This window comes from Myotis yumanensis, unplaced genomic scaffold (assembly GCF_028538775.1).
Source record: "Myotis yumanensis isolate MYYU_CA2020_CCGP unplaced genomic scaffold, mMyoYum1.0.hap1 SCAF_16, whole genome shotgun sequence".
In the NCBI taxonomy this organism is placed as follows: domain Eukaryota; kingdom Metazoa; phylum Chordata; class Mammalia; order Chiroptera; family Vespertilionidae; genus Myotis; species Myotis yumanensis.
The window spans coordinates 13,119,267-13,180,214 of NW_027223767.1; the positions used below are offsets into that span (position 1 = coordinate 13,119,267).

Sequence of the window (60,948 nt, forward strand, 5' to 3'; positions counted from 1 at the left end):
CCCTGGCCCCTTCTGCTCTCTCTGGGCCTCATCCTTCTCCTGATGATTGGTATCTGCGTGATTGGATCCAAAAGTGAGTGTCCCAGGATGGGCAGGGAAGGGGGCGATAGTGGGTACAGTAACCCAGGCACTGATGATGATCATGGTGGGTAAAGGCAGCTGCTGGCTCTGGTGCTTACTCATGGGTAATGTAGTCCAACTGCCCAACCTCTGGAAGCCTGAGTTTCCTCTCTGCAAGCTTGGATAACAACAGTGCCTGTCCCTTGAAGTGGGGTGGCTGTGAGGACCCAATGAGCCAATGTATGTCAAGTGCCCTGCTGGGTGTCAGCACAGAGAGGACTGAGCAATCTTAGCTGTCATTGTCCCACTTGCCTGGTCAGATGCCAAGATTCAGAGTGATGTGGAGACCCTGAGAGCAACTTTCAGCAACTTCACTTCCAACAGGATGGCTGAGGTCCAGGCACTGCACTCCCAGGGTGAGCCTGGCTGGAAGGGGCACTGGATGGGAGGGGTCGTGGTGGGGGAAGGGGGGGCTGAATCCTGAGCACTGAGTCCCCATGTCCTCCAGGTGGCAGTTTGCAAACAACAATAACATCTCTGAAAGCTGTGGTGGAAAAGCAGGAGCAGGAACTGCAAGCAGGTGAGAGGCCCTCCAGGAGTGAGTGTGCAAGGGTGGGGGCTGGGCTCTCAGGACAGAGGTGAGGTGGGCGCAGCCTGGGGTGCTGAGTGCCCTCCCCTCCAGCCCGTAGCCTGAATGACACGGTGTTTTCTCTGGAGAGCAAGCTGGAGAAAGAGCAGCAGGAATCCAAAGCAGGTCAGGCCCCTTCTCCCCTGCCCCTGGGCCTGGGGAGGGTATGGAGAGCCCTGAGCCGGCCCCCCTGCATTGTCCCCACTGCCCTTCTGTGTGTCCCAGATTATTCTGAAATGCTCCTGCAAGTCCAGCAACTCGTCAAAGGCCTGAACTCCCTGCATTGTCAGATGGCTGCGCTCAAGAGCAATGGTGAGTGGTGTGTAGGGCAGCGCCTAGCCCAGGGGTGGGCAATCTTTTTGACTCGAGGGCCACAATGGGTTCTTAAACTGGACCGGAGGGCCGGAAAAAAAGCATGCATGGAGTGTTTGTGTGGATTAATATAAATTCAAAGTAAACATCATTACATAAAAGGGTACGGTCTTTTTTTTTTTTTTTTTAGTTTTATTCATTTCAAACAGGCCGGATCCGGCCCGCGGGCCGTAGTTTGCCCACGGCTGGCCTAGCCCCATATCCTGCCCATGTCCCACTGGGCAGCATCTCAGAACCTCCCCACTCCCACCTCAGACTCTCAAAATACCTGCTGCCCCATTGGCTGGCTGGAGTATGACGGCAGCTGCTACTGGTTTTCTCGCTCTCCATCGACCTGGCCTGAGGCTGAGAAGTCCTGCCACCTGAAGAACGCCCACCTGGTGGTTGTGGGCTCCTGGAACGAGCAGGTGAGGACTGGGAGAGCTTGTTTGGGAGGTTGGTTGGTCTACTTGAAGTCACTGCCCTCATCATCTCCCCCCAGAAGTTTCTTGAGCAACACATGTACCATATGGACACCTGGATTGGCCTTACTGAACAACATGATCCCTGGACATGGGTGAATGGGATATTCTATAATACCAGCTTCCAGTGAGTGTGTGTGCTCTGTACTCGGTTCCTTTGGCCTGGGTCCTGCTATTTCTGCTGGGTGTTTTTGAGGGCAAGAGGGACTCCTCAGCTTGGCTGAGGGTCCGGCTTCCAGGGTCCACATCTCTATCTGCTCTCATTAGGAACTGGAGTCCAACGCAGCCAGACAATTGGTACTACCATGGGCAAGAGTACTGTGCCCACTTCGGGATCGATGACCAATGGAAGAATTACCTTTGCATGATGTCCTTCCACTGGATCTGCGAGACAGAGCTGAACAGATCCAGCTCCTAGCCTCCTCTCCCCTAATCTATTTCAGGAATGCTTTCACCTGCTTAGGGAACCTGGATGGGGATTCTTTTTTCTGGGGGGCCTCCTGCATCACCCCAGGGGTTTTCATCTAGGATTTGAAGGGAAGGGGAGAGGACGATGTGTGAGGAATGCAGAATGATGTTCGATGGAGTGGGTAGATGAAAAACTACTCCACTCTCTGCAATTTGCAGGTTATTATTGTCAACTTCTTTTCGAATAAAAAGAAGAGAAAGATACTAAACACTTTGTGTTGTCTGGTGATTGGGGGTTAGGAATGTGCTGCGGCTTGTTGGCACTAAGAAGCCTTGCGCAGGCAGCAGGGCATTGGGAAAACTGTATGAGTTTTGGGTCAGGTGGTGGGATTGGTTACTTACAGGGCAAGTAGCTCTGCTCCCTGAGTCTCAGCTGTAAAACAGTATTGTTGCTGGGACCATCCTCTTTCCAGAGCCTCTCAGAACAGAGCCACCCCTGTGTGCCGGAAGCCAATTCCAGCGTGTCAGCAGGGCTGAATCAGCTGGGAATGGCTGAGGGCATTTCCCCAAACCTGAAAAGGACGCATAAATGATTGTTTGCTGCCAGACAGCTGAGGGCATTGCAATCTACATGTTATTGCCTCCTGCTGGCCAAACACCTGAACAGCCTTAGGCAGTTCCCCCAGTCTGATAATGGACTCTGTATACCAAACCTTGACTGGGAATTTAACGGTGACCTCCTGGTTCATAGGTCAACACTCACCATGGAGTCACAACAGCCGGGCTTGCTTTGATTCAGGTCTTAAAGTTAGCTAAGGATCTTGAAAATTATGTTTCAGCTGACACACCATAGAATTAAATTGTTATCAACAGAATATTTCAAAGATTATAATTCAATTTAGCTTAATACTTTTTTCAAATATTAAATGCTTATATTATACTCCACACTGATCAAATTAGGAAAAAGACATATAGCTGTTTATAAGCCAAAAAATTTATTAAACCAATTTGATCTTGTGGACTTAGATTTTTATGGAGAAATGCTTTTAAGCAAATGATTTCTGTGAGAGTGATGTTTCTACAAGTTTGAACATTCAGCATACTGAAAGTTGTTTCTATTAGAAGATTTCTGTTAGGTTAGGTGGCTCAGGAGGCGGCGAAGTAAATAAAGAGAGTTGATCAGAAAAGGAAGGAAGGAAGGAAAGTTTATTCTGCATCCCCGGGAGACCCACGTACCCCCAAGCACAGGGCAGGTGGATTCACGCCAACAGGGAGGGGAGCATTGTTTTTATACTGCGGTTGGGTGAGGGGCGGTGACATGAGCTGAGGTATTCAGCTGAGGAAGTTTCAGCTGCAGGGGGTCAGCAAGGTATCCAGGAAGGAGTCAGTATCTGTGTGGGGGTCATGGAGAAGCCAGTATCTCTGTCTGGCATGCTGATCTGTTAGAAATGCCAGGGGGAGTCCATTATCTCATCACACGTCTGCATGTATCCGATCCTGGGCTCTCTCCGACCTAACAATTTCTAGGACAATTAGATTTATGCAAGTGTGTTAGTAATCCAGAACATCTTTTATTCTCACACAATGAGAAATAATGACTTCTCTTAATTTCAGTCGCACAAAGACTCTGTAGCTGCCTGGCCAGCAGAGCTCAGTGGTTGAGTGTATGACCTATGAACCGTGAGGTCACGGCCCCATTCCCAGCCAGGTCACATGACCAGGTTGCAGGCTCAATCTCCAAACTGGGGGGTGCAGGAGGCAGCCTATCAATGGTTCTCTCTCATCATTGATGTTTCTGTTATGCCCAGATTTCAGGATCCCCAAAAGACCACCAGGGAGCCAGCCGAGTCCAATGCAAAAGCAGAGAGTCTTTTATTCAAACCCGGATTTGGCTCCCCTACCCTCCTTACTGATGCAGAGCAGGTGGCAGAGAGTGCCAGCCCTGTGGAGAGAGGGGGTTTATAGTAAGGGGAGGAGAGAGGACCGTGGGCCCTGCCGATTGGCCAGGCACAAGTCGGTGTCTCGTTAGCACATGGCTGCTGCCCAAAAATGGAGGATTTGGGCAAGATGGAGGGCGTAGCCCTCGCCCTTTCAGTTTCTATCTCCCTCTTCCTCTCCCTTCCTCTCTGAAATCAATAAAAAAAATATTTTTAAAACAAGTCTGCAGCTTCCATTCTACAACTTCAGCCTTGGGTCCAAAGTAAACACAGAAATACAAGGACTCATTAATCGAAGAAAGTGAGGCAGGAACTGGGAAGAAAGTGAAGCAAGGACTGGGAGGAAAGTGAGGCAGGAACTGGGAGGAGGGCACAATGGCAGTTCAAGGTGGCACAGTAATACATAAACCAGGGTCCTGCATCTCTTGTGACTTTAAGGCTCACTATCTCGCAAGAGTACTGTTAGGTCGGAGAGAGGCCAGGATCGGATACATGCAGACATGTGATGAGACAATGGACTCCCCCTGGAATTTCTCACAGATCAACGTGCCAGACACAGATACCTGGCTTCTTCTCCCTGAATCCACATACCCCCACACAGATGCTGACTCATTCCTGAATACCTTGCTGACCCCCCTGCAGCTGAAGCTTCCTCAACTGAATACCTCAGCTCATGTCCCAGCCCCTCACCCAACCGCAGTATAAAAAAAGCGCCCCCCTCCATGTTGGTGTGAATCCACGTGCCCTGTCTTTGGGGGTACGTGAGTCTCCCGGGGACGCAGAATAAACTTTCCTTTCCTTTCTTTTCTGATTCACTGGACTCTATTTCTTGCGCCACCTCCTGAGCCACCTACCCTAACAAGTACTTCATTAACAAGTCTGTTGCTTAATTTTTGGAAACCTCCCTAACTGGCCCTCAAATTATGCAAATGAACCCTCTATAATGGCAAAGGTCCTCTTCTGAAAAAAGGATTTTGGGCCCAAGAAGATAAGACAGCTCTGTGAGTGAGCATGTTAAAGTGTGTCTAAGTTGTCTTTGGGGAAAATGAATCTTAGCTAAGGACGAAATGAGACTGTGGAAGGAATGGTGTGGTATTTAATCTGTTTTTGTTTGAGTCTTTTACTGGTAGGGCTCATCAGCTATAAAGTACAGACAAAACTGGAGCAAGGTTATGAATAAAAGAGCATTTGTTATAAGAATACAGAGGTGTCTCACAGAACCCAAGAGCAGGGTCGCATCTGAGGCCCTGAACAGAGTAGAAATAGGAGCTGGAACCCTTTTCTGGCTTTTTTTTTTTTTTTTTACATTATTTACTTGATTTTAATTGCTTCAAATTCATTAATGCAAAAATAGTTATAACATACTATGGGGTTCATACAGTATTTAGAACTATAATTAGTCCTTAATTGACAACAATAACAAATTATGGGAGAGCAGAAAAGAATCCTTTTTTAAAAATAATTCAATGCTTTTAAATTTTTATTTATTTATTTAACTGTATCTTTATTGTTGAAAGTATTGCAGATGTCCTCTTTCCCCCCCAGTGGACGCCCTCCCTCTGCTCCACCTCCTCTTCCCCCCTCGCCCCCTCCCAGGCCTTCGTGCACTATTGTCTGTGTGCATGGGCCCTGCACACATGCACATATGTTCTTTGGTTAGTCTCTTGTGGGACCACTTCCTCCTGAGACTTTCTTGCAGCTGGTCACCACTCTGCTTCATTCTTTGCTTCACTGCGGCCATCTTTGTTTCTGTGTCAATTTTTTTAGTCATTTAAAAATTTTCTACGTTTTTATGATGCTTTGACATCTGGCAGACAACCCCAATCTATATGAATTCTTTTCTTTAAAAAAAAATATTTTTTAATTGATTTCAGAGAGGAAGGGAGAGGGAGTGAGAGATAGAAATATCAATGATGAGTGAGAAATATTGATCAAATGCCTCCTGCACACAGCTTCCTGGGGATCGAGCCCGAAACCCTGGCATGTGTCCTTGACCAGAATCGAACCTGAGACCCTTCAGTCTGCAGACTGACGCTCTATCTGCTGAGCCAAACTGCCTAAGGCTGAGTGCTCTTCTTGAGTGCCCCTTCACCTGGCTGGTGAAAAACCACCATGGGACCAATGCAAAAACAGAGGTAAAAATTATCTTTGAAAGAAATTTTACTTTAGAAAAATTTATTTGTATAGTCTGTCCTCAAGAAAAATGAAATAGGAGTTGGAAGACACAAAAGAAAATAGCAAAGAGTAAAACATACCACAGTCAAAAGAAGAAATAAATAAGGAAGAAACCACAGAGAAAACTGAAGCTATAAAAATAACTTAAAATCACAGAAACCCACATCTGAAGTTTGGAGTAGGGACTTGAGAAAATATACATAATGCAGAGAGAAAAGGGGGGTGGGGGAGGGATAATAAACTTAAATAACAGGAAGGTGGAGACTCTGTATGACAGAGAGTTGGAAATACAGAATTTGGGTAATAGTCTCTAACTAGAAGAAAATAACAAATGTAGTAGAAAACCCCCCATTCAATCATATGACATAAGCCTATTAAAATGGAAATGGGAATATATGTTAGTCACAATATTTAGAAAACCTGAAATATAGGCATTAGACATATTTGAAGAAAACCATAACCCTAGTGAAGGACATAAAGAAAGATCTAAACACATAGATAATCATATTCTACTATTGGGTAGGAAGATTTAATTTAATAAAACTTTTAATTCTCCCAATATGTAAGTATAATGCCATCCCAACTAGAACACAAACTGGGTTTGAAAGGGCGAGGGCTACACCCTCCATCCTGCCCCGAATCCTCTATTTTTGGGCAGCAGCCATAGCCATGTGCTCAGCAAGGAGCTTCTTCCCGGAAGCCCAAGCCTGTGCTAGCCACACCTAGGATTTCTTTAAACTAACCAATGATAATCAAGGGAAGTGTGCGCCATAGATACGACCACATCCTGTGTAACAAGACACCGACTTGCGCCTGGCCAATCGGCAGGGCCCACAGTCCTCTCTCCTCCGCTTACTATAAAACCCCTTTCCCCACAGAGCTGTCTCTCTCTCTGCTTCCTGTCGCTGCGTTGGCGAGGTGGGGGGCCAAGCTAGCTCGAATAAAGACTCTTATGCTTTTGCATCGGACACTGCTGGCTCCCTGGTGTGGTGTTTTGGGGATCCTGAAATCTGGGCATAACATTTGGGGGCTCGTCCGGAATCCCCAAGACCCTTGAGGGACCCCTGATCCGGAGAGTCTGACTGACCGCGGTAGGTGTCTGTGTGTTGTGTATTCTGTTCTCTGTGTTATATGTTCTGTCCTGTGTGAGCTCACTTCTGAAATTCTGTAGTGCCCGAAGCGGTCTAGGTGGATGCACTGCTGAAGGACCATGGGCCAGGGGAGTCGGAAGACGTTCCCCTCCCCCTCTGGAGGGATGTGGAATCCCCTCACTTCAGGAGGGACGTGTATTCCCCTCGCGAGGGACGTGTATTCCCCTCGAGGATCAAAGACGAGGCGGGTCGCTCCCGCCGGTTGGCGTACGGCCATCGTCTAGCTTTCGGTTTTGCTTCCATGGAGTTGGAAGGCTGTTTTGGTTTTCGCTTCCATGGAGTTGGAAGACTGCACTTTGGGGCCCTTTTGGTTGTCTGTTTTTGTGTTTTTCTGTTTTATTCTGTGGACTTACTGGACGGACATTATGGGACAGACTCAAACTACTCCTTTCAGTATTATGATTGATCATTTCAAAGAGATTAGGAGAGGCTATAGAGCTCCCTCAGGAATTGGGAAATTGTTAGGAATTGGATGGATTGTTTAAACTCTGAATGAATGTCTGGTGAAGGTGTGTGAGTGTGGAGGAAGGGGGCCTGCCCTCTCCTCTTTTTTGTGTGGCTCCACGACTTCGGTCAGGCAGGCATCTGAGTGAGGATCTGTGAAAACAGGTCACCCCCTCCCTTGTCGGTCTCTCGTCACCCCCTCCCTTAGGGTTGGGACAAAGTTTGTTTGTATAAAAACTTATGTCTAGGTATTTTGAAGTGAAATAATGCTGAAATATTGCTAGAGGACAGAATTGAATCTGTGGTTGATTATGTCTTGCATTTTTGAAGTTTATTCTTAAAAATGTTACTGATTGAGAAATGCTGAATATTTGACTTGCCAGCTAAAAGTTTAAGGTTCGGATTGAATTGGGAAAAATTGTGTAATTGTGGTAACTAAATGCCTTTGCTTATTGGTCTGATTGAGAAGGGAGGATTGATTTTGTGAACTCAACTGAAGATTTTTGATGCAAGGACCAGTTTAAATTTGATTGATATTCTTTAAGATAATTATAAAAGGTATGAACAGCTAATGAGATTTCAGTTTGTCTGCAATATGTTGGCCATCTATCTTTTAAGGATCTTGGTTTGCAAAAAACAGTGTAGACAGCCACCATTTTGGGCTGCATAACTTGGCAGCCGCCATGTCAGCCACATGGCTTGCCGCTCCCCTGGGGGCCGCCATCTTGAAACAGCAAAGGCCCCTCCCTCTGATTTAATCAATCACAGAAGGAGTGTCTGCTCACTGAGGCAGGCTGGGATTTCAGGGGTGGAGCTTTAAGGCGGAGCTTTACTACAGAAATGTGGATGGGGCAGGAAGTGTGCTTGCCTTGTGGATTTATTTAATACTATTTTTAAGCTAATCTCTTAAATCTAGAAAACCCTGCTTTCCTTAAACTAAGGACAATTAAAGGTTATATGTTCCCTCCCTAAACAAAAGTTATATCAAAGTCTTTAAAAGGGACTGAAAGCAGTAATCCAATTTCTAAAGTGAAATATGGTGACAACTGTGGTTTAGATAACATGCCTAAGTTTAACCTAGGTTACCCAAGGACTCTAGATAATGTGTTTACCCAAAACTGTAATTTAGATTGCATGCTGTCTCTGCTTCTGTAAATTGCTTTTTTTTTGAAAACTAGGTTCCTCATTCCAAACCTCGAAATGTAGTCAATACCTTTGCGATTTTTTGACTGCCTCTGTCCAGGGACTTGTTGTGATTCAAAGTTTTTAATGGGAAATGTTATCTGTCTTTATTGCTTAAATATGTGTCTTTGTTGTTTAAAATTGTTTAGCTAGTGAAATTTCTGTTTGTGTCTCTTAAAAATATGAATGTATTGCTACTGATTGGGACATTCTTGGGTGGTCTCACAGCTCCACAGGGTGGAGAGATTTACTGGCCCCGACCCTGCCTGTGACTGTGTTTTGTTTGACTTGCTGTTCTGAAAGCATCTGTAACTGATTTCAGGTGACCTCCAGGCTTTCTGTCCGCAAGCCCATTGTTTAAAGGGAGACAAGCAACCGGCCTGGGCTGAGACAAGGGGGGCGGGGGTGTTAGCAGTTCTGAAGTCACAACACCGCCTAGCTCCTGAACCACCTGCTTGAATCCATGCCACTGCGAGAGGGCAGCGGCTTCTGGGATTTGCTGGGGGACGCTCTGGCCGGGCCCCTGGGAGACCCTAGGCGAAGCAGCTGGCTCACAGGAAGGGGAGCCTGGCTCAGAGACTGGCTGAGGCCTCATTGGGTTGGGAGAACCAGAGGGTGCCTATTGAACTTGTAGACTGCAGTTTGCTGGGCACAGATCTAAGCCCAGTTGTATAGGGGTCGAGCTACCTGTGTGCAGCAAAACAACTTCCCAGAAGGAGGGAAGAGGGTGAAGGACAGTAGGATCCCTGTCCAGATTGGGACAGGAGGATCTGGGGACATGAACAAACTTTGAGCAACACATTAACCATTCAGTTCCCGCAGAACCATGGGAGGGGGAATTGCAAGATAGCAGTGGAGTAGGTGGATCTTTCTCCCACCTCCTTCCAGAATTTAACTAGAACTGAACTATACTGGGGAATAGTCACCCTAAAATACCAGCTGAAGACTGGCTGAAGAGGAGACTTTTAAACTAGGAAGTGTAGAGACCTCCTCAAAACTGGTAGGAAAGGCAAGGAGCCAATGGGCGCTGTCCCAGCACCAGGAGCTGCGGGCCAAGGGAGCAGAGGGTTCCCCCAGAGAGGAGAGAGGCCTGGACACCAGGCAGGACACACCAACCTGGACAGCCAGAACTGGCAATAGCCACCACACACCAACCAGCATCCGTGCCTCTAGTAGCTAGAGACCTGAACAGCCCAGGGCCAAAGCCCCTTTTTTAAAGGGCTGGTACACAGGACTTTCCCTCCCAGACACTCACTCAGGGGTTGGAGGGGAGGGTTTCTCAGCCCAGCCTGCACCCTCTCACAATCTGGGACCCCTCAGGTAAGGTCCAGTCCCATTACAGCATGACTCCGGTTCCACAGATCCTGAGGGCAGGGGGAGGGACCCAGAGGCCAGTCAGATGGCAGCATGGCTCTATTCCCACAGCTCCCTCCCACTGCAGTGCCATGAGCATCTGGGGCCCACAGTTCCCTCCCACCATCACACCGTGGGCGGCCCGGGACCCAACCCATGCACAAATTCGTCTACTGGGCCTCTAGTTTTAAATAATACCCTTGCTGGTTAAAGTAGTCTTGGTTGTAAGTCTTTGTTTCTCATAACTTTGACTATTTCATGTAAATCCCTTCTGGCTGGAAATGTTTCTGATGAGGAATTAGCTGACAGTCTTATGGGAGCTCCTTTTAGGTAATTAACTGTCTTTCTATTGCTGCTTTTTTTCTTTGTCTGTAACCTTTGGCATTTTGATTATGATGTGTCTTGGTGTGAACATCTTTGGATTCATCTCATTTGGGACTCTCTTTGCATCCTGGACTTGTGTGTCTTTTTCCTTCACCAGGTTGCCATCTTGGTTGGCAGTTAATTTGCATATCTCGCTGATTAGCCAATGGGAAGGGTAGCGGAGGTACGGTTAATTACCATGTTTCTCTATTATTATATAGGACTAGAGGCCCAGTGGGTGAATTTGTGCATGGGCTGGGTCCCAGCTGCCCGTGGTGCAATGGCGGGTGGGAACTGTGGGCCCTGGCCACCTGCAGTGCTGCGGTGGGAGGGAGCTGTGGGAATAGAGCTATGCTGCCATTGGACTGGCCTCTGGGTCCCTCCCCCCTCCGCAGGATCTGTGGAACCGGAGCCATGCTGTGATGGGACTGGACCCTACCTGAGGGGTCCCAGATTGTGAGAGGGTGCAGGCTGGGCTGAGAGATACCCCCCACCCCCACCCCCCAAGTGCATGAATTTTCGTGCACCGGGCCTCTAATATTATATATTTCTTACTCATTTATTGTATCTGTCACCCACCAGAATAGAAGTTCTATGAGGGCAGGACCACTTTTATCTGTTCACAGTTCACACTGTTCTCCCTTTGCCTAAAACTAAGGTGAGTGTCTGGGAGGGAAAATCCTGTGTACCAGCCCTTTAAAAAAGTGGCTTTCTCCCTGGGCTGTTCAGGTCTTTGGCTACTAGAGGCACGGATGCTGGTTGGTGTGTGGTGGCTATTGCCAGTTCTGGCTGTCCAGGTTGGTGTGCCCTGCCTGGTGTCCAGGCCTCTCTCCTCTCTGGGGGAACCCTCTGCTCCCTTGGCCCGCAGCTCCTGGGTGCTGGGCTGCCGGAAGCCGTTCCATCCTTGCTGCTTGACACAGTTGCTGCAGGAAAGAAACATCTGCACAGCATATGTTTTAAGGGACCTGGCATATATAGCATATTGTTCTTAATATGTTTGCTCTCCTTAGTGCCATGTGTTTTAACCAAGGTCACCTCTCCGAGAAAGGTTGTTTCCCCAGGTGGGGATTTTTCCCTGAGGTTAGGGAGGGGATACAACCCCTTAATTAAGTGCCAGGCGGGTAGTTAAGCTACATAATCTTTATTCCCTGGAATGGAGATAAGAAACGCCCTAACCTTTGTAATAGAAATTGACAGGATTAAAATCGGCTGGTATAAATACGGATGTAACAAGACAATAATCATCAGATCCTAACCAGAACCTAGCCAGAGAACATGGCAAAAGATCCTGGACAGAACCTGGCTACAGAACTTCACTGGAGAACCTAGACAGAACATGGCAAAAGAACCTGGATAGAACCTGGCTAAAGAACCTGGTGACTGAACCTGGCTGGAGAACCTGGAGAACCTGGCTGGAGAACCTAGGGAGAGAACATGGCACCAGAACTTGGTTGGAGATCCTGACCAGAACTTGGTTGGAGTTCCTAATCAGAACTTCGCTGGAGATACTGGAGGGAGAACCTCGCTATGCTGATGAACTGAAACCAGTTTCCATGTCATTCATTCTTCACCGACTCCGTCCACACCTTTGGGGATCCCTGGACCCGTTGGGGTTGGACCCCAACACTGGGCCAGTGCCCATTGGCTCCTTGTCTTTCCTACCAGTTTTGAGGAGGTCTCTACACTTCCTAGTTTAAAAGTCTCCTCTTCAGCCAGTCTTCAGCTGGTATTTTAGGGTGACTATTCCCCAGTATAGTTCAGTTCTAGTTAAATTCTGGAAGGAGGTGGGAGAAAGATCCACCTACTCCACTGCTATCTTGGAATTCCCCCTCCCATGGTTCTGCGGGAACTGAATGGTTAATGTGTTGCTCAAAGTTTGTTCATGTTCCCAGATCCTCTTGTTCCAATCTGGACAGGTATCCTACTTTCCTTCACCCACTTCCCTCTTTCTGGGAAGAGTGAGCAGAGCTAAGCCAGAGCTGGGGGAGCTTGGTGGCTCAGGCCCCAGAGGAAGCTCAGATTCTAGACCATGGGTGGGCAACCCCTGGCACGCGTGCCAAATATGGCACGCCAGTAACTTTTGCTGGCACGCGAAAACCTCTCTTATAATCTTCCATTTACAATTTTTGTGAACATTTGAATGACTTAAATGTTAAATTATAAGGAACTGGCAAGACACTTGAAGTTATGTTTGGTTACATAAAGGCTTTTGAAAAGAAACTGGAAGTCTTTAAGAGGGATGTGGATGGTGAGAGATTTAGATATTTCCCAAACCTCAAGAGGCACATCAAAGACCTCCCAAAAGATGACAGAAAAGACTTTCAAAGCCTTCAAAAGCTGTTTTTAAATACCATCGAGTCAACTATTGAGCAGTTCTTCTCAAGATTTGTGAAATTCAGAGAACTGGAAGAGACAACAAAATTCATGAGGTTTCCAGACAGCATGAAACTGGAGGAACTACACTTACAAATGTTTTCATGGATAGACATGGCTGACTTTGAAATGCAGTTGATTGACTTTCAGAGTAGCTAAATTTGGAAGCAGAAATTTATTGACCTTAGAGTTGACTTGGAAAACATTGAAAAAAAAGCGATTAGAGACAGGAGTACCAGAGAGAAGTGTCGAAAACGAACTATTGAGGACTTGGAATGCCATTCCAGAAAATTTTTTCTGTTTAAAAAACTTTGCAACAGCGTTACTCTCCATGTTTTCATCCACATACGCTTGTGAATCTTTGTTCTCAGTGATGAATTTTGTTAAGTCTCCTAATAGGAGTAGCCTGACGGATGAAAGTAGTTGCTCGTGCATATCTCTGAAGGTCACGAAATATAAACCCAGTCATCAGTGATGCAGCAGCAAAAGTCCCACTGATAATATCAAACGGAGTCATAAAGTTTTCTGTCGGATTATCAGTGTACATGTATACATTAAAAAATAAATGTATTTTTCATCATCATATACTGTGTTTTTGTCACTCGAATGAATTTTATAATTTCTTCAAGGTTCTTCACATACGTACACCTTAAGAGATATCAACTAGGCATAACATGTTCTCAAAAAATTAGGGCTGGCACGCAGAAGAATTTTGAGTCAGAGATTTGCTGGTTTTGGCACGCACTCACAAAAAAGTTGCCCATTCCTGTTCTAGACACTTGGGTTACGATTGAGGAAGAACTGAGAAAAGGCTCCTCTGGATCTGGGTGTGCAATGGTGGAGACGGCATCATCTCTGGGAAATGGTGATGGAGGAAGTAAAATGGGATGTGGGGCAAAGAAGAAGCAAGAGACTGTACCTATGGACTCCTCTGGGAAGGGTTCCTCTCCACAATGGCAACAATGAGGAAGTCAAGGGAGCTCAACAGATGCTGAAAAGGACACACCCGGGACGCAGATGGAGTTGGGGGGGCCGGGCGCGGTGTGTGAAGGGGGAGCAAAGCTGGCCCTATATATAGCTTCTTCACTTGCACAATCTCTGCCTGGGTTCCAATTATCATTTACTGCCAAAGCTGAGGAAAAGGGAGATCCCAGGTTATAGACTCCTGGGCTTTTAGACACAGAGACCAGCAGGACTCCAGCCACTGACCTAACTCCTACCTCGCTCACCTCTACCCCACTCTCCAGGATTTCATTTTATCCAACTCTGCTCATTGCTGCAAGGCAAACCCAAGAATCACAGCCTCCAGACTTTGCACAGGTAACTGGGCTGGGGATGCAGGTGAGACCAAGGGGACAGGGTGGGAGTTAGAGAAAGCAGGGAGAGGGGGCTGTGGTCTCAACTGGGACTGAATAGGAAGAGATATAAAAGGGCAGCGTGGAGATTCAGTGACCTGGTGGAGATTTCAGACTCTATTCATGTAACTGGGTTTGGGTTGCCCCATCTTCAGCCTCCAGGCTAAATGCAGCCGTAACCCCATTACGAACACCAGCACCAACCCAACTCTCTTCAATTTCCAACATCAACACCAAACTGAGACCCACTCCATTCATGGCATCAACACCAGTATTGACCCCAGTCCTAGGAGGAGACACAACCTTACTTCATCCCCAATGTAAGACCCAGTCCTAGTAATACCTTTAGCTCCAACTCTACCTTTACCTTCAATCTCACATTCAACCCAACCCCAGCCCAAAAACCAATCCTGACCTCACTTCCAACCTCTGCTGCAAACCCAGGCCCATTCCCATTCATATCCCTAACCCTGGTTCGTCCTCAACCTGAAATTCTTCTCTTACCTCAACTCCAGCCCTGACTTCAGCTCTAACCTAGTCCCAGCCTTCCCTGTCTCCTATCTCCAGCCCCAGCCTGGTCACTGGCCCTGCCTCCATTTCAGCTCTGACAGCCTCAGAGTTGGTCCAAGGATGTCAATGAAGTATGAAGACCTCCAATCTTTGGAGAGCGAGAAGAAAAGCCATGGTTCTAGAAAGGGTAAGAGGAAAGGAGAAATGGTGTCTCCTAAAATACTCTCTTAATATGTTTAGAAGGATTTCTGCTGTCAGTGTATCTGCACCTCTACCATGTGCACTGCTGGGGTCCCCCACACTGCGGGTGTTAGGCTCTAGCTCCTGGTGGTTGCAATATGAAGAGGATTCGAGAAGGACAGGATCAGGGTGGACCAAAGCAGTCCTGGATGCCTATACTCTGGGGAAGGGTCTGAGCATTTGCACTGGGGGAATGAATAGTCATACTTGGAAAGGAAACATTTGTTGACTGGACAATACAGATAAGCACGAGCCTGCTGAGGGCCGGGCTGCCCCGGCTCACTTTGTGTCCTCCAGCCGCTCCCCTCCCCTTCCCAGCCCTTACATATTGCCATCGTGTTGACATAGGGATGAGGGGCCCAGGTGACTGAGAACTTGTGCTGGTCCATGAGGGGTCAGATGCCTGGGCATCTCCTGCACCACAACCTCTCCCCAGCATCACTCTTCATCCCTGACAGGTCTCTGTGGCCCTCTGTCCTCCCCTGTGTCTCTTCTGTCCTCAACCTCCATGTCCTGATGTCCTCTCCTCTTGCAGGGCTGCCTCCTCCCCCAGCCTTCCTGCAGCATCTCTGCTCTGGCCCCTGGCCCCTTCTGCTCTCACTGGGCCTCATCCTTCTGATGATTGGTATCTGCGTGATTGGATCCAAAAGTGAGTGTCCCAGGATGGGCAGGAAGGGGGCGATAGTGGGTACAGTAACCCAGGCACTGAGGATGATCATGGTGGGTAAAGGCAGCTGCTGGCTCTGGTGCTTACTCATGGGTAATGTAGTCCAACTGCCCAACCTCTGGAAGCCTGAGTTTCCTCTCTGCAAGCTTGGATAACAACAGTGCCTGTCCCTTGAAGTGGGGTGGCTGTGAGGACCCAATGAGCCAATGTATGTCAAGTGCCCTGCTGAGTGTCAGCACAGAGAGGACTGAGCAATCTTAGCTCTCATTGTCCCTCCTGCCTGATCAGATGCCAACATGAGGAGGGACCTGGAGACCCTGAGAGCAACTTTCAGCAACTTCACCTCCAACACGATGACTGAGGTCCAGGCACTGCACTCCCAGGGTGAGCCTGGCTGGAAGGGGCTCTGGATGAGAGGGGTTGTGGTGGGGGAGGGGGGCTTAATCCTGAGCACTGAGTCCCCATGTCCTCCAGGTGGCAGTTTGCAAACAACAATAACATCTCTGAAAGCTGAGGTGGAAAAGCAGGAGCAGGAACTGCAAGCAGGTGAGAGGCCCTCCAGGAGTGAGTGTGCAAGGGTGGGGGCCGGGCTCTAAGGGCAGAGGTGGGGTGGTCACAGCCTGGGGTGCTGAGTGCCCTCCCCTCCAGCCCGTAGCCTGAATGACACGGTGTTTTCTCTGGAGGGCAAGCTGGAGAAAGAGCAGCAGAAACTCAAAGCAGGTCAGGCCCCTTGTCCCCTCCCCTGGGCCTGGGGAGGGGATGAAGAGCCCTCAGATGGGCCCCCTGCATTGTCCCCACTGCCCTTCTGTGTGTCCCAGATTATTCTGAAATGCTCCTGGGAGTCCAGCAACTGGTCAAAGACCTGAACACCCTGCATTGTCAGATGGCTGCGCTCAAGAGCAATGGTGAGTGGTGTGTAAGGCAGCGCCTAGCCCCATATTCTGCCCATGTCCCACTGGGCAGCATCTCAGAACCTCCCCACTCCCACCTCAGGCTCTCAAAATACCTGCTGCCCCATTGGCTGGCTGGAGTATGAAGGCAGCTGCTACTGGTTTTCTCGCTCTCGATTGACCTGGCCCCAGGCTGAGAAGTACTGCCAGCTGGAGAACGCCCACCTGGTCGTCATCAACTCCAGAGAGGAGCAGGTGAGGCAGCACCTCCCCAGCAGGAGGCGCCTCTGGAATTCGAACCCTGGGCGGCTGGATCGGGTGCTTTATCATTTTTTAACCTGGGGAAGAGTCCAGAAGCAGCAGGCTGGCAGAACGCTGGGCGGTTCATAGTGGGGCAGCCACTGATCTAAGAGGTGGAAGGTTACAGCCAGGAGCTCGGGCAAAGGGGCAGGAGCCAGGTGAGCAGGGGGTGAGGGCCAGGTCAGGAGACAGAACACAAAGACGAACTAACTAAAGGCAGGACTCGGGTGCAGAGCGCAGGGGCACTGAGAGTCCTTCTCGCTGTGTGCCGGCCTGGGATGTGGCGGGCAGTTGGGTGAAAGGAGCAGAGAGGGCAGGATTCCCAGGGACATGGGGTTACTGGGTCCCTCCAAGGCCCTCCAGTTCTCACCTGCCCACTGCCACCTCCACACCACAACCCCAAACACCAACGTTCACAGGGAAGAGCCAACCTGTTAGAATAGGCGGGGCTTTAACACACACACACACACACACACACACACACACACACACAGGATATTCATGGTAACATTTACCGAGTCCTTACTATGTGACAGGCACTTTCATATATATTCACTCCCTTAATCCTCACAACCCTACAAGGTAGGTACTCTTACCATCCCCACTCGGAGGAAGGGAGAAAGGAGGGAACTGAGGAGCAAGGGAGCTAAGGGACTTGCCAGGCAGCTAGCAAGTCGGGATGGAGCCCGAATTCAGAGCCACTCTGCCTCCTCCGCCCGGGTTTTCACCACCACATGTTGCCTGAATAATTACGAGCACATTTGGCTTTACCAACCAGGTTGAAGCAACCTGTTTCAATCCATTTGGACCTACACAAATGTCAGTTCCATGTGGGCCAACCCAAGATGTCAGTGCTCTGTGAGCTGGCGCCCAAGTTCTTGATGATACAACTTCATGGCGGACCTTTCCCTTCATCATTCTGAAGTGAATGTCAGTGTATGCTTTAATGCTTTTGCCTTGAATTCATCTGTATGCAACACAAATAGAACTGACCTTGATCTCTGTTCCCTCGCATTGGCTGAATGTATCTCTGCCCATCTTTTCATTTCCAACCTGTTATTTACCATGAATTGGGAGGTGAATTCTCCTGGACTGTTTTCTCTGATCACCTGGCACTATTTGATTCCTCCCATCAGCCTTTGACACAGAGGCCTGTGTTTTGATGATTTGCACTCTTACTTGCGTTCTTCAGCTTCTGGGAGTGATGGGAAGCGGGGACTAGGCCAGCAGGCAGCAGCAACTAGAAGGTCTTGTCTCCAGGCACTTTCCCTCCACCTCCGCTGACTCCTCAGAATTTGGGGAAGAGCCCCAGCAGCCTCTCAGGACGCTCCATCCTGCACAGGACAGTGTCCTATGTGCAGGATTCTAGGATTCCAGGATGCTCCTGTGTCTGCCCTCTGAGGAGGTGACTGACTGTCACCTTAGTTGTGTCTCCAGGAGGTGAGAGTGGAGTTAGGAACTTCCCCCCAGCTGCAGTTGGAGACCCTTTACACGCTGCCAAAGGGAACTAACTGTGGGGTGTGTATGTTGGTCAACCTTCCATCTGCTTTCTCCACACTCTCCCTCATACCAGGGCAGCCTCCTATTTTCAGCACCGACAGCCAGTCCCCTTGTAGCTAAGGCATCCTGGGGTCTGGGTAGTGGGTCCAAATGGAAGCCCCAGGACCCGGTGAGCCTCTGGAGATGACAGCTACACAGAAGCAGGAGCAGGGCAGAAGCCCCTGAGGGGCAGTGCCACTGACGGCTCCGTGGGGGCAGCAGGCACAGGGGCCAGAGTCAGGATCCCGAGAGGACTAAGTCCAGGTAGCAGCCAGGGGTTGAGAATGAAGTGGGGGCGTCACAAACTTAGCACTGCATTGACTTTGGGGGCTCTACCCAACCACCGCGAGGTCCTTAAATCAGAAGCATTAGAGGGCTTCTGAAGGTTAGATAAAATAATACCCATGAAGCACATAGTAAATTATCACGGAACAATAGCTAAGGTTACAAAGGAAAAAGCGAGGACGTAGTTTTGCTGGGGGCTGATGCTTCACATTGGGGCAGATCAGACTGGGGCAGGCTGAGGGCCCACAGCTAATGCCTGCATGGAGCACAGGGGACTAGACACTCCATCCCACCTGTTTTCCAGAGATTCATTGCACAGCACTCGAGCCCCTTTCACACCTGGATAGGACTCACGGAGAGCGATGGCTCCTGGAAGTGGGTGGATGGCACAGACTATGGGAACAGCTACAAGTAAGTGCCCCCTCCCTGCCCCACCCATCCTCAGGGACCAATTCACCAACCCTCTCCCCTGCAGACTCCCAGCCTCCCAGGCTGCAGCCTCTGCTCCCTGAACTCTCCAAGGCTGTGCTTTTTTGAGGTGGGTGAGTGTTGCTGGGATGGGGTGGTCAGAGTCTGAGCTCTGTCCTGCATTCCTAGGAACTGGGCCATCGGTGAACCAAACAACTGGCAGGGGCATGAGGAGGGCGGAAATGAAGACTGTGCCGAAGTCCAGGATGATGGGCGCTGGAACGACGATTTCTGCCTGCAGGTGCAGCGCTGGGCATGCGAGATGACACGGAACATCACCGGCTAGGAGCCCTGACCCCAGCAGATCTCCACCTGCACCCACCCCTGCCCTGCTCCCAGCTTCTCTACTGGGGATTTGGAAGAAAGAAAGAACAGGCAGAGGCATTGGGAGGAGTTGAGGGAAGATGGAACAAAATGGTTTCAGAATCTCAGACCCCAGGACACAGATCCCGCCTCCTCCTGCTACTCACTGTGAGGGTTACCATTTCCAGCCTCCTCGGTGGAGAAGGAAAAAAATAAACCAACATTGACACTCTGTGTGGACTGGTTATTGGGAACTGGGTTGCAGGGTGCAAAGAAGAGGGGGCGCAGAGGGTCTGGGAGGAAGTTTAGTCCTAGACAGCTTCTCCTGGGTCCCCCATCCTGAGGGACATGGACCAGGGAGGGGAGGGAAGAGCTTGGAGCAGAAGCACTCAGTGGAAGGCACCGGGGACTGCGGGTGCGGGAGGAGCTGGCTAGGCCGGGGCAGGCGGGGAGGGGCCGCCCACAGCCTGAGGGGCTCCTGGGGGAAGCACTTTCCCTGCAGCTGGGGTCTCCTCCAGAAGAGGCTGCAGGGGCACCCCACTCCCCTCAGCCTGGGAGCTGTGGCCTGGGCCGCAAGGCCGGTGAAGAATGTTGCTAAGAGAGGGAGGACTGGTGGCACCCTGTCCTGCTGTTTTCAGTGGCAGCCTCTGCTGGGGTGAAGCCCCACGTTGGGCGCCAGATGCTGGGGTCCAACCCCAGCGGGTCCAGGGGTCCCCAAAGGTGTGGATGGAGTCAGCGAAGAAGGAATGACACAGAGACAACGTTCAGTTGATCAGCAGCCTAGCCAGGATCTCTAGCCAAGTTCTGGTTAAGATCTCCAGCCAAGTTCTGGTCAGGATCTCCAGCCAAGTTCTGGTCAGGATCTCCAGCCAAGTTCTGGTGTTTATTGTCTTGTTACATCTGTATTTATACCAGTTGATTTTAATCCTGTCAATTTCTATTGCAAAGGTTAGGGCGTTTCTTATCTCCATTCCAGGGAGTAAAGATTATGTAGCTTAAGTGTTATTGTTTGTAGTTAAAGTGATTGACTACCCGCCTGGCACTTAGTTAAGAGGTTGTATCCCCTCCCTAACCTCAGGGAAAAATCCCCACCTGGGGAAACAACCTTTCTCGGAGAGGTGACCTTGGTTAAAACACATGGCACTAAGGAGAGCAAACATATTAAGAACAATATGCTATATATGCCAGGTCCCTTGAAACATATGCTGTGCAGATGTTTCTTTCCTGCAGCGACTGTGTCAAGCAGTAAGGATGGACCGGCTTCCGGTAGGCCTCTTTCTGACCCAAACAGGTCTAGACGGATGTCCAGCACAGGGCGTCACCGACATGTCCACAGCGGGCAGACCTCATCCTCCAAGATCATCCAAAACCAATCTTAGAAGGGTCTTCAAGCAATTCCATTTCTCTTTTATTCTTATTACAAAAGTGACATATACAATTAGTGAACAATGTTTTAAAGACACACACACACACACACACACACACACACACACACAGATTTATTACAAGGAATTGGCTCCTGTGATTATGGAGGTTGACAGGCCCAAGTCCTGGGGTGAGCAGACCAGCTGGAGGCCCAGGGGAGCCGATGGTGGGATGACAAAGGCAGCAGCCCGAACGCCCAGGGGGTGATGTCTCCCCTGAGTCCAAAGGCAGGAAAAGCCAATGTCCCCATTTGGAGTGGGTCAGGCAGGAGGACCCCTCTGGGATCCCGGAGGCTCAGCCTCTGGTTCCATGCAGGGCTCCGACGGTGGGAGGAGGCCCACCCCTTGGGGAGAGCAATCTGCTTTCCCAACTCAAACGTTCCTCTCGTGGAAACACCCTCCCAGGCGCACCCAGATAGGGCTGACCTGATTCCAGGCACCTGTGGCCCAGTCAAGTGGACATGAAAGGTTTCCTGTGGGTGTGCCCTGCGTACGTGCACATTTGCAACACTGCACTTCACTACGCAGCGGCTTTTCCCGCTCTCCCGTGCCTTGTGGACTTTGATCCAATCTTTGCTATTCCATGGAACTTAGCAAGGGTGGGGAATTCCAAAATATGGATGGGCCCTATGTTAGTTAATCACTCCCTGTGGTATATAAGGAGTTGGCATTTTTGTATATTTTCACACATAATATTTCAAGCGAATTTTCTTCTAAGCCTGTGATCGGTAAAGACTTCCTGATTATCAGCTGCAAAATTTTCTGGGATTTCTCCTTCTAAATGTGCATGATTGACATGAAGTAAAATAAATTATAGAAGCAATAACACATGCAACTTAAAAGTCTTGTGAGGCCAGGAAAAGCCACTCCTGCTCTTTAGAGAAACCACTCTCTGTTTATTAGCTCTTTCTTCCAGTATTGACATCTGAATTTCTAGATAATGCACATAAACCGATAAACCTTACTAATTGTTGACATTATTTAGTCACTATCCTGTACATGAGGTACAATCTTCCAACTGAGTCTACAACAATTTCTATTTAAATCGTAATTCAGAATGTGTGTCAGCTATGGCTGCGTCAACAGCGGTAAATGCTGAGCCAAGTAGGATCATCCGATTCTTGCACAACTTTTGTTTCTTCTGAAGATCATAATTATTTCATTTAAGAAGATGCTCCATGTTCTCTGAACCTATTGCAAAGTCTTCCTTACCTGTAAAAAGCCTGGCAATAGAATCATCTACTCCTGTAAAGTAGTCACAGAACAACTGGTATTTCAGTTGCACCTTTTTCCTAGAGTCACAGGGGTGAATGGAGATTTTATGAAGTTTTAAGTGTACACAGTTTTGGGGAGCTGTCCTCACAAAAGAATACAAAATTAGCCGAAACCGGTTTGGCTCAGTGGATAGAGCGTCGGCCTGCGGACTGAAGGGTCCCAGGTTCGATTCCGGTCAAGGGCATGTACCTGGGTTGCGGGCACATCCCCAGTGGGAGATGTGCAGGAGGCAGCTGATCGATGTTTCTCTCTCATCGATGTTTCTAACTCTCTATCTCTCTCCCTTCCTCTCTGTAAAAAATCAATAATAAAATATATATTAAAAAAAAAAAATATTAAAAAAAAAAAAAAAAAAGCCGAAACCGGTTTGGCTCAGTGGATAGAGCGTTGGCCTGCGGACTGAAAGGTCCCAGGTTCGATTCCGGTCAAGGGCATGTACCTGGGTTGCGGGCACATCCCCAGTAGGGAGTGTGCAGGAGGCAGCTGATCGATGTCTCTCTCTCATCGATGTTTCTAACTCTCTATCTCTCTCCCTTCCTCTCTGTAAAAAATCAATAAAATATATTTAAAAAAAAAAAAAAAAGAATACAAAATTAAGCATAAAATTTAATATTCACTTAAGTTAAAAACTCACAAATTTAAAAAGCTGAAGCTGTCACAGCATCCCAAACATGACATAGTATTTTAAATCATCTCCCAACACGCCTCTAAACTCTGTTTTCCCTGTACTTCTTTGCTGCGCACACATTGTTTACATGTGACAAGTGTAAGGTGAGTGTCCACAGAGAGAAGAGATTGTCGAGTGTTTTCTCTGGTGCGGTTCTTCTATGTTACTGCTGTCAGGTCCTTCATGTGCCACCTTCATGTCACCTAAAGGAACCTGCACCATGGGTGACAGAAGTGCCCCTGAAAGCCATTCCGGAGCTGGCGGGACAACCCTAAGAATACACGATGTGACTGCAGACCACATAGGAACCCTCTCACTCAAGCCAACTTCTTACTCAGGTGAACAAAAGCCACATGACACGGAGGAACGTGTGAAGAAGGGGGAGTTGGAGTGGAAAGTGGCAGTGGTCATCTGAGCCAATTGTAGTCAAAATAACTTTTGTTTTCATCATTTACAAAAACTTACAATTATGTAAAGACACCACTAGGGCCCTTGAAGGGGCCCGAGAGAGGCCCTTGAGATCAAGCTCCCTTAGGCTCGCTGACAATCCATGTCTTCCCTCCTCCCAGCCCCTCTGCCCCACAGCCAGTCTCGTGTCCTCAGACCCCACCAGAGAGGCTGTTTCTAAGCCTGTGGCAGAGCCGTTATCTTGGAACTTCCTACTCATCCTGAGAAATTCCTGGTCCTTTCTCTTGGATTGGATCCTCTCTTGCCTGGATCTGGAAGTACTAGAACAAATAGACAAACCCATATGTATAGTAGGAGATTACAATACATCTCTCTAATCATTGACAGATTGAACAGACAAAAAAAAAATCACCAAGGAAACAGATGTGTTGAGCTCCAGGTTGTACTATTATGATCCAATTGACGTATTTAATACACTGCACTCATTACCCACATAATATGCATGCTTCTCAAATACACTGGGGCATTTTTTTAAAAAAACTGATCAAATACGCAGGCCCCAGAGGAAGCTCGGATGCCTGGGACTTGGGTCATAACCGAGCAAGAGCAGAGAAAAAGGCTTCTCTGGTCCTGGGTTTACAATGATGGCAACACCAACAATACTGGGGGATTCTGATGCAGGAAGTGAAAGAGGGTGTGGGGCAGAGGAGAAGTAAAGACTACACCAGTGAACCCTGCTGGGAAAACTCCCCTCTCCCAAATGGTAAAAATGAGGAAGTGGGGGGAATGCAAAAAAAGCAGAAAGGAAGGAGACACACCCTGGAGGAGAGTGAGGTTGACAGAATAACCACTGCCACCTATGTAGCCCTCTGCCTGTGCCCAATCCCAGTTAATTCTTCTTTTAAGTTACTGTGTGACGTCTGGGAAGAGGAGGAATCAGACTCCTATTCACAGAAATCAGACTCGATGTTTCGCAGTCACAGGAATCAGACATCTAAAATGAAATTATTTTTAAAAATATATTTGTACTGATTTCAGAGAGGAAGGCAGAGGGAGAGAGAGACAGAAACATCAGCGATGAGAGACTCATTGATCGGCTGTCTCCTGTACGTCCCATGAGCCCACAACCTGGGCATGTGCCCTGACCTGGAATCAAACCGTGACCTCCTGGTTCATAGGTTGATGCTCAGCCGCTGAGCCCCGGCAATGGGGCTAAAGTGAAATGTTTCTCCCTTCTCTATAACCAATATGTTCTCTGGAGCACATATTACAGTTCTATAATATCATGTGAACATATTTGCTATTTTAGTAAGAACATTCTTCATTGAAACCGGTATGCTTTTTCTGGGAGTACACGGCACTGAAGAATAGAACGACTACTACAGTTTGGTGCCACTGTCTTGGCTCATGCTAATTTGCAAGCCGTTTTCGACACCATGCATTTTGCACCATCTGTGTCCGTTTTAACACAGTGGAAAATCAAATGCCATCTTTGTATTATGGTGAACATAGCTTTTCCAAAAAGGCCTCCGGCAAGTTCAGTATCCCATGAACTGCAGACCGAGAACCCTTGGTGTAACGTAGCTCCTGTACATCATTATTGTGTATCCAGACACATTAACGAATTCTCATTACAGTAAGCCCCTTTTATCCACGGCCTCACTGCCTATATGTTTAAAATCCATCTGCATTTCACATGATCTCATCACATATGTTGTCCATCTTTTCCCTACATAATCCATGTCAGATTTAACTCTTCACTGATGTCTTTGAACTGAGAAAGGGTATTTTCATTGTCTCCCTCGTTCTTATGACTCACAACAGACTTTTTGTAATCTTCACCTTCTTTACTTGCTCCCAGGTTTTTTTCTCTGTGGCTTTCATTCGGAGAAGTGATACTTTTTTCTGAGGAGCTATTTTCCCATATATACTCTTCCATGTCTACTTCAGTCTTATTTTTCTCCCATTCTTCAGTTTTCCAAGACTCTTGGTATAAAACTATTAGCAGATACATTGCACAATCATGGTTCTGTCTCTTAAAGGGTACCTGTTTTAACAGTATGCACATCTGTGGCCTTACAGTATTGCTCTCCCACAAGTTTAATAAGTTTCTTCTTCGCATGATTATCTAAATTCACATTATAAAATTCACACTTTACCCTTAAAGTTACTCCTCGTGCTTTGGGGTTTCAAACAGATGCCTGATGAGAAACAGAATCCACTGTGTCCAATTGGAAAATGTGCCGGGGTTCTTGTCCCAGCATCAAGAAGGGTTCAGGAATCTGGAGAAGGCCGTGCGTAGATGACATAGGAATCCAGGGACTAATAAGAAGTCCAGAGACAAAATATAATTTGAAAGGCATTGGGGGTCAGAGGAGCTTAGCTAAAGAAGCTAAGTTCTAAGATCTTAAGTGTAAGGTCTTAGGTTCTCTCTTCGTCCCCAGGACCCCATGCTTTTTATTAACACAACTTGTCCTGAGGAAAGGCAGAGATATACACTTCAAAGTGTCAGGGTTTGGTACAGAGTCCGTTGTGAGAATGGGGGAATTAGCCTACGGCTGTTCAAGTGTTTGGCCAGTAGGAGGCAATAACATGTAGATTAAGATGCCTTTTAGCTGTCTGGCAGCCACAATTTAATGTATCCTATTCAGGTTTGGGAAATGCCTTTAGCCATCCCCAACAGGTGACTACATGTGTGACTCAACCCTGTTGAGTCCCTAAGTCTCATCAACCTTTTGATGAAACTCTTGAAATTATGACATGCTGGAACTGGTCTACGGCAAACATGCTTCTTGCATCTTCATCACTGTCTTGTGCCGCTGGCCACTCAGAGGGCAACGGGGTGTGGAACCAAGAGTCTCTGGAGTTCAACCAACATCCAGACAGTAGTGACATTCCAACCAAGTGAAAAAAGAAAGCCAATCCCAAGTTTAAACCTGTGTGATTCCTCTTATATAACCATCTCCACCTGACAAAACTCCAGTGATAGACAACAGGCCAGTGTTTCCAGAGGCTAGAGTGGCGGGGAGCTTATGACTAAAATGGGAAGGAGAGGGGGTCTCCTGTGGTCTGCGTTCTGTACCCTGACTGTGGTTACTTTAGTCTATACCTGTGATAACATGTCTAGAACTATACATGAAAAGCAAGCAAACAAACAAAAGAGTGCATTTCAAAACTGGTGAAATCCAAATAAGGTCTCTAGTTAATAGTCTTATTATGCCAATCTCACTTTTCTGGTTCCAGTCATTATACTAAGACTATGTCACGTGTCACTATTGGAGGAAACTGGGGGAAGGGTGCTAGGGAACTCTTTGTACTGTTTTTTCAACCTCTATGTGAATCTATATTTCAAAATGGAAGTTTAGTTTAAAAAAGAGAACCCAGTTTGTGTTCTAGTTGGGATGGCATTATACTTACATACTGGGAGAATTGACAGTTTTATTAAATTAAATCTTCCTACCCAATAGTAGAATATGATTATCTATGTGTTTAGATCTTTATGTCCTTCACTAGGGTTATGGTTTCTTTCGAATATGTCTAATACCTATATTTCAGGTTTTCTAAATATCGTGACTAACATATATTTCCATTTCCATTTTAATAGGCTTATGTCATATGATTGAATGAGGGTTTTTCTACTACATTTGTTATTTTCTTCTAGTTGGAAACTATTACCCAAATTCTGTATTTCCAACTCTCTGTCATACAGAGTCTCCACCTTCCTGTTATTTAAGTTTATTATCCACCCCCCCTTTTCTCTCTGCATTATGTATATTTTCTCAAGTCCCTACTCCAAACTTCAGATGTGGGTTTCTGTGATTTTAAGTTATTTTTATACCTTCAGTTTTCTCTGTGGTTTCATCTTTATTTATTTCTTCTTTTGACTGTCGTATGTTTTACTCTTTGCTATTTTCTTTTGTGTCTTCCAACTCCTATTTCATTTTTCTTGAGGACAGACTATACAAATAAATTTTTCTAAAGTAAAATTCCTTTCAAAGATAATTTTTACCTCTGTTTTTGCATTGGTCCCATGGTGGTTTTCACCAGCCAGGTGAAGGGGCACTCAAGAAGAGCACTCAGCCTTAGGCAGTTTGGCTCAGCAGATAGAGCGTCAGTCTGCAGACTGAAGGGTCTCAGGTTTGATTCTGGTCAAGGACACATGCCCGGGTTGCGGGCTCGATCCCCAGTAAGCTGTGTGCAGGAGGCAGTCGATCAATATTTCTCACTCATCATTGATATTTCTATCTCTCACTCCCTCTCCCTTCCTCTCTGAAATCAATAAAAAAAAATATTTTTTTAAAAAAGAAAAGAATTCATATAGATTGGGGTTATCTGCCAGATGTCAAAGCATCATAAAAACGTAGAAAATTTTAAAATGACTAAAAAATTGACACGGAAACAAAGATGGCCGCAGTGAAGCAAAGAATGAAGCAGAGTGGTGACCAGCTGCAAGAAAGTCTCAGGAGGAAGAACTCCCACAAGAGACTAACCAAAGAACATATGTGCATGTGTGCAGGGCCCATGCACACACACAATAGTGCACGAAGGCCTGGGAGGGGGCGGGGGGGAAGAGGAGGTGGAGCAGAGGGAGGGCGTCCACTGGGGGGGAAAGAGGACAACTGCAATACTTTCAACAATAAAGATACAGTGAAATAAAGAAATAAAAATTTTAAAGCATTGAATTATTTTAAAAAATGTATTCTTTTCTGCTCTCCCATAATTTGTTATTGTTGTCAATTAAGGACTAATTATAATTCTAAATACTGTATGAACCCTATAGCATGTTATTACTATTTTTGCATTAATGAATTTGAAGCAATTAAAATCAAGTAAATAATGTAAAAAAAAAAGCCAGAAAAGGGTTCCCGCTCCCGTTTTCACTCTGTTCAGGGCCTCAGATGCTACCCTGCTCTTGGGTTCTGTGAGACACCTCTGTATTCTTATAACAAATGCTCTTTTATTCATAACCTTGCTCCAGTTTTGTCTGTACTTTATAGCTGATGAGCCCTACCAGTAAAAGACTCAAACAAAAACAGATTAAATACCACACCATTCCTTCCACAGTCTCATTTCGTCCTTAGCTAAGATTCATTTTCCCCAAAGACAACTTAGACACACTTTAACATGCTCACTCACAGAGCTGTCTTATCTTCTTGGGCCCAAAATCCTTTTTTCAGAAGAGGGCCTTTGCATTATAGAGGGTTCATTTGCATAATTTGAGGGCCAGTTTGGGAGGTTTCCAAAAATTAAGCAACAGACTTCTTAATGAAGTACTCTTGCGAGATAGTAAGCGAGCCTTAAAGTCACAAGAGGTGCAGGACCCTGGTTTATGTATTACTGTGCCACCTGGAACTGCCATTGTGCCCTCCTCCCAGTCCCTGCCTCACTTTTCTCCCAGTCCTTGCCTCACTTTCTTCCCAGTTCCTGCCTCGCTTTCTTGGATTAATGAGTCCTTGTATTTCTGTGTTTACTTTGGACCCAAGGCTGAAGTTGTAGAATGGAAGCTGCAGACTTTATAAAAAATATTTTTTTATTGATTTCAGAGAGGAAGGGAGGAAGAGGGAGATAGAAACATCAATGGTGAGAGAGAACCATTGATAGGCTGCCTCCTGCACCCCCCAGTTTGGAGATTGAGCCTGCAACCTGGTCATGTGACCTGGCTGGGAATGGGGCCGTGACCTCACGGTTCATAGGTCATACACTCAACCACTGAGCTCTGCTGGCCAGGCAGCTACAGAGTCTTTGTGCGACTGAAATTAAGAGAAGTCATTATTTCTCATTGTGTGAGAATAAAAGATGTTCTGGATTACTAACACACTTGCATAAATCTAATTGTCCTAGAAATCTTCTAAAAGAAACAACTTTCAGTATGCTGAATGTTCAAACTTGTAGAAACATCACTCTCACAGAAATCATTTGCTTAAAAGCATTTCTCCATAAAAATCTAAGTCCACAAGATCAAATTGGTTTAATAAATATTTTGGCTTATAAACAGCTATATGTCTTTTTCCTAATTTGATCAGTGTGGAGTATAATATAAGCATTTAATATTTGAAAAAAGTATTAAGCTAAATTGAATTATAATCTTTAAAATATTCTGTTGATAACAATTTAATTCTATGGTGTGTCAGCTGAAACATAATTTTCAAGACCCTTAGCTAACTTTAAGACCTGAATCAAAGCAAGCCTGGCTGATGTGACTCCATGGTGAGTGTTGACCTATGAACCAGGCGGTCACCGTTAAATTCCCAGTCAGGGCACCTGCCTGAGTTTTGGGCTCGGTCCCTGGTAGGGGGTGTGCAGGAGGCAGCCAATCAATGATTCTCTCTGACCAGGCCAGTAGGGGAGGGCAGGTTGGGGCAATTGGGCCAGCAGGGGAGCAGTTAGGCGTCGATCAGGCTGGCAAGGGAGTGGTTAGGGAGCAATCAGGTAGGCAGGCAAGCGGTTGGGAGCCAGCAGTCCTGGATTGTGAGAAAAATGTACGACTGCCTGGGCAGTTGAACATCCCTCAAGGGGTCCCAGATTGGAGAGGGTGCAAGCTGGGCTGAGGGACAACCCCCCTCCACCGCACAAATTTCATGCACCAGGCCTCTAGTATATATATCAATTGTAGGAGAACTGTATCTTTAGGGTTTGGGAAGAAAATTCTCACATTTGTGAATATCTTAAGAGCAGAGTCACTGACCGCCTACATTCTCAACTGTCTTTTCAAGGATATTTGTATAGCAAACAGCCTTGGTAAATAGAAATAGTGTCTGCCTCCAGAGCAAAGAGTAGATTTAGTAACGATAAGGCCAGCTGCTGCTAATGCTGGGACTAGGGCTGCTTAGCAAGAATATGGAGCATGCCAAGGTCAGATCTGCATGTTCAGGGTTTGTAACCTTTGAGAGATTTTAGGAAAGTCCACAGCATGAGCCAACACTGGCCTCAGCTTTGATTCATTGTACAGTGGGGCCTTGACTTACGAGTTTAATTCGTTCAGAGACCGAGCTCATTAACTCAAATTACTCTATCAACTCAATGCAAAAAATCAGCCTAGAGACAGCTGGTATCTCAAAAAACTCGTTAGTCAGGACACTCGTAAGTCAAGACCCCACTGTACTTGTTGCCTGTGGGTGCTGCTTCTCTTCACTGTAATGCAAGCAACTGACACCAAGAAGTTTTCATCTGGAGCTTTGAAAGCACTCGGCACACAGGTAATGCCAGGGGTCTTGATCCAGCATCTAGAAGGGTTCAGGAATCTGGAGAAGGCGCTGTGTGTAAATTAATCAACAGTCCAGAGACGAAACATAAATTTGGAAGGCATTTTGGGGGGCCAGAGGAGCTTGGCTGTAGGAATCAAGTTCTCCTGTCTCTCTGGACGCCTTGCTTTTTCTTAACACAAATTATCCTAAAGCAAGGTAGATATACATATCAAAGGCCAAGGTTTGGTATACAGAATCCATTGTCAGACTGGGGGAACTGCCTACGGCTGTTCAGGTGTTTGGCCAGCAGGAGGCAATAACATGTAGATTGCAATGCCCTCAGCTGTCTGGCAGCAGGCAATCATTTATGCGTCCTTTTCAGGTTTGTGGAAATGCCTTCAGCCATTCCCAGCTGATTCAGCCCTGCTGACACGCTGGAATTGGCTTCCGGCACACAGGGGTGGCTCTGTTCTGAGAGGCCCTGGAAAGAGGATGGTCCCAGCAACAATACTGTTTTACAGCTGAGACTCAGAGAGCAGAGCTACTTGCCCTGTAAGTAACCAATCCCACCATCTGACCCAAAACTCATACAGTTTTCCCAATGCCCTGCTGCCTGGGCAAGGCTTCCTAGTGCCAACAAGCCGCAGCACATTCCTAACCCCCAATCACCAGACAACACAAAATGTTTAGTATCTTTCTCTTCTTTTTATTCTAAAAAAGTTGACAATAATAACCTGCAAATTGCAGAGAGTGGCCTGGTTTTTCATCTACCCACCCCATCGAACATCATTCTGCATTCCTCACACATCGTCCTCTCCCCTTCCCTTCAAATCCCAGATGAAAACCCCTGGGGTGATGCAGGAGGCCCCCCAGAAAAAAGAATCCCCCCCCAGGTTCCCTCAGCAGGTGAAAGCATTCCCGAAATAGATTAGGGGAGAGGAGGCTAGGAGCTGGATCTGTTCAGCTCTGTCTCGCAGATCCAGTGGAAAGGAATCATGCACAGGTTATCATTCCATTGGCCATTGGCCCAGAAGTGGGCACAGTCCTCTTGCCCATGGTAGTACCAACTGTCTGGCTGCATTGGACTCCAGTTCCTAAGGAAAGCAGATAGATGTGGGTCCTGGAAGCCGGACCCTCAGCCAAGCTGAGGAGTCCCTCTTGCCTCAAAAAAACACAGTAGGGATAGCAGGATCCAGACTAAAGGAACAGAGTACAGAGCACACACACTCACTGGAAGCCGGTCTTATAGTCTGTCCCGTCCACCCATGTCCAGGGACCATTTTGGTCATTAAGGCCAATCCAGGTGTCAACAGGGTACATGTGTTGCTGAAGAAACCTCTGGGGAGAGATGATGAGGGCAGTGACTTCAAGTAGACCAACCAGCCTCCCAAACAAGCTCTCCCAGTCCTCACCTGCTCGTTCCAGGAGCCCACAACCACCAGGTGGGCGTCCTCCAGCTGGCAGTACTTCTCAGCCTGGGGCCAGGTCAATCGAGAGCGAGAAAACCAGTAGCAGCTGCCGTCATACTCCAGCCAGCCAATGGGGCAGCAGATATTTTGAGAGTCTGAGGTGGGAGTGGGGAGGTTCTGAGATGCTGCCCAGTGGGACATGGGCAGGATATGGGGCTACAGGCGCTGCCCTACACACCACTCACCATTGCTCTTGAGCGCAGCCATCTGACAATGCAGGGTGTTCAGGTCTTTGACCAGTTGCTGGACTCCCAGGAGCATTTCAGAATAACCTGGGACACACAGAAGGGCAGTGGGGACAATGCAGGGGGCCCAGCTGAGGGCTCTTCATCACCTCCCCAGGCCCAGGGGCAGGGGAGAAGGGGCCTGACCTGCTTTGAGTTCCTGCTGCTCTTTCTCCAGCTTGCTCTTCAGAGAAAACACCTTGTCATGCAAGCTATGGGCTGGAGGGGAGGAAACTCAGCACCCAAGGCTGCGCCCACCTCACCTCTGTCCTGAGAGCCCGGCCCCCACCCTTGCACACTCACTCCTGGAGGGCCTCTCACCTGCTTGCAGTTCCTGCTCCTGCTTTTCCACCACAGCTTTCAGAGATGTTATTGTTGTTTGCAAACTGCCACCTGGAGGACATGGGGACTCAGTGCTCAGGATTCAGCCCCCCCCCCCCCCCCCCCCGCCCCCGTCCACCACAACCCCTCCCTTCCAGAGCCCCTTCCAGCCAGGCTCACCCTGGGAGTGCAGTGCCTGGACCTCAGCCATCGTGTTGGAAGTGAAGTTGCTGAAAGTTGCTCTCAGGGTCTCCACATCACTCTGAATCTTGGCATCTGACCAGGCAGGTGGGACAATGAGAGCTAAGATTGCTCAGTCCTCTCTGTGCTGACACTCAGCAGGGCACTTGACATACATTGGCTCATTGGGTCCTCACAGCCACCCCACTTCAAGGGACAGGCACTGTTGTTATCCAAGCTTGCAGAGGAGGAAACTCAGGCTTCCAGAGGTTGGGCACTTGGACTACATTACCCATGAGTAAGCAACAGAGCCAGCAGCCATCTTTACCCACCATGATCATCATCAGTGCCTGGGTTACTGTACCCCACTATCGCCCCCTTCCTGCCCATCCTGGGACACTCACTTTTGGATCCAATCACGCAGATACCAATCATCAGGAGAAGGATGAGGCCCAGTGAGAGCAGAAGGGGCCAGGGGCCAGAGCAGAGATGCTGCAGGAAGGCTGGGGGAGGAGGCAGCCCTGCAAGAGGAGAGGACATCAGGACATGGAGGTTGAAGACAGGAGAGACACGGGGGAGGAGCAGAGGGCCACAGGGACCTGTCAGGGATGAAGAGTGGTGCAGGTAAAGTTGCGGAGAGGTTGTGGTGCAGGAGATGCCCAGGCATCTGACCCCTCATGGACCAGCACAAGTTCTCAGTCACCTGGGCCCCTCATCCCTATGTCAACACGATGGCAATATGTAAGGTCTTATCATCAGGGCTGGGAAGGGGAGGGGGGGAGGCAGGAGAACACAGAGTGAGCCGGGGCAGCCCGGCCCTCAGCAGGCTCGTGCTTATCTGTATTGTCCAGTCAACAAATGTTTCCTTTCCAAGCATGACTATTCATTCCCCCAGTGCAAATGCTCATACCCTTCCCCAGAGTATAGCAGCCAGGACTGCTTTGGTCCACCCTGATCCTGTCGTTCTCAAATCCTCTTCATATTGCAACCACCAGGAGCTAGAGCCTAACACCACAGTGCGGGGGACCCCAGCAGTTCACATGGTAGAGGTGCAGATACACTGACAGCAGAAATCCTTCTAAACATATTAAGAGAGTATTTTAGGAGACACCATTTCTCCTTTCCTCTTACCCTTTCTAGAACCCTGGCTTTTCTTCTCACTCTCCAAGAACTGGAGGTCTTCATATGTCATTGACATCCTTGGACCAACTCTGAGGCTGTCAGAGCTGAAATTGAGGCAGGGCCAGTGACCAGGCTGGGGCTGGAGATAGGAGACAGGGAAGGCTGGGACTAGGTTAGAGCTGAAGTCAGGGCTGGAGTTGAGGTAAGAGAAGAATTTCAGGTTGAGGACGAACCAGGGTTAGGGATATGAATGGGAATGGGCCTGGGTTTGCAGCAGAGGTTGGAACTGAGGTCAGGATTGGTTTTTGGGCTGGGGATGGCTTGAATGTGAGATTGAAGGTAAAGGTAGAGTTGGAGCTGAAGGTATTACTAGGACTGGGTCTTACATTGGGGATGAAGTAAGGTTGTGTCTCCTCCTAGGAATGGGGTCAATACTGATGTTGATGCCATGAATGGAGTGGTGCCTAAGTTTGGTGTTGATGTTGGAAATAGAAGAGAGTTGGGTTGGTGCTGGTGTTTGTAATGGGGTTAGGGCTGCATTTAGGCTGGAGGCTGAAGATGGGGCTGGAACTGTGCTAGAGATGGGGCAACCCAAATCCAATTAAGTGAATAGAATCTAAAATCTCCACCAGGTCATTGAATCTCCAAGCTGCCCTTTTATATCTCTTCCTATTCAGTCCCAGTTGAGACCCACAGCCCCCTCTCCCTGCTTTCTCTAACTCCCTCCCTTCCCCCTTGGTCTCACCTGCATCCCCAGCCCAGTTACCTGTGCAAAGTCTGGAGGCTGTGATTCTTGGGTTTGCCTTGCAGCAATGAGCAGAGTTGGATAAAATGAAATCCTGGAGAGTGGGGTAGAGGTGAGCGAGGGAGGAGTCAGGTCAGTGGCTGGAGTCCTGCTGGTCTCTGTGTCTAAAAGCCCAGGAGTCTATAACCTGGGATCTCCCTTTTCCTCAGCTTTGGCAGTAAATGATAATTGGAACCCAGGCAGAGATTGTGCAAGTGAAGAAGCTATATATAGGGCCAGCTTTGCTCCCCACTTCACCACTACCACCCCCGCCCCCCATCTGCCTCCTGGGTGTGTCCTTTTCAGCTTCTGTTGAGCTCCCTTGACTTCCTCATTGTTGCCATTGTGGAGAGGAACCCTTCCCAGAGGAGTCCATAGGTACAGTCTCTTGCTTCTTCTTTGCCCCACATCCCATTTTACTTCCTCCATCACCATTTCCCAGAGATGATGCTGTCTCCACCATTGCACACCCAGATCCAGAGGAGCCTTTTCTCAGTTCTTCCTCAATCGTAACCCAAGTGTCTGGAATCTGAGCTTCCTCTGGGGACTGAGCCACCAAGCTCCCCCAGGTCTGGCCTAGCTCTGCTCACTCTTCCCAGTAGGAGGGAAGAGGGTGAAGGACAGTAGGATCCCTGGCCAGATTGGGACAAGAGGATCTGGAGACATGAACAAACTTTGATTGAGCATCACATTAACCATTCAGTTCCCGCAGAACCATGGGAGGAAGAATTGGAAAATAGCAGTGGAGTAGGTGGATCTTTCTCCCACCTCCTTCCAGAATTTAACTAGAACTGAACTATACTGGGGAATAGTCACCCTAAAATACCAGCTGAAGACTGGCTGAAGAGGAGACTTTTGAACTAGGAAGGGCAGAGACCTCCTCAAAACTGGTAGGAAAGGCAGGGAGCCAATGGGCACTGGCCCAGCACCAGGAGCTGCAGGCCAAGGGAGCAGAGGGTTCCCCCAGAGACGAGAGAGGCCTGGACACCAGGCAGGGCACACCAACCTGGACAGCCAGAACTGGCAATAGCCACCATGCACCAACCAGCATCTGTGCTTCTAGTAGCCAGAGACCTGAACCGCCCAGGGACAAAGCCCCTTTTTTAAAGGGCTGGTACACAGGATTTTCCCTCCCAGACACTCACCCTAGTTTTAGGCAAAGGAAGAACAGTGTGAACTATGAACAGTTAAAAGTGGTCCTGCCCTCACTTCTATTCTGGTGGGTGACAGATACAATAAATGAGTAAGAAATATACAATATTAGAGGCCTGGTGCATGAAATTCATGCACTTGGGGGCGGAGGGTGTCTCTCAGCCCAGCCTGCCCCCTCTCACAATCCGGGACCCCTCAGGTAGGGTCTAGTCCCATCACAGCATGGCTCCGGTTCCCCAGATCCTGTGGGCAGGGGGAGGGACCCAGAGGCCAGTCTGATGGCAGCTGGCTCTATTCCCACAGCTCCCTCCCACCCCAGCACCACGGGCAGCCGGGGCCCACAGTTCCCATCCGCCATTGCACCGCGGGCAGCCCAGACCCAACCCATGCACAAATTCATCCACTGGGCCTCTAGTTTTAAATAATAGCCTTGGTGGTTAGAGTAGTCTTGGTTGTAGGTCTTTGTTTCTCATAACTTTGACTATTTCATGGAAATCCCTTCTGGCTGGAAATGTTTCTGTTGAGGAATTAGCTGACAGTCTTATGGGAGCTCCTTTTCGGTAATTAACTGTCTTTCTATTGCTGCTTTTAATTCTTTCTTTGTCTGTAACCTTTGACATTTTAATTATGACATGTCTTGGTGTGAACCTCTTTGGATTCATCTCATTTGAGACTCTCTTTGCATCCTGAACTTGTGTGTCTTTTTCCTTCACCAGGTTTAGGAAGTTTTCTGTCATTATTTCTTCAAAAAGGTTCTCCATTTCTTGCTTTCTTCTCCTTCTGCTCCCCCTATGATGTGCATACTGTTATCCTTCATGGTGTCCCAGAGCTCCCTTAGACCAGTGGTTCTCAGCCTTCTGGCACTTTAAATACAGTTCCTCATGTTGTGACCCAACCATAAAATTATTTTCGTTGCTACTTCATAACTGTAATGTTGCTACTGTAATGAATTGTAATGTAAATATCTGATATGCAGGATGGTCTTAGGTGACCCCAGGGAAAGGGTCGTTCAACTGCCAAAGGGGTCACGACCCACAGGTTGAGAACCACTGCCTTAGACTATCCTTATTTTTTTTTATTTTCTTTTTCTGTTCTGATTGGATGTGTCCTGCTACCTTGTCTACCAAATCATTGATTTGATCATCTGCTTCACCTAACCCACAATTTATACCTTCTTTTGAAGTGTAATTCTTCATTTTAGATATTGTATTCTTCACTTCTGACTGGTTCTTTATTATAGTTTCTATGTACTCTTCTATGCTTATTATCTCTTTATGTTCTCGGTTCATCCATTCTTCCCCTAAGTTCCTCGAGCATCCTTATAATCATTGTTTTGAACTTTGTATCTGGTAGATTGCTTGCCTCCATTTCATTTAGTTCTTTTTCTGGGAACTTCTCCTGTTCTTTTATTTGGGGATGTTTCTTTGTCTCTCCATTTTTAATTTTTTGTTGGTGTTGTTAATACTCACCCAAGGATATTTTTCTCACTGATTTTTAAAGAGAGTGGAAGGGAATGGGGAGGGAAGAGAGAGAGAGAAGCACCATTGTGAGAGAGAGACATCAATTGGTTGCCTCCCACATGTGCCCCTAATGGGGCCAGGATTGAATCTGCAACCCAGGTACGTGCCCTTGACCAGGAATTGAACCCATGACCCTTTTGTGTGTGAGCTGAAGCTCTAATCACTGAGAAATGCTTGCAGGTCTGTCTCCCCATTTTGGCTGCCTCTCTGTATTTGTTTCTATGCATTAGGCAGGTCTGCTATGATTTCCAGTCTTGGTATGGTGGTCTTATGTAGTAGTTGTCCTGTGGGGCTCAGTTACACAGTCTCCCTTATAACCTGAGCAAGGTGCTCTGGGAATGTTCCTTGTGTGGGTTATGTAAGCTATCCTGTTGTAGTTGAGTCGTGATTGCTCTTGGCCCCTCCATGTATAGGCTTGAACCTCAGACTGGCTGACTGTGAGAATTAATCTCAACCCATAGAGTATGAGGTGCTGTCTGGGTGCTGACCACATTAAGTGGAATTCACCCCAGCAGGGTCTGCTGCCTGCTGAGATCTCCCTTTGAATATGCTGCTTATGGAGCTAAGTGGGTCCTGCTCTGATGTGTCTGAAGCCCACCACTGGATGTGTTTCTTCTGGAACATCCTGGGAGGGACTCCGATGCATGTTGATGTCAGATGCTGCCTGTGGCTGGCCCTGGGCTACCTGTTTAGAGAAACAAAGCAATCCACCATTTGTGGCTGTCTCTATTGGGCCTGGGTGTGCATGGCAGGGGTCAAGATGTGCACCAAAGCTGGCTTCCAACATCATCAAGCGCAGGAACAGGTCAGCAAAAGGTCTAAGACACGCCAAGATGTGCTTCCACTGCCTCTGCATTCTGGCTGCCTGTTCGGTTCAGCCACTGAAAGAGCTTCTGGCAGTATGGGACTTGCATAAAGAAGGTTCTTAGTGATTCATCAGGTACCCAGTCTGATGATTTTCATGTGATGCTGGTGGGCAGGGAAAAGTGAAGATGTGCTGCCTCCAGGGGATAATTTTGTCCTTCCCATACTTTCCCTCTGATATCAACCTCTTTATTTTTTTAAATATTTTTATTGATTTCAGAGAAAAATGAGTTGGAGAGAGAGATAGAAACATCAACGATGACAGAGAATCATTGATCAGCTGCCTCTTGCACCGCCCTAACTGGGGATAGAGCCTGTAACTCAGGCATATGCCCTGACTGGGAATGGAACCATGAACTTCTGGTTCCTAGGTTGACGATCAACCACTCAGCCATGCCAGCTGAGCCTCTGTATTGTTAATTAATTTTAATTGACACCTTTCTATATGCCAGGCAGCTGTCTGGGTGCAAGTAATACCACAATGCATGGGTCCTGGCCTCTCTTAATGGGAACTTTAGTTATGAGCTGGTTCTTTACAGGGTGTCCCAATATGCTTCCCCTGTATGCCAAATTGATTGAAAACATAGCAATCTCCATGCCTCCCTATATCCATTCTCTCCACATTATGACTTTGTAGCTCCTCCCATCAAAAGGTGTTCTATTTCCTGACTCCTAGAAGCAGGGCTGCCTTGTGATTTACTCTGGCCAACAGGAGTTAACAGAAGTGATGCTTCAGTTCCAAAACTAAGACTGCAGAGTCCTTGCACTCTTCCAGTTACTCTTTTGGAACCCTGTCCAGAGGCAGAATGCGAATCGGCCCCGGCTGGGCTAGAATGACCCAGTCATCCCATTGTCCCAGCCTGTACCCGGCCAAATGCCAGACACGGAAGTGACACTGTCCTAGGCCAGCTCCCAGCCAACCCACCAGCTGGCCTCAAATGCATGAACGAGACCAGCTAAGGTGAGTCAAGCCTCGTCAGACCAAAAAACACCCAGTTGATCTATAGACTCATGGGCTATAACAGATGTTTATTGTTTTAAGCCGCTAATTGCGGTAGATTGTTAACAATAACTAACCAATACAACTGGGGATGTTATCTGCTTCTCCTAACAACTTTGGGATATTCAAAGAAGTTAAAGAATCATCTTTCATTATCACCCTAAGGTTAAACAGTTTTTAAGTGACAGAAAATAATGGAACTCAATCTATAGGAAAGAAAATGCTCTTTTCACTATAACATAGGACTTTCCCAGGCCTCACCTAGCTTCTTCATTCTGTTATTTTATGGTTGCTAACAATTAGTCTGTGTGTAATGCATAAGGTTTCACAAAAGAGTATATACTGTGTGGTTTCATTTATATGAAATTCTGGGAGATTTTTGGGATGAAGGAAATTTTCTACACCTTGTTGGAGTGGTAGTTACGTAGGTATTTATATTTCTCAAAAGTCATCTCTACTCTTTCAATGAGTTCATTTTACTATGTAAGAATTGTATCTCAATAAAGTTTATTTTTAAGGTTACAAATCTGGGTTGGCAAAGCGAAAGGGAACTCTTATGTACTACTGGTGGGAATGTACATTGGTGCAACCACTATGAAAAATAATATGGAGCTTTCTGCAAAAATTAAAAATAGAACTACCATATGATCCAGCAATCCCACTTCTGGGAATATATGCAAATAAAGTGAAAATGGTTTATCTGCATCCGATGTTCATTGTAGCATTATTAACAATAGCCTCGCCAGCACCGGTTTGGCTCAGTGGATAGAGCGTCGGCCTGCGGACTGAAGCGTCCCGGGTTCGATTCCGGTCAAGGGCATGTACCTTGGTGCGGGCACATCCCCAGTGGGACATGTGCAGGAGGCAGCTGATCGATGTTTCTCTCTCATTGATGTTTCTAACTGTCTATCCCTCTCCCTTCCTCTCTGTAAAAAATCAATAAAATATATTAAAAAAAAAGATTAGTCAAAACTAATATCTCTCTTTATAAAAAAAAACCAAAAACAAAAAAAAATAGCCTAGATATGGGAACAACCTAAGTGTTCATCAGTGGATGAATAGATAGAGAAGATGTGGTATATATGAGCAATGAGATATTATTCATTCACGAGGTAGAAGGAAATCCTGCCATTTGCCACAACATGAGTGGGCTTTGAGGGCATTATACCAAGTGAAATAAGCCAGACCAAGAAAGACAGATACTGCATGGCATCACTTATATGTGGAATCTGAAAATATCATATTCATAGTAAGAGATAGTAGAAAAGTGGTTGCCTGGGTGGTGGGGGTATAAAATATGGAGAGGTTGGTAAAAGGGTACAGACTTTCAGTTATAAAATGAATAGGTCTGAGGCTCTGATGTAAAACGTGGTGACTATAGTTGGTAACACTGTATAGTATAAGTGACATTTGCAAAGAAAATAGAACTTAAGTATTCATACAAAAAAATAAATATGTAAAATTATAGATGTGTTCATTAACTAGATGGGGTCTTTCCTTTACTATATATATCAAATCACAACCATGTATACTTTAAGTAACTTAAAGATTTATATGTCAATTATACCTCAATAAAGCTGAAATTTAATTTTTATTTATTTATTTATTTATTTATTTTTTAAAATATATTTTATTGATTTCCTACAGAGAGGAAGGGAGAGGGAAAGAGAGTTAGAAACATCGATGAGAGAGAAACATCGATTCAGCTGCCTCCTGCACGCCCCCCACTGGGGATGTGCCCGCAACCCAGGTACATGCCCTTGACCGGAATCGAACCCGGGACCCCTCAGTCCGCAGGCCGATGCTCTATCCGTTGAGCCAAACCAGCTAGGGCTGAAATTTAATTTTTAAAAGCACCTTAGGAACTCTATAGAAGTTAAGGAGGAAAGTTAAGAAGAAAAAAATTCAAAATGATGGCAGTGCTCCAATCTCCCGGGGATTATTTCTCTCCCACAGAGATCTTGTTAGGGGTGTCTGGGGAAGAATCCTTCCCCCATCCCTGCCATGTCCATGGCTCGATGGTCCACAGGAAGCAGCTCTAAGACACTCCTATCTGGACCTGCTAATGCTGGCCTCACAAATCCAGTGGTAGAGCCTCTGGCAGACGTCGTCATTCCATTTGCCATCCGGGTGGAAGTGGGCACAGTCCTCACCTCCACCCAGCCCGTGCCCCTGCCAGTCGTCTGGCTGGCCCGGCTTCCATTTCCTGAGGGGGAAGGGCAACAGCAAGTTGGGAAAGTCAGATGAAACAGAGTGGGGGCTGGGGAGAAAAGATTGTAGGTCAGATCCTCGAGGAGGGGAGGAAGAGCACAGAAAGCAAATGTACTCACTTGAAGTTGGTCTCATAGTCTGTTCCATCCACCCATTTCCAGGCTCCTTCAGGATCACTGAGGCCCATCCAGGTGTGTGAGGAGCCTATGTGCTTCTGGACAAAAATCTGGGACGACAGAATGACAATAATGTCTTCTCCCCAACTCCTTGGACTAGGAGTTCTGAACGTTACATGTACATTATATTAGTTGAGGGGATTTGTGATGTTTATCCCAATGCCCAGGCCAATTGCCGTCAAGTTCTGCTTTAACAACAGAGACTGGCGATTCCATCATTGTGCGAACATCATAGAGTGCACTTAACAAGCTGGATGGGATAGCCTACCGCACACCTAGGCCGTGGCCTATTGCTCCTAGGTTATCAGCCTCTATGGTATGTTACTCTACAAAACCTCAAGAGATGATAAAATCAAACACAAGAGGAAAGGATGCACAAAAGAGTCACAGTAAACACAAGGTGTATGATATGAGGCTGCTGCCAGCAAAACACAGCATATGTTTAAACAACAAACTTTTTTATAAGTAGAAAGAATACACTTTAACATAATAATAGTATCTATATATCTAAACAGGTAATATGCAAATTAGCCGGGCATCACGATTGCATTCTGCCCCAAGCCCCAGCAGACACACACCAGGGGTGGGGGTGGCGGCAGCAGCCGAAGTGAAGCAACCCCGGTCCCAGATACCTGGCAGTGGCAGGTGCAAAGCAACCTGGGTTCCGGGTGCCTGGCACCAGCCAGAGCAAAGAAGCCTGGGTCCTGGGTGCCGGAGGGAAGCTGCTGCCAGCAGCCAGGGGAAGGAAGGCCTATTCTTGCACAAACCTTTGTGCATCAGGCCTCTAGTCCTATCCAAAAAAAAAAAAAGAGTAATATATAAATTAACTGTCACTCCATGACAAAAATGGCAGTGCCCATAGTGGCTGGGACAGGATGATGGCAATGTCGCCCAGCAATGTGAGCCCAGCGTTTGCACCCCAGCCGTGTGGAAGGAGGGGTGGGGAGGGGCCCCAGGCTGGAGGCCGGGTCGAGGGACGCTGGTGTCATTGCAGACCAGGCTGAGGAACACTCCCCCCGCACCACCCTGTGCTCGAATTTCATGCACCAGGCCTCTAGTAGTATCATAAATGCATAAATCAGTAAAAGTTGTTTATTACCATTTGCAAGTACACTGTACTGTGCATAATTGTAAGTGCTGTGCTTTTATACATATGACTGGCAGTGAGGTCTGTTCACACCAGCATCAGCACACACACCTGAGCAATGTGCTACGCTACATCATGACAGCTACTGCCCACTAGGTGAAAGGAATTTTCGGCTCTAATCTAATCTTATGAGACGACTGTTATCTCTTTGGTCCATCCTTGCTGAAATGTCATTGTGTGGCCCATGATTATAAATCCCTCAGGTGGGGCTCACATCGCCATGGTCTTAAAGCTCCCTGGTGATACCAGTGTGCAGCAAGAGTGGAGAACCGTTTCTTTCCTGGGGCCAGTTCTCAGGACCTGAGCTCAGACCTGAGCCCTCACCTGCTCCTCTCTGGAGTTGATGACAACCAGGTGGGCATTCTGCAGCTGGCAGTACTTCTCGGCTTCGGGCCAGGGCTTCCCAGTACCAGAGACCCAGTAGCAGCTGCCTTCATGCTTCAGCCAGTTAATGGGACAGCAGGTATTTTGAGAGTCTGAGGTGGAAAGGGAGGAGGATCTCATATGCTGCCCAACATGGGCAGAATATGGGGCTAGGCCAGGGGTGGGCAAACTTTTTGACTCGAGGGCCACATGGCTTCTTAAACTGGACCGGAGGGCCAGAACAAAAGCATGGATGGAGTGTTTGTGTGAACTAATATAAATTCAAAGTAAACATCATTACATAAAAGGGCACGGTCTTTTTTTTTTTAGTTTTATTCATTTCAAACGGGCCGGATTCGGCCCGCGGGCCGTAGTTTGCCCACGGCTGGGTTAGGCACTTGGACTACATTACCCATGAGTAAGCACCAGAGCCAGCAGCCACCTTTACCCTCCATGATCATCATCAGTGCCTGGGTTACTGTACCCACTATCGCCCCCTTCCTGCCCATCCTGGGACACTCACTTTTGGATCCAATCACGCAGATACCAATCATCAGGAGAAGGATGAGGCCCAGAGAGAGCAGAAGGGGCCAGGGGCCAGAGCAGAGATGCTGCAGGAAGGCTGAGGGAGGAGGCAGCCCTGCAAGAGGAGAGGACATCAGGACATGGAGGTTGAGGACAGGAGAGACACGGGGGAGGAGCAGAGGGCCACAGGGACCTGTCAGGGATGAAGAGTGATGCTGGGGAGAGGTTGTGGTGCAGGAGATGCCCAGGCATCTCACTCCTCATGGACCAGCACAAGTTCTCAGTCACAGAGACCCCCTCTCCCCCGGAAACACATGATGACGACATGTAAGGTCTTATCATCAGGCCTGGAACAGGGGGCAGGAGGACACAGAGGGAGCCGGGGCAGCCAGGCCCTCAGCAGGCTCGTGCTTATCTGTATTGTCAGGTTAGCCACCGTTTTTCTTCCAAGCGTGACTGTTCACTCTCCCAGTGTAAATGCTCATGACCTTCCCCAGGGTATAGCAGCCAGGACTGCTTTGGTCCACCCTGATCCTGTCCTTCAGAGGATTGTGAATCCTCTTCATACGGGAGCCCCCTCAGAGTGGGAGAGCCCAGCAGTAGACATGGTAGAGGTGCAGATATACCATGACAACAGATATCCTTCTAAACATATTAAGAAAAGTATTTTAGAAGACACCATTTCTCCTATCCTCTTACCATTTCTAGAACCCTGGCTTTTCTTCTCACTCTCCAAGGACTGGAGGTCTTCATACTTCACTGACATCCTTGAACCAACTCTGAAATGGAGGCAGGGCCAGAGACCAGGCTAGGGATGGAGTTAGGGCAGTGGTCGGCAAACTCATTAGTCAACAGAGGCAAATATCAACAGTACAACGATTGAAATTACTTTTGAGAGCCAAATTTTTAAACTTAAGCTATATAGGTAGGCACATTGTTATTAACTTAATTAGGGTACTCCTAAGTCTTAGGAAGAGCCACACTCAAGGGGCCAAATTGACACATGTGGCTCGTGAGCCGCAGTTTGCCGACCACGGAGTTAGGGGATGGAGGAGGTTGGAGCTGAAGTCAAGGATGATGTCGAGGTAAGAACAGTTCAGGTTGAGGATGAGCCAAGGGTTAGGGAGAGGAATGGGAATGGGCCTAGGTTTGCAGCAGAGGTTGGAAGTGGGGTCAGGATTGGTCTCTGGGCTGGGGTCAGATTGAGTGTGGGAATGCAGGTGAAGGTAAAGTTGGAGCTAAATATGTGACTAGGATTGGGTCTAACATTGGGGATGCAATTGAGTTTGCATCTCCTTCTTTGATCTTGGATAATACTTCAGCTTGGACCTGAAGCTGGAAACAGAAGAGAGTCAATTTGGGGCCTGTGTTAAGATTCAAGTTGACTTTGGGGCTGAAGCTATGTTTGGGGGTTAAAGGAGAAGATGGTGTTTCTAATGAGGTTAGGACTGAGGCTAGGCTGGGGCTAAAGATGGGGTTGGAGATGGGGCTGAGTGAATCTCAGTTTGTGACCGAGGTTTGGCTGTCATATTTCAACCTGAATCCAGTTAAGTGAATAGAGTCTAAAATTTCCACTTGGCCACTAAATCTCCAAGCTGCCCTTTTATATCTCTTCCTATTCAGTCCCAGTTGAGACTCACAGCCCCCTCTCCCTGCTTTCTCTAACTCCCTCCCTTCCCCCTTGGTCTCACCTGCATCCCCAGCCCAGTTACCTGTGCAAAGTCTGGAGGCTGTGATTCCTGGGTTTGCCATGCAGCAATGAGCAGAGTTGGATGAAATGAAATCCTGGAGAGTGGGGTAGAGGTGCCTGGGGGAGGAGTCGAATAAATGACTGGAGTCCTGCTGGTCTCTGTGTCTGAAAGCCCAGGAGTCTATACTCATGGGATCTCTCATTTCCTTGACTTTGGGCAGTAAATAATCATCAGATCACAGGCTGAGACTGGGTGTTATGGGTGTTAGTTATCAAGCCAGCTTTGCTCTCCTCCTCCCGTGTATGCCTCCTCCCTTTCCACTTCTTTCAGCCTTCCTAACTTCCTCATTTTTATTATTGTGAAATGAGTCCTGACCAGAAGGGATAAGTGGTCATTGGGCATCATAGTGACTGTTGACTGGTCGTGACGATTGCTTAGGCTTTTATATAGATATATAGATTTGGTGTTGTTTTGTTTTAAATATATGACCATGGCTTATAAACAGCTTCTAACTGGATTTTTTTTTTTACCCAACCTAAGATTTTCTGTCCATTTATTAGAATTAAACCTATTTACTATTCACATTTATTATATTATTAATACTACTAGAGGCCTGGTGCATGACATTCATGCACTGGGGTGGGGGTCCCTCAGCCCAGCCTGTGCCTTCTCACAGTCTGGGACCCCTCAGGGGATGTCCGCTGAGGGGTTCTTAGTGCTGCCGCAGAGGCAAGAGAGGCTCCCGCCACCGCTGCTGCACTTGCCAGTTGTGAGCCTGGCTTCTGGCTGAGCAGTGTTCCCCCTGTGGGAGCACACTGACCACCAGGGGGCAGCTCCTGCTTTGAGCATATGCCCCTTGATGGTCAGTGCACGTCATAGCTACTAGTCATTCTGCCATTCGGTCAATTTGCATATTAGCCTTTTATTATATAGGACTAGAGGCTGGTGCATGAAAATTCATGCATTGGAGGGGGTCCCTCAGCCCAGCCTGCCCCTCTGACAGTCCGGGAGCCCTCAAGGGCAGCAGACGACATGGCTATCAGGTGAAGGCGATGCCCCCATCACACCTCTGCTGCTGCCACTGCCGGCAGCACAAGCCTCAGCCGGCCCTGGTTACCAGAGCCTTGGGCAGCCCTGGGCGGCTGGGCAGCCACCATCCGAGGCTTGCCTTCACCTTGGGCTGGCCCTTGGTGGCTGGGCAGCTGCCATCTGAGGCTTGCCTTCACCTTAGGCTGGCCCTGGGTGGCTGGGAGGCTGAGGGGACTGGGGAACTCAGGAGGCAGGCACCCCAGTGGTGCTGAGGGGACTGGGCACCATCATCTTGTGGCTGTGGGCACCGCCATCTTTGTGATGCATGAGGGTCAATTAGCATATTCCCTCTTTATTAGATAGGATAATTTATTTTTGCTATATAATTTTTTGGGGGAGGGGTGTTTGTTTTTAACTCTCATCCAAGGATATTTTCCATTGATTTTTTTTTCCAAATTATAAGAGAAAGTTTATTTAGAAAGTTACAAGGTAGTAGAAGTGAGCCAGCTGGGCTGCATAGGATCAGGAAACAAGTTACAGAGGCAAAAGAAGAACCCTTGGAGCTTAGGAGAGGGAAAGGCAAAGGTAACATGCTGGGGGGGGAGGGACCAAAAATGCTTTTCTCCACCCCTCCACTCCTCCACCCCCAGCTTTTCTCCCGCACAGAACCTCTTCCAAGCAGCAGATCCCTTGGTGGGCAGAGACCACAGCAGGGCTCCGAGTGATCCCTCTTAGGAGGCTGGAGTCTAGCACGCACAGAGCAGGTAAAATAAGGAATTTTGAGTTTTTCCCATTGATTTTTAGAGAGAGTGGAATCGAGGGGGAGAGACACAGAGCGAGAAACATTGATATGAGAGAAACACATCGACTGAGTGCTTCCTGCATATGCCCCAACCAGGGCTGGAGGATCCAGCCTACAACAAAGGTACATGCCCTTAACCGGAATGGAGTCTAGGACCCTTCAGTCTGTAGACAAATGCTCTATTCACTGAACCAAACTGACCAGGACTATAATTTTATGTTTTGATCTTCCATATTTTCTTTCCTGACTTTGACAGGTTGTTGTTGTTTTGTTATTGTTGTTTTTGCATTTTCTTTCTTAAAATGGTTTAGAAAACTTCTTGCTTCTATTTTTCAGTGTCCCCCTTCAAAATTTTCTCACTGGGTTGTCGTAAATGTTTCCCTCCACGTCCCAGGTGGTTTAGGGTTCAATATCTGGAAGAGGAGCCGTACACAAATGAAATAGAAAAGACAAAAGATAATTTGGAAATATTGGGGGACCAGGTGGGTAAGTCCAACTCAAGAGGAAGGACTTCCACCCGTGCTCAGTCCACACCGACCTTTTATAGTCTGAGGTAAACAATGCAGTTGTTACCATAGTTACAGTTCTTGTGAGTTTCACCTGTTTTGATCATGTTTACACTGCCTGCACTTCCCTCCGCCCATTAGCTTCCCAGGTAAGATCTGGGGAGTGTTATAAGGTCAAGCCTAATTATGCTTAGAGGACTGAGCCCTCTAAGCTGGGACTTGTTTGTGACTTTGCCAGCAGGTCAGTCCGAGGCTCAACCTTATTATCAGTTTCCCACACTGGGTATCTTTTATTGTTCTTTTTTTTTTTTTTTTTAATATATTTTATTGATTTTCTACAGAGAGGAAGGGAGAGAGATAGAGAGTTAGAAACATCAATGAGAGAGGAACGTCGATCAGCTGCCTCCTGCACATCTCCTACTGGGGATGTGCCCGCAACCCAGGTACATGCCCTTGACCGGAATCGAATCTGGGACCTTTCAGTCCGCAAGCCGACGCTCTATCCACTGAGCCAAACCGGTTTCGGCATCTTTTATTGTTCTATTGAATAGTAAAGTTATTTTATCCTGTTCCCAAAAAGTTAATTGGCATTCAGATCACACTTGCATTGTGTTTATATGTAATTTCTCTGACATTTATAGACAATAAATGCCACCTTCAAACAGCAGAATACACATTAATGGTAAGTACTACATAGAACTTAACTTGAAGATATATCATATCATGGATCATACAACAAACTTTAACAAACGTGAACAAATTAAAATTTTATAACATATGTACTCAGATCATAATGGAATTTAACTAGAAATCAATAACAGCAATGTATTTTAAAAATCACCAGAACCCAGGAATTAAGCAACCTGTTTCTAAATAATCCATGGATCATAGACAAAGTCTCAAGAGAAACAAGGAACTAATTTTGAACTCAACTACAATTAAAATACAGCATATCAAATTTGTTTAAAAAATGAACACAAGAAAAAGAGGCCCGTGACCTGGTGCTATTGTGGTGATCAAGATGTTCTTCACAGCAGGCATCCAACACCAGCCTCTCATTGGATCCTTTGGTGCCTTCGAGACCCCCTAGACCAGTGATGGCGAACCTTTTGAGCTGGGCGTGTCAGCATTTTGAAAAGCCCTAACTTAACTCTGGTGCCATGTCACACATAGAAATTTTTTGATATTTGCAACCATAGTAAAACAAAGATTTATGCTTTTGATATTTATTTTATATATTTAAATGCCATTTAACAAAGAAAATCAACCCAAAAAATGAGTTCGCGTGTCACCTCTGACACCTGTGTCATAGGTTCGCCATCACTGCCTTAGGGGACCCTCTCACCATGGAAGTCCCTCATGAGGACCATGAACTCTCTGGCTTCCCTCTGTGATGGTCACCATGGTTCCTGCCCCAGATGGCAGCTGTGCACCCACAGTCTCTTTCAGCCTCACTTCCTATATGGCTCAGGCCTGACATCCATGGAGTCCACGAGGCCTCCTTGTCCTGGCAGATGGCCAAGTATAGCCTGATTAGCTGATGAATGGGACAGCTCCAGCCCAGGTTTACATCTGAAATTTCCTTGAAATGATCTCCTTAACTCCCTCCTCTCTTACAGAGGCTGGGAACAGTGGTGGTTGCTTGTTTTCCCGTCTGCCTACATGGGTTCAACTCCTGTTTTAATGTCTGGGCTTTTACCAATAATCATTTTCAGCTCCAGAAACCCAGCAAAATTGCTATGAAAACAGGAAAAGTGTCATTAACTTCCTATTTGATGTAGCTGTCACTTTTCTGTTCCTTAATTGAGATTGCCAAGATTGTATTTATCACATTAATCTTTTTGGAAATGGATCTTTGTTACGGAGATAGAAAGACAAGCTGCACACTTGGAGAAAATATTCGCAAACTACATAGCCAACAAAAAACTGACATCAAGCCCTAACCGGTTTGGCTTAGTGGATAGAGCGTCGGCCTGTGGACTGAAGGGTCCCAGGTTTGATTCCGGTCAAGGGCATGTACCTTGGTTGTGGGCACATCCCTAGTAGGGAGTGTGCAGGAGGCAGCCAATCGATGTGTCTCTCTCATCAATGTTTCTAACTCTCTATTCCTTTCTCAAAAATCAATAGTAAAATATATATTTTTTTAAAAAACTGACATCAAGAATATATAAGGAATTCTCAAAACTCAACAGTGAAAAAACAAAACACAAATAATCCAATTGGAAATTGGCAAACACACACACACACACACACACACACACACACATGAAAAGACATTTCTTCAAAGAGAATTACAGATGGAAAATAAGCACGTGAGCCCGGCTGGCATGGCTCAGTGATTGAGTTTCAACCTATGAACCAGGAGGTCATGGTTCGATTTCCCCAACAGGGCAAATGCTCGGGTTTCTGGCTCGATCCCCAGTGGGGGTTGTGCAGGAGGCAACTGATCAGTTATTCTCTCTCATCATTAATATTTCTATCTCTCTCTCCTCCCTTCCTCTCTGAAATCAATATATATATATATACTTTTTAATATATTTTATTGATTTTTTACAGAGAGGAAAGGAGAGGGATAGAGAGTTAGAAACATTGACGATAGAGAAACATCAATCAGCTGCCTCCTGCACAACCCCACTGGGAATGTGCCTGCAACCAAGGTACATGCCCTTGACCAGAATCTAACTCAGGACACTTCCATTCGCAGGCCGAAACTCTATTCACTGAGCCAAACCGGTCAGGGCTAAAAATATACTTTTAAAAAGAAAATAAACCCACCCCGAATTGGTGAAATTACTCAGCTGGTGAGACAGATTACAGCCGGGAAGGGCAGAGCTCCCCTGGAAAGGTAAAAAACCAGGGATCTGGGCAGGAAAGTTTGCCAGACCTCTGAGCCCAGAGGGTCGGAGGGAGACCGAGTGGCAGACAGCCGCGTCTCTTGGGACAGGCACAGCTCCTGACTGGGGAAAGGAGATCAGCGGGATTGCTGGCACCGGGGGATTTGAGACCTGGGTTCTGTAATTACGGAGGACTGAGCCTAAAGGGGGCAGCCTGAAGAGGTGACCAGACCATGCAGTGCCAGAATATATCCCAAGAAATCAGAAACACCAATCAGAAAGGATATATGCACCCATATGTTCATAGCAGCACAGTTCACCATAGCTAAGATCTGGAAACAGCCTAAGTGCCCATCAGTAGATGAATGGATTAGAAAACTGTGGTACATCTACACGATGGAATACTATGCTGCTGTAAAAAAGAAGGAACTCTTACCATTTGCAACGGCATGGATAGAACTGGAGAGCATTATGCTAATGAAATAAGCCAGTCAATGAAGGAAAAATACCACATGATCTCACTCATTTATGGATAATAAAGACCATTATAAACTTGTGAACAATAATAGATACAGAGGCAGAGCTGCCTCAAGGAGATTGTCAAACTGCAGCGGCAAGGCCGGGGAGGGTTGGGGGGCAGGAGGGAGGGTAGTAAGAGATCAACTGAAGGACTTGTATGCATGCATATAAGCATAACCAATGGACATAAGACACTGGGGGTTAGGGGAGGCCAGGGGATTGTCAAGGGCAGGGGGAAAAAAAGGAGACATATGTAGTACTCTTTGTAATACTTTAAGCAATAAAACAATAAAATAAAAAATAAAAAAGCTAAATATAAAACCTGAAACAGTAAATCATCTATAATAATAAAAGGGTAATATGCTAAAAAAAAAAAAAGAAAAAGAAAAAAAAAAGAAAGGAAGGAAGCACAAGAAAATTGTACAAATTATTAGCCATCAGGGAAATGCAAATTAAAACCACAGTATTATTTCATTACACATTCACCAAGATGGCTAAAATTTTAAAATAGTGTTAGCAACCAAATGCAGGTGAAGATGTGAGCAATCTGGATTATTCATACACTGGAGATCCTCCTATATAATAAAATGCTAATATGCAAATTGACTAAACGGCAGAATGACTGGTCGCTATGATGCTCACTGACCACCAGGGGGCAGATGCTCAATGCAGGAGCTGCCCCCTGGTGGTCATGCATTTATACAATATTTTTATATAAAAATTTTCATAAAATTTCCATTCACCCCTGTGACTCTAGGAAAAAAGTGCAACTGAAATACCAGTTCTACGACCAGTTTGCACGTGTAGATGATTATACTGCCAGACTTTTACAGTTAAGCAAGATTTCACAATAGGTTCAAAGAACATGGAGTATGTTCTTTTAAATAATTATAAACTTCAGAAGAAACAAAAGTTGTGCAAGAAAGGAAATGTAATCAGCTGATCCTACTTGGCTCAGCAGTTACCACTATTGACGCAGCCATAGCTGATACACATTCTGAATTACGATGTAAATAGCAATTATTGTAAACTCAGTTGAAAGATTGTACCTTATCTACAGGGTAGAACTAAATAATGTCAACAATTGGTATATAAAGATATACCTGTTTATGTGCATTATCTAGAAATTGAGATGTCACTGGAAGAAACAGCTAAAAAGCACTGAGTGGTTTCTCTAAACACTGGCTTTTTCTAGCCTCACAAGACTTTACTTGTATGTATTATTACTTACATAATTTTTAAATAGATTTTTATTGATTTCAGAGAAGAAAGGAGAGAGAGATGAAAACATCAATGATGAGAGAGAATCATTGATCAGCTGCCTCCTGCACGCCCCCTACTGGGGATCGAGCCCAGAACCCGGGCATGTGCCCTTGACCAGAATCAAACCCAGGACCCTTCAGTCCATAGGCTGACGCTCTATCCAATGTGCCAAACCAGCTAGGGCTCCATGTTTCCTTTTTACCTCATGCCAATCATATACATTTGGAAGGAGAAGTCCTAGAAAATTTTGCAATTCAAAATCAGGAAGTCTTTACCTATCACAGGCTTAGAAGTAAAATTCGCTTGAAATATTATGTGTGAAAACATACAAAAGTGCCAACTCCTTATATACCACTGGGAATGATTAACTAACATAGGGCACATCCATATTTTGGAATTCTCCACCCTTGCTAAGTTCCATGGAATAGCAAAGACTGGATCAAAGTCCACAAGGCACGGGAGAGCGGGAAAGCCGCTGCATAGTGAAGGGCAATGTTGCAAATGTGCACGTACGCAGGGCACACCCACAGGAAACCTTTCATGTCCACTTGACTGGGCCACAGGTGCCTGGAATCGGGTCAGTCCTATCTGGGTGCGCCTGGGAGGGTGTTTCCACGAGAGGAACGTTTGAGTTGGGAAAGCAGATTGCTCTCCCCAGGGGGTGGGCCTCCTCCCACCGTCGGAGCCCTGCATGGAACCAGGGGCTGAGCCTCCGGGATCCCAGAGGGGTCCTCCTGCCTGACCCGCTCCGAATGGGGACATTGGCTTTTCCTGCCTTTGGACTCAGGGGAGACATCACCCCCTGGGCGTTCGGGCTGCTGCCTTTGTCATCCCACCATCGGCTCCCCTGGGCCTCCAGCTGGTCTGCTCACCCCAGGACTTGGGCCTGTCAACCTCCATAATCACAGGAGCCAATTCCTTGTAATAAATCTCTTCGCGCGTGTGTGTGTGTGTGTGTGTGTGTGTGTGTGTGTGTCTTTAAAACATTTTTCACTAATTGTATATGTTACTTTTGTAATAAGAATAAAAGAGAAATGGAATTGCTTGAAGACCTTTCTAAGATTGGTTTTGGATGATCTTGGAGGATGAGGTCTGCCCGCAGGACATGTCGGTGACGCCCTGTGCTGGACATCCGTCTAGACCTGTTTGGGTCACAAAGAGGCCGCCACTGAAAACAGCAGGACAGGGTGCCACCAGTCCTCCCTCTCTTAGCAACATTCTTCACCGGCCTTGCGGCCCAGGCCACAGCTCCCAGGCTGAGGGGAGTGGGGTGCTCCTGCAGCCTCTTCTGGAGGAGATCCCAGCTGCAGGGAAAGTGCTTCCCCCAGGAGCCCCTCAGGCTGTGGGCGGCCCCTCCGGCCTGCCAGGCCCAGCCAGCTCCTCCCGCCCGCCCCGCCCCCGGTGCCTTCCACTGAATGCTTCTGCTCCAAGTTCTTCCCTCCCCTCCCTGGTCCATGTCCCTCAGGATTGGGGACCCAGGAGAAGCTGTCTGGAACTAAACTTCCTCCCAGACCCTCTGCACCCCCTCTTCTTTGCACCCTGCATTCCCAGTCCCCAATAACCAGTCCACACAGAGTGTCAATGTTGGTTTATTTTTTTCCTTCTCCACCGAGGAGGCTGGAAATGGTAACCCTCACAGTGAGTAGCAGGAGGAGGCGGGATCTGTGTCCTGGGGTCTGAGATTCTGAAACCATTTTGTTCCATCTTCCCTCAACTCCTCCCAATGCCTCTGCCTGTTCTTCCTTTCTTCCAAATCCCCAGTAGAGAAGCTGGGAGCAGGGCAGGGGTGGGTGCAGGTGGAGATCTGCTGGGGTCAGGGCTCCTAGCCGGTGATGTTCCGTGTCATCTCGCACGCCCAGTGTTGCAACTTCAGGCAGAAATCGTCGTTCCAGAGCCCATCCTCCCGGATTTCGGCACAGTCTTCATCTGCATCGTCCTTGTGCCCCTTCCAGTTATTTGGTTGACCGACACCCCAGTTCCTAGGAATGCAGGACAGAGCTCAGACTCTGACCACCCCATCCCAGCAACCCTCACCCACCTCAAAAAAGCACAGCCTTGGAGAGTTCAGGGAGCAGAGGCTGCAGCCTGGGAGGCTGGGAGTCTGCAGGGAGAGGGTTGGGGAATTGGTCCCTAAGGATGGGTGGGGTGGGGAGGGGGCACTTACTTGTAGCTGTTCCCATAGTCTGTGCCGTCCACCCACTTCCAGGAGCCATTGCTCTCCGTGAGTCCTATCCAGGTGTGAAAGGGGCTCGAGTGCTGTGCAATGAATCTCTGCAAAACAGGTGGAATGGAGTGTCTAGTCCAGTGATGGCGAACCTATGACACGCGTGTCAGAAGTGACATGCGAACTCATTTATTTGGTTGATTTTTCTTTGTTAAATGGCATTTAAATACATAAAATAAATATCAAAAATATAAATCTTTGTTTTACTATGGTTGCAAATATCAAAAAAATTCTGTATGTGACACGGCACCAGAGTTAAGTTAGGGTTTTTCAAAATGCTGACACGCCGAGCTCAACAGGTTCGCCATCACTGTCCCCTGTGCTCTGTGCAGGCATTAGCTGTGGGCCCTCAGCCTGCCCAGCCTGACCTGCCCCAAGGTGAAGCATCTGCCCCCAGCAAAACTAGGTCCTCGCTTTTTCCTTTGTCACATTAGCTATTTCTAAAAATATATATTTTATTGATTTTTTACAGAGGGGAAGAGAGGGAAAGAGAGTTAGAAACATCGATGAGAAAGAAACATGGATCAGCTGCCTCCTGCACACCCCCTACTGGGGATGTGCCAGCAACCAAGGTACATGCCCTTGACTGGAATCAAACCTGGGACTCTTCAGTCTGTAGGCCGACACTCTATCCTCTGAGCCAAACCGGTCAGGGCTCACCTTAGCTATTGTTTTGAGATCATTTGCTGGGCGGAAGCCCATGCTACATGCTTCATGGGTATTATTTTATCTAACCCTCAGAAGCCCTCTAATGCTTCTGATTTAAGGATCTCGCGGTGGTTGGTAGAGCCCCCAAAGTCAATGCAGTGCTAAGTTTGTGATGCCCCCACTTTATTCTCAACCCCTGGCTGCTACCTGGACTTAGTCCTCTCGGGATCCTGACTCTGGCCCCTGTGCCTGCTGCCCCCACGGAGCCGTCAGTGGCACTGCCCCCCAGGGGCTTCTGCCCTGCTCCTGCTTCTGTGTAGCTGTCATCTCCAGAGGCTCACCGGGTCCTGGGGCTTCCATTTGGACCCACTACCCAGACCCCAGGATGCCTTAGCTACAAGGGGACTGGCTGTCGGTGCTGAAAATAGGAGGCTGCCCTGGTATGAGGGAGAGTGTGGAGAAAGCAGATGGAAGGTTGACCAACATACACACCCCACAGTTAGTTCCCTTTGGCAGCGTGTAAAGGGTCTCCAACTGCAGCTGGGGGGAAGTTCCTAACTCCACTCTCAGCTCCTGGAGACACAACTAAGGTGACAGTCAGTCACCTCCTCAGAGGGCAGACACAGGAGCATCCTGGAATCCTAGAATCCTGCACATAGGACACTGTCCTGTGCAGGATGGAGTGTCCTGAGAGGCTGCTGGGGCTCTTCCCCAAATTCTGAGGAGTCAGCAGAGGTGGAGGGAAAGTGCCTGGAGACAAGACCTTCTAGTTGCTGCTGCCTGCTGGCCTAGTCCCCGCTTCCCATCACTCCCAGAAGCTGAAGAACACAAGTCAGAGTGCAAATTACCAAAACACAGGCCTCTGTGTCAAAGACTGATGGGAGGAATCGAATAGTGCCAGGTGATCAGAGAAGACAGTCCAGGAGAATTCACCTCCCAATTCATGGTAAATAACAGGTTGGAAATGAAAAGATGGGCAGAGATACATTCAGCCAATGCGAGGGAACAGAGATCAAGGTCCGTTCTATTTGTGTTGCATACAGATGAATTCAAGGCAAAAGCATTAAAGCATACACTGACATTCACTTCAGAATGATGAAGGGACAGGTCCGCCATGAAGTTGTATCATCAAGAACTTGGGCGCCAGCTCACAGAGCACTGACATCTTGGGTTGGCCCACATGGAACTGACATTTGTGTAGGTCCAAATGGATAGAAACAGGCTGTTTCAACCTGGTTGGTAAAGCCAAATGTGCTCGTAATTATTCAGGCAACATGTGGTGGTGAAAACACGGCGGAGGAGGCAGAGTGGCTCTGAATTCGGGCTCCATCCCGACTTGCTAGCTGCCTGGCAAGTCCCTTAGCTCCCCTGCTCCTCAGTTCCCTCCTTTCTCCCTTCCTCCGAGTGGGGATGGTAAGAGTACCTACCTTGTAGGGCTGTGAGGATTAAGGGAGTGAATATATATGAAAGTGCCTGTCACATAGTAAGGACTCGGTAAATGTTACCATGAATATCCTGTGTGTGTGTGTGTGTGTGTGTGTGTGTGTGTGTTAAAGCCCCGCCTATTCTAACAGGTTGGCTCTTCCCTGTGAACGTTGGTGTTTGGGGTTGTGGTGTGGAGGTGGCAGTGGGCAGATAAGACCTGGAGGGCCTTGGAGGGACCCAGTAACCCCATGTCCCTGGGAATCCTGCCATCTCTGCTCCTTTCACCCAACTGCCCGCCACATCCCAGGCCGGCACACAGCGAGAAGGACTCAGTGCCCCTCGGTGCTCTGCACCCAAGTCCTGCCTTTAATTAGCTCGTCTTTGCGTTCTGTCTCCTGACCTGGCCCTCACCCCCTGCTCACCTGGCTCCTGCCCCTTTGCCCGAGCTCCTGGCTGTAACCTTCCACCTCTTAGATCAGTGGCTGCCTCACTATGAACCGCCCAGCGTTCTGCCAGCCTGCTGCTTCTGGACTCTTCCCCAGGTTAAAAAATGATAAAGCACCCGATCCAGCCGCCCAGGGTTCGCATTCCAGAGGCGCCTCCTGCTGGGGAGGTGCTGCCTCACCTGCTCCTCTCTGGAGTTGATGACAACCAGGTGGGCATTCTGCAGCTGGCAGGACTTCTCAGCCTGGGGCCAGGTCAATCCAGAGCGAGAAAACCAGTAGCAGCTGCCTTCATACTCCAGCCAGCCAATGGGGCAGCAGGTATTTTGAGAGCCTGAGGTGGGAGTGGGGAGGTTCTGAGATGCTGCCCAGTGGGACATGGGCAGGATATGGGGCTAGGCGCTGCCCTACACACCACTCACTATTGCTCTTGAGCGCAGCCATGTGACAAAGCAGGGTGTTCAGGTCTTTGACCAGTTGCTGGACTTGCAGGAGCATTTCAGAATAATCTGGGACACACAGAAGAGCAGTGGGGACAATGCAGGGGGCCCAGCTGAGGGCTCTCCATACCCTCCCCAGGCCCAGGGGCAGGGGAAAAGGGACCTGACCTGCTTTGAGTTCCTGCTGCTCTTTCTCCAGCTTGCTCTCCAGAGAAAACACCTTGTCATTCAGGCTACGGGCTGGAAGGGAGGGCACTCAGCACCCCAGGCTGCGCCCACCCCACCTCTGTCCTGAGAGCCTGGCCCCCACCCTTGCACACTCACTCCTGGAGGGCCTCTCACCTGCTTGCAGTTCCTGCTCCTGGTTTTCCACCACAGCTTTCAGAGATGTTATTGTTGTTTGCAAACTGCCACCTGGAGGACATGGGGACTCAGTGCTCAGGATTCAGCTCCCCCCTCCCCCACCACGACCCCTCCCATCCAGAGCCCCTTCCAGCCAGGCTCACCCTGGGAGTGCAGCGCCTGGACCTCAGCCATCGTATTGGAGGTGAAGTTGCTGAAAGTTGCTCTCAGGGTCTCCAGGTCCCTCTGCATGTTGGCATCTGACCAGGCAGGTGGGACAATGAGAGCTAAGATTGCTCAGTCCTCTCTGTGCTGACACTCAGCAGGGCACTTGACATACATTGGCTCATTGGGTCCTCACAGCCACCCCACTTCAAGGGACAGGCACTGTTGTTATCCAAGCTTGCAGAGAGGAAACTCAGGCTTCCAGAGGTTAGGCACTTGGACTACATTACCCATGAGTAAGCAACAGAGCCAGCAGCCGCCTTTACCCACCATGATCATCATCAGTGCCTGGGTTACTGTACCCACTATCGCCCACTTCCCTGCCCATCCTGGGACACTCACTTTTGGATCCAATTATGCAGATATCGACCAGCAGGAAGAGGCTGAGGCCCAGGAAGAGCAGGAGGAGGCAGGGTACAGAGCAGAGACGCTTGAGGAAGGCTGGGGTAGGACATGGCCCTGCAAGAGGAGAGGACAACAGGAGTTGGAGGTCCAGGCCAGGAGAGGCACAGGGAGGAGGACAGGGCCACAGGGGTATGTCAGGGATAGAGGCTGATGCAAGTAAAGCTGAGGGGAAGGTGTGGTTCAGGGGATTCCCAGGCCTCTGACCCCTCATGAACCAGTGTAAGTCCTAGTCACATGGGCCCCCACCCCTACGGCAACACATAATGGCAATATGCGAGAGAGGGGGCAGGAGGACACAGAGTGAGTTGGGGCAACCAGGCCCTCAGCAGGCTCGTGCTTATCTGTATTGTCAGGTTAACACATGCTTTCCTTTCCAAATACGACTGTTCCTTCTCCCCCAGTGCAAACGCTCATGCCCTCCCTGAGAGTATCGGCCACCAGGCTGCTGTATTCCTCTCTGACCCTGTCTTTCTGGGGACCTTGAATCCTCTTCATACTGGAGCCCCCAGGGCCTGGGGTCTGACCCCCTCAGAATGGGGGACCCCAGCAGTGCACATGGTAGAGGTGCAGATACGCTGTGACTGCAGAAATCCTTATAAGCACATTAAGAGGGTATTTTAGGAGATACCCATTCTCCTTTCTTCTTACCCTTTCTTAACCCCTGGCTTTTCTTCTCACTCTCCAAGGACTGGAGGTCTTCATAGTTCATCGACATCCTTGGACCAACTCTGAGGCTGTCAGAGCTGAAATGGAGGCAGGGCCTGTGACCAGCTAGGCTGGAGAGAGGAGACAGGGGAGGCTGGGACTAGGTTGGAGCTGAAGTCAGGGCTGGAGTTGAGGTAAGAGAAGAAGTTCAGGTTGAGGATGAGTCAGGGGTTAGGGATAGGAATGGGCCTGGGTTTGCAGCAGAGGTTGGAGGTAAGGTCAGGATTGGTCTTTGGGCTGGGGTTGGGTTGAATGTGAGATTGAAGGTAAAGGTAAAGTTGGAGCTAAAGGAATTACTAGGACTGAGTCATACATTAGGGCTGCAATTAAGGTTGCATCTCCTCCTAGGACAGGGGTCAATACTCATGTTGATGCCATGGATGGCGTGGGGCCTAAGCTTGGCCCTGAGGTTGGAAACAGAAGAGAGTGAAGCTCAACTTTGGGTTGGGGCGGATGTTAAGATTCGTGTTGACTTTGGCGTTCAGACTGTGGTTATGGGAGGAATTGGTGTTTGTAATGGGGTTAGGGCTGGGGCTAGGCTGGGGCTGAAGATGGGGCTGGAAATGGGCTGCAGATGGGGCTCAGTGTGAGTCTCAGTTTGTGACTGAGGTTTGGCTGCCAAAGTTCAATCTGAATCCAGTTAGTGAATAGAGTCTGAAATCTCCACCAGGTCATTGAATCTCCAAGATGCCCTTTTATATCTCTTCCTATTCAGTCCCAGTTGAGACCCACAGCCCCTCTCCCTGCTTTCTCTAACTCCCTCCCTGTCCCCTTGGTCTCACCTGCATCCCCAGCCCAGTTACCTGTGCAAAGTCTGGAGGCTGTGATTCTTGGGTTTGCTGTGCAGCAGTGAGTAGAGTTGAATAAATTGAAATCCTGGAGAGTGGGGTAGAGGTGCCTGAGGAGGAGTCAGGTCAGTGACTGGAGTCCTGCTGGTCTCTGTGTCTGAAAGCCCAGGAGTCAAAATCTGGGAACTCCCGTTTCCTCCGCTTTGGGCAGCAAATAATCGGATCACAAGCTGAGTCTGCGTGTTTGGCATGTGAGATATGAAGCCAGCTTTGCTCTCCTCCTCAGGGTGTCTCCTCCCTTTCTGCTTCTTTTCAGTTTTTCTGACTTCTTCATTTCTGGGATTTGGGAGACGAGTCCTCTGACACACTCCCTTCACTTCCTGCATCTGATTTCCTGGAGTTGTTGGTGTCTCCATCATGGCATACCCAGGCCTGCCCTTGTTCAGTTGTGGCCTAAGTTGCTGGTATCTGACCTTTCTCTGGGACCTCAGCTACCGAGCTCCCCCAGCTCTCGCCTAGCTCTCTTCACTCCACTCAGTTGGAGGGAAGAAAGTGAAGAAGAGCAGGATTCCTGGGCAGAGTGGGAGCGGAGGAGCTGAGGAAAGGAACAAATGTTATTAATCATCAAATTTCTGACAGGGATTGTGCCAGACACTTGCTGAAAGTTCACCATTTAGTTCCTACCAGAATCATGGGAGGCACGCTGCATGATTAGTATTATTGAAAAAGTAAATTTGACCTTGTGGACCCCTGACAAGGTCTCAGGGACCTTAAGGAGTTCATGGTCCACACATTGAGAGCCTTGGTGCAAAGTAAGTAATATTTTATAATGACCTTTTATTCAGCCATATTGACAAATTATTTTTGTTCATTCTAGAAGTTTTTTAAAAAAAACCAGCTTCTTGCATCTGAAGGTGTCAATGATTAGAGAAAATTATGTCAAAACATTTTATTTTTATTTTCCTGCATGTATTATATTGTCTTACTTATACATTATATTTTGAAAGTCAGTTGGAATGGATTTAACTCATTAATGAGGGAGTCAACAGCATGGTCCCACACTGGCTCTTGTATGCATTTGTTATCCAAAGTTATACCAGACTCTCTTCTGAAAAAGGACTTTGGTTCAAAGAAGATCAAACTGCTCTTGGGCGATCATGTAAAGTTTTCCAAGTTACC

General features: G+C 47.7%; 4 protein-coding genes and 1 pseudogene across 10 annotated transcripts in view; 2 read left to right on the forward strand and 3 right to left on the reverse strand.

The window, feature by feature from the left end:
• Window positions 1-2,173, forward strand: part of LOC138994083 (asialoglycoprotein receptor 1-like) — a 3,772-nt gene extending 1,599 nt beyond the window's left edge. For all 3 annotated transcript variants that reach the window (XM_070393726.1, XM_070393725.1, XM_070393727.1), the window contains exons 3-10: window positions 1-73; window positions 381-476; window positions 569-640; window positions 743-814; window positions 914-1,000; window positions 1,316-1,467; window positions 1,542-1,648; window positions 1,789-2,173. The exon at window positions 1-73 is cut by the window's left edge and continues 44 nt beyond it. In XM_070393726.1, the coding sequence (XP_070249827.1) occupies window positions 1-73; window positions 381-476; window positions 569-640; window positions 743-814; window positions 914-1,000; window positions 1,316-1,467; window positions 1,542-1,648; window positions 1,789-1,939 (810 nt within the window). In that variant the 3' untranslated portion in view covers window positions 1,940-2,173. The remainder of the gene's footprint in view (window positions 74-380; window positions 477-568; window positions 641-742; window positions 815-913; window positions 1,001-1,315; window positions 1,468-1,541; window positions 1,649-1,788) is intronic.
• Window positions 2,174-6,977: 4,804 nt separating this feature from the next.
• LOC138993771 (asialoglycoprotein receptor 2-like) lies at window positions 6,978-19,687 on the forward strand. 3 transcript variants are annotated; one of them, XM_070393116.1, is made up of 12 exons: window positions 14,022-14,061; window positions 14,155-14,227; window positions 14,418-14,582; window positions 14,865-14,959; window positions 15,548-15,661; window positions 15,968-16,063; window positions 16,154-16,225; window positions 16,328-16,399; window positions 16,498-16,584; window positions 16,673-16,824; window positions 18,998-19,104; window positions 19,291-19,687. In XM_070393116.1, the coding sequence occupies exons 4-12, from the start codon at window positions 14,893-14,895 to the stop codon at window positions 19,445-19,447; spliced, it is 924 nt and encodes a 307-aa protein (XP_070249217.1). In that variant the 5' UTR covers window positions 14,022-14,061; window positions 14,155-14,227; window positions 14,418-14,582; window positions 14,865-14,892; the 3' UTR covers window positions 19,448-19,687. The 3 variants fall into 3 exon arrangements, with proteins under 3 accessions (XP_070249218.1, XP_070249219.1, XP_070249217.1); XM_070393117.1 differs by lacking the exons at window positions 14,022-14,061; window positions 14,418-14,582 and adding an exon at window positions 6,978-7,132; XM_070393118.1 differs by lacking the exons at window positions 14,022-14,061; window positions 14,155-14,227; window positions 14,418-14,582; window positions 14,865-14,959 and adding an exon at window positions 6,980-7,132.
• A 5,280-nt stretch (window positions 19,688-24,967) lies between these two features.
• On the reverse strand, window positions 24,968-25,547 carry LOC138994657 (small ribosomal subunit protein mS35 pseudogene; annotated as a pseudogene).
• A 5,580-nt stretch (window positions 25,548-31,127) lies between these two features.
• On the reverse strand, window positions 31,128-34,708 carry LOC138993857 (asialoglycoprotein receptor 1-like). 2 transcript variants are annotated; one of them, XM_070393286.1, is made up of 10 exons: window positions 34,505-34,708; window positions 33,748-33,877; window positions 33,021-33,137; window positions 32,617-32,712; window positions 32,437-32,508; window positions 32,263-32,334; window positions 32,077-32,163; window positions 31,835-31,986; window positions 31,654-31,748; window positions 31,128-31,516 (listed from the first exon to the last, which is right to left on the reverse strand). In XM_070393286.1, the coding sequence occupies exons 2-10, from the start codon at window positions 33,812-33,814 to the stop codon at window positions 31,366-31,368; spliced, it is 909 nt and encodes a 302-aa protein (XP_070249387.1). In that variant the 5' UTR covers window positions 33,815-33,877; window positions 34,505-34,708; the 3' UTR covers window positions 31,128-31,365. The 2 variants fall into 2 exon arrangements, with proteins under 2 accessions (XP_070249387.1, XP_070249386.1); XM_070393285.1 differs by having other exon boundaries at window positions 31,654-31,760.
• Window positions 34,709-53,706: 18,998 nt separating this feature from the next.
• On the reverse strand, window positions 53,707-60,051 carry LOC138993661 (C-type lectin domain family 10 member A-like). Of its 2 annotated transcripts, none has more exons than XM_070392919.1 (10): window positions 59,785-60,051; window positions 58,925-59,019; window positions 58,214-58,330; window positions 57,811-57,906; window positions 57,647-57,718; window positions 57,473-57,544; window positions 57,287-57,373; window positions 57,047-57,198; window positions 54,289-54,395; window positions 53,707-54,103 (listed from the first exon to the last, which is right to left on the reverse strand). In XM_070392919.1, the coding sequence occupies exons 1-10, from the start codon at window positions 60,018-60,020 to the stop codon at window positions 53,947-53,949; spliced, it is 1,191 nt and encodes a 396-aa protein (XP_070249020.1). In that variant the 5' UTR covers window positions 60,021-60,051; the 3' UTR covers window positions 53,707-53,946. The 2 variants fall into 2 exon arrangements, with proteins under 2 accessions (XP_070249020.1, XP_070249019.1); XM_070392918.1 differs by having other exon boundaries at window positions 58,925-59,052.
• Window positions 60,052-60,948: the final 897 nt, after the last annotated feature.

Excerpts from the sequence above, each read along its gene's own strand:
- LOC138993771 (XM_070393117.1), top strand. The coding sequence starts at position 14,893 with ATGTCAATGAAGTATGAAGACCTCCAATCTTTGGAGAGCGAGAAGAAA. Across the intron at positions 16,400-16,497 it reads GCAGCAGAAACTCAAAGCAG|ATTATTCTGAAATGCTCCTG; the intron begins GTCAGGCCCCTT and ends TGTGTGTCCCAG. Across the intron at positions 19,105-19,290 it reads GACTATGGGAACAGCTACAA|GAACTGGGCCATCGGTGAAC; the intron begins GTAAGTGCCCCC and ends CTGCATTCCTAG.
- LOC138993857 (XM_070393285.1), bottom strand. The coding sequence starts at position 33,814 with ATGTCAATGACATATGAAGACCTCCAGTTCTTGGAGAGTGAGAAGAAA. Across the intron at positions 32,713-33,020 it reads CTGCGTGATTGGATCCAAAA|ATGCCAAGATTCAGAGTGAT; the intron begins GTGAGTGTCCCA and ends CTGCCTGGTCAG. Across the intron at positions 32,164-32,262 it reads GCAGCAGGAACTCAAAGCAG|GTTATTCTGAAATGCTCCTG; the intron begins GTCAGGCCCCTT and ends TGTGTGTCCCAG.
- LOC138993661 (XM_070392918.1), bottom strand. The coding sequence starts at position 60,020 with ATGCCAAACACGCAGACTCAGCTTGTGATCCGATTATTTGCTGCCCAA. Across the intron at positions 57,545-57,646 it reads GGAGCAGGAACTGCAAGCAG|CCCGTAGCCTGAATGACAAG; the intron begins GTGAGAGGCCCT and ends CCTCCCTTCCAG. Across the intron at positions 57,199-57,286 it reads GGCTGCGCTCAAGAGCAATA|GCTCTCAAAATACCTGCTGC; the intron begins GTGAGTGGTGTG and ends CTCCCACCTCAG.